At 31.3% G+C, this 56,533-nt stretch overlaps 1 protein-coding gene across 1 annotated transcript; it reads right to left on the reverse strand.

The window, feature by feature from the left end:
* Nucleotides 1-6,449: 6,449 nt before the first annotated feature.
* Nucleotides 6,450-49,577, reverse strand: LOC136984056 (endoplasmic reticulum metallopeptidase 1-like). The gene is made up of 14 exons (XM_067280977.1): nt 48,891-49,577; nt 43,010-43,137; nt 27,729-27,834; nt 26,859-27,005; nt 23,722-23,814; nt 22,872-23,084; nt 20,533-20,762; nt 17,810-17,993; nt 14,033-14,220; nt 13,596-13,751; nt 13,276-13,475; nt 7,486-7,601; nt 7,238-7,413; nt 6,450-7,159 (listed from the first exon to the last, which is right to left on the reverse strand). The coding sequence occupies exons 1-14, from the start codon at nt 49,459-49,461 to the stop codon at nt 6,989-6,991; spliced, it is 2,679 nt and encodes an 892-aa protein (XP_067137078.1). The 5' UTR covers nt 49,462-49,577; the 3' UTR covers nt 6,450-6,988.
* Between the last annotated feature and the right edge of the window lie 6,956 nt (nt 49,578-56,533).

Consider the following 56,533-nt stretch of genomic DNA (forward strand, 5'->3'; position numbering starts at 1 on the left):
CCGGTTTTTTAAGGCCCGCTCGAGTGAAGAGGCCGATCGGAGATAGTCAGGGTTTTCTGTGTCCCGCTTTATTAAATCCCGAGCACACATTCTATTATATTAACTCCGGCTTTCTTGACGGGGTCGGAATTGACCCTTTAGGGGTCGATAAAAATTTGCCGGGATGGCTAAGACTGTGCAAATATTTAAAATTTCACGCATTTATCTTGCTCTTATATAATTATTAAAAAAACATTTATTTAAGAGGTTATATTATATATAATATTGTATGATGTATATAGTAAATAACGTTAAATGGATCGACTTTTGTAAGAGGGGACAATGCACGAAAAAGATTAGGAACTCTTGTATTAATTGGTTTAACTTTTCATTTTTATTGGTTTGTAGACAACTTGAGCCAATCTTCCAACTTACAGTCAAACCTGTTTTTATGCGGTGGATAGGGACTGCATAAAAAAACGCACAAAAAAAATCGCACGAAACTTCATGAGTGGCTATAAAAAATAGTTTTCGCAACACAATTAAAAAATATTTTTTATGCGGTCAATAGGGACCGCATAAAAAAGTCTCACAGAAAATAACTCAAAACCGTATGAAATAACTAGGAATTGCTTTTTTAAACGAAATCATGAGGAGGCTTGGCAGCTACTTGGAATCTCGCCAAACCTTTTGGAATCTGATTTAGAAAATACGTAAAAAAATACAGTACATTTACCTTCAATTTACGCTTTGAAATGAATCTTATCTTAATGGTCCAGGAATGTGAAAGCACTTTGAAGGTTTAATTAACGTAATTAAAACACACGTAGAATTTATTGACAACAGATGTCAGCACTTGACTGCATCGTCTTGTCTATCGTCTGTTTTACATATTTTTGTCCGGGTGGTGTTTTGTTGACTTAAAAAATAAATTATTTCATTTTTCGCATATTCATGCAATAATATTGCTATAATAAGTTCATTTATGCTATAATAAGTTTATTTAGCTATAATAAGTCAACGTGAGACATGACAAAACGCATGAGACTAGTCGCCGACTATACCGCACAAATAAAAAATCGCATAAAAAAGACCGCATAAAAACAGGTTTGACAGTACTTTGTCGGCTTCTTGTGTAGATAACACTGTGAAGCATAGGAATCGTATCAACTTTGACCTTCCAAGATTTTGGCCAATTTCGACGATTTCAACCCAGAAAAGCTGAAAGAAATTCCTACAATGAGTTGCCGGTGCCTTAATTTTCCCGTGTGCAATGTTATCTTTAAAAAATCTCGTGCCATCTTTTATGAGATTTCGTTGTGAAAAGAATGTTTTTATATTATTATTTATTATAAGATGACAAAAACCTTAATTTTGAGGGTAGTGATTGGTTTTATAAAAATAATCGTAAATGCTAATAACGAGTAATCATCGTTAAGTCAGATCTTTCTCGAGATCGCCCACTATTTCCCCACCTCCTCCATCTTTACTATCATCAATGTCCCTCATAATCAAGTTACGGCGCCAAATTTCATGTTATCGTCTTTAATTTATCCTGAGATTTTAAATGAAATAGACGTTAATATCCGCATTCGCATGCCACATGCATCCACAAATATCTTTCCCGTTAATAGCATTTTCAATATGTTTCTTTTATAAAACTCATCCCGACTTTCATAATTAATGTTGTTGCAATTACAGAAGTATAAAATAAAATTTAAAAAGCTAGGAACAAAGGATTACTGCATACAGTGGTTTTCAACCTATTTGGTCATGTGACACTTATAAAATATGGAAGCATTCAAAACACACTTTGTCGGAAAAATTAAAGGCTTACGTATATTATGAAATAATATACATTTGCTATAATACAATTATAAGTTTTATCCTGTGTAATATAATATAAATCATTTTAAGTAACACAAAATAAAAACAATGTGTTTTGACCGGTGCCCGTACCTGTTATTACATGTTTAAGCTTCAAAGAGGGTGAATAAAATCATGCCCGCCACACACCCACTAATATCCATATATACAGAAATTACCCACCGAATTTTTTTTGCATTTCTCGACGTTTTAAAGCGTCCTGAGCCCAAAAATGTAAAAATCTTTGGGGGTCATTTTATGACCGATCGCCGTACTTTCCCTCTGTTATATATAAGGGGCTGTCTATGTATTACGTCCGCATTTTTCTTGAAATTTTTACTCCCTCTTCCCCTGTTCGGACATCCAACAAAACTCAGTTTTCCTTAAAACCTTTTTTTTTTTTTTAACTCTTTCCGCCCTGTGGGCACTAAGAGGGCCTCTTTTAGTAGGCCATTATGGGTTCGCCAGGCCCACAATGGGCGACCGGGTGGTGAGGGACGGGGCCCGACATATCCGAACGGACCACCCCCCGAAAATTCCTGGGGATTATTCGACCCGTTCGGACTCGATCCCGGGTCCCCAGAGCGGTTTTTACTCCCTCTCCCCCTGTTCGGACATCCAACAAAACTCAGTTTTCCTTAAAACCTTTATCACTTTATGAATAATAAAACTGCATAAATTGTATAAAATTTAATGAAATAAAACGGACGTCCATTGAAGTTCCCTCCTTTCTAAGTGTGGACGTCATTTATGGAAAGCCTCTAACAGTCGGGAAAGTTATAAAAAAAGTACTTTTCTGGCGAGTTATTCTCGCAGTCTGACATGACGAAATGCTTTATAGGAAGAGAAAGTTTCATTATATCAAGAAGTCCATCCATACATCTTCGTTGTATATCAAGAGTCGTGGCCTAAAGTACAATTTGGTGACATCATAAACTATTTGGTTTTGATGTCAAATTACTACACTCTTTACAAATGAAAGCTTACAAATCTTTAGAGGCCCATAACTATCTTACAAGTGGCTGTGTTTCTACTGTTTATAACGCTCCTGAATGCAGTTGGGTTGTGGCCACTCATATCCCATGTATGATTTTGGCACCCAGTCTGGTGATGACTCATCATAAAATGAGGAAGGTTTTCCTTTGGGGTAAAAATCTTTTTCAATAATATATTATTAAATAGAACTTACCATTATGGTATGTTATATATAAATAATAAATAAGAATTTGTCAGGGACAACTTGAAGGTTATCATTTATTGATAACTAGTAATCAAATGTTATTGCTTACCTGAAATGAAATGTTTCTGGCAAATTCTTGTATCTGTATTAAAATTTTACCGGTTAATTCTCCAGAGCCAAACAAATTACCTTCGTGAAAGCTTTAGTGTCCTTGATGACAAATAATAGCGAGGTTGAGGCCGAAGTTTTCAACGCGAAAACGTGTACGTCGGACGTTCGGCGCCGCTTTCCTGTAAGCCTACAAGTTTGACAATTTGACGTTTGGAATGTCGAACATGATTCCACTGACTTTCCAAACGCCATTGCCAAACTTCTAGGCTTACAGGAAAGCGGCGCCGAACGTTCGACGTACACGTTTTCGTGTTAAAAACTTCGGCCTCAACCTCGCTATTATTTAAATATATACTTATAGACGACCTTGTTCGCCGTTCCTTCCACTAGCTCTATATTGGTACTGTATTTTATTCTTATCGGATAACTCGATTAACAGAAGTCGTCGTGATTTTACAAGACAGATTTAATACGAGTATTTTAAAGATGAATACAGTATTCGCATTTTCTCGATTATGATGCATACTTTCTCTTTTCCGACTTAATTAATTCAACTTTGTTCTCTTTCGTTCGCTCCTCGGTTACTTGTATTACATCATCGATATAGAACGCGTGGTATCTCTCCACCACTTCGGCTTTGGTTTTCGTTAGTTTAATCTTATTTTAACTTTAAAAATTTTGTATTTTTTAAAATATTTTCTTAAGTACAATAATAAAACGATTTTATTTCTTCTTCTCATAATACGATTTCATTACATCAATGACAACCGCGGAATCGAAAAATGAAGACTTCCTGTAAAACTGATTTTTGCCTTAATGTGTGTATTGTTCTAAGGTAAAATAAATTGCGTTTTCCCCCAGTTAAACTTCGTCACTAATTGCCGTTGTGATAAACCATTTTAACTTTCTCTAATAACTTTAATACGATATTCTAACGACAGAACTTCGCATTTCTTTCGTTTTTCGGACAATTTCGAACAAACAAATAAATTTCCTTTGTTGCCAGACTACCTAATTTCAAGGGCGGGAGAAATATCCGAGATGGTTTCGAACAATAGTTTAGACCAGATATATTTGCGAAAGTGGTCGCTTATTACAGTTTTTTTTATGTCGTTTCCGACCAAAAATCGATGCCCGCGGTTGCGTTACACAGGTGATCGTTTAATACGGGTAACTTATACATATAAACTATTCCGTGCCAGAAATTTTTACCCGCCGAATGCGTGTGGTCGCCTAAGCAGTTTTTACTGTATATAAAACCTTTCATATTGCTGTGTTTAAATTCGTGGATGCGCAAGGAATTGTGAATACAAATTTTTTGTGATTTTTCAGTGGTGGTGGTTGTTACCACAATTTCGGCATATTCTGTAACAATGGTTTTTCTCTCTGTATTCAATGTTAAATTTGTTCAATGTTTTTTAAAATTTGTTAAGTTTAAACTTTTATTTTACCGGTATACCGCTTTTATCTCATTTTAGTAATATTTTGTATTGTTGTTTATATTTTTTAATTATTTTTCGGTTTTTTAAATGTATTTTAGTTTAATTAGTTTTACTTTTTTTGTTTTTACTCTAGCAGTCACTTGTAAATACCATTAATGTAATTTACTGTATAGTTTTATTAATTCATACAATAAGGACGGGAGGGGAAAATAACCGGAAATGCATTTTCGTTGTACAAAATACAGTTTATATTATGTGTATTTTTGTTCACTTTAGACAGAAGTTTGGGAAACGTTACACTAGACGATATGACTCGTGGACAAAATGCAGTAATTACACTAAGGAATATTTCTTAAAATACAGTATATTGTACCGAACGTTAAATTATTTTTACTCCCTTGTTCGTTTTGTGGAGAATTAGCTAAATACATACCTATTTAACAAACATCACTAGATTTAGACCATAGCATCACATAACGTTTGTATACACCTCCTTGTATAAACGGATCATAACCGTTACCCACTCATCCACACCTTATATGCATGAGAAGTTATCTAAAACCAAGTAATTTTGAACTGTATTGTAAAATTCAATTTTTAATTTCTGTAAAAAAAAACATTACATCAAAACTTTTTAATTTATGTAATGCTATCTTAATTATAAAGAAACAAAGTAAATATTTTAATTTCTAATAATTTTTCATTAAAACTACAAAAGAAGAAAATTAACTTCTCCTTTGATTAAATGTATGAAGAAAGGCTTAAATGAATATGGAATTATTTTGTGCATTGTAGGAATTCTCAACTCAAACTGGATTAAAAAGTATTATGGCAGCTGAACCCCCCCTTTTTTTTATACATTTTACACATTATTATTGACTTCTAAGTACTGAGTGATGTCATCATTTTGAATAAATAATCATGGAAATTCTGTAATAATATTTATTGCATTAACTTGATCGATTTTTATAAATAATACATATGTATAGATATATATTTATATATAAAACAATCTATTATTAGAAAAGCATATTTATGCATGAACTGTAATAGTTTAATGACAAGTTTTTAATATGTATTTACATCACACATATATGTATATACATAATATGCATTGGTTTTTGTATTATGCTAGTATTCCAGTAGAGTAAAATTAATAATTCTAAACTGTCCTCTGGCCAACTAAGGAATGCCAAGAGATTGGTAATAAAAACAAAATATCATACAATCTCATGTTTATTTTGTATGAGTAAAAAAGTTTAAAAGAAAAAAGTTCATATAACAAAAGGAAAAACAGTATAAATGGATGTAGTAGACCAATTATTGTACTGCAAATTGCTGAAGTCTTGAGCATTTCCGTAGATGATGAATAGGCATTCAACAAATGTGAATTTTTTCAAAATACAATGCATTATTTGTAATAATGATAGTAATGATAATATTTTAATAACTGCACTCTAAACATACATTTATATATTTGCTATTATCCTAAAACAAACTACAGTATATACATACAAAAATGAATATTTAAACAATAATAAAACTAATAAAAGTTTTTGCAACGTAACTAAATTAACAAACTAAAATAATTCTCAATACTATCACTGACTTTTAACATTTATTAAACTAAATACACAAAAAAATAATCAAAACTGTAAAGGCATTAGGGTGCTGAATGCAATAAACGATTGAGGCCACAATATTTGATTACTTTCGGAGAGTTTTCAGAAAAAATATAGTTAAAAACAATACCATTACGACTTTATTTTATGCAAATTTTATGTAATTAAATAAATAATTAGGTTGATAACAAACAGCACAACAGCAAATTATGGTCCCATAGATTATTAAAAATATAGCATATGATGGCAATAAATTGCTCAAAGGCAGATAAAATATTCATCAACGTTTTTTCCGTTTTTTGTAAATTGGATTCGTCTCACTTAAGTCATGAAATAAATGAAATTTAAACACAAAAATATTTGATTTTAAAGAGTTGTATGACACAGATGTATCTAAATATTGTTTTTTGCTATTTGTATATATCTGACCCTAATGACTGACTAGACAAGAAAGGTTTAAATTGAATTTTTCTTTTCTTCTTGCGTAATTATTATTAAATGATATGACTAAGTTCGGATTTATTAGATAAGTTATACTTTTCGATGCGAACCAGATTATTTGTGTAAAATTATATCATTTTAGATTTTAGAATGGAAATGTTATCGTTTAATTTATAATTTTATGTTCTATATTTATCTATTATTATTTAATTAAATAATGGTGTAGTTTATTCTGATGAAAAATATAGCAATAAGGTTGTTATATTTTAAATTTGCCATTAACAATTCTAACTGAGATTATTCTCATAACCTCACGTAGCTGATCTAGTCATGCAATATTATAAAAATTAAAAGATATAACTATCATAAGTAGATGTCCATGGTGTAATATGAACCCACGATGGCATTTTATCTAGAAATTCTTTGAAAGGCGCTGTGACCGAATCGTGACCATGAAGAAAATGTGAAGCAAAAGCAACATCCACAACAGCACTTTGTTTGGGATAATCTGGTGGAACCTATTAATGCAGAATGTTTAATCTTAAATATCTGAAAATTAAGTATATTTAACAATTCAATATTTTATGCAAACTTACAGAAAAATCAACCCAAAATTCCCAAGGAGGTGAATTTTCACCATAGGAATAAAAAATAAAGTAAGTTGGGCGACCTTGCCATTTTGGTCCCGCAAAAGGTTTGTCATCACCAAACGACCATTTTACTATAGAAATACGCTGATAAGGACACAATACTATTCCCATGTGACTAGGTCCTATTTAAAACATTAAAAATAAATTTCATAAAAATAAAATTATTATTCCTTATTATTATTAGATATTCTTACCTGTGGCACGAAATATTAATCTTCTGATATTATTATCCATTGCTTTATAAGAAATTAATTGAAATTTTTTGTGTGTATGAATTTTTGGTTTTACCGACTTCAAATAATATGTTTTGCTAAAAAAAAATAGCAAAATATTATTAAAATTTTTAAAAGTTATAAAAATTAATAGGAGTAACTTACTGTTAAAATGAAAGAACTTATTAGAATAAAATCAAATTACAAAATTTTGGTTTATTAATTCTAATGATATACATTTTGTTAAATCAAATAACCAATTTAATTTTAGCCTTTCTTTAATGTACAAATCCTTGAAAAATCATCATACCCATAAAAAATAAAACTGAAAACTAACAATTGAAATTTTTTGCTGAGAAATACAAATTTAATACAGCAGTTTTAATTTAGTAGAAGTAACAAGCCATATGAAATTTCCTTATTAAAGAAATTTATACAGTAGAACCTCGGTATACATCTGCTTTAGAATATGTCCTCTTTGGACGAAACAAATTTTGTATGGTATACGACTTAATTCAATTATACGCGCCATCTATGAACAAGTAGCACTATCGGTATACTAGACCAGACTAGATGTTTGCAGTGCCACGGTTTATAATTTTGTTAAATTTCTTCTGATTTTAATTTGTAAATGAAATTTTATTGTTTTTATTAATCATGAATTGTAAAAAGGCAAATGAAAAGCAACAGAAAAATAAAAAAATAACTAGAATCACAATGGAATGAAAAAAGAGATTGTTGAGAAATATGATGGTGACGTGCGTGTTTGAGATTTAACTGTTGCATACCGTATTCCGAGAACGACGATATCGACAATCGTGAAAAATAAAGACATTATTAAATCTGCTAACGTTGCAAAAGGGGTTAAATCAATTTCTAAACAGATTATTAGTATTAAGGGGACGTTTGATTTGATTTGATTTAATGATTTAAATAATATAACACAATATACTGTAATAACTTTAAAAATCTATAGTAAAATTTATTTTTTTATTAATGTGCTCAGTGTTTAAATTATTTTACAACCCCATTAATGTACCATATCAAGAGGGGTTTTTTTTTTACATGAGAATGGATTAATCATTTTTACATTACTTGTTATGGGAAAGGTTGATTTGGTATACACTCAAACCTGTTTTTGTGCAGTCTTTTTTGTGTGATTTTTTATTTATGCGATTTGTTTTGTGCAATTTTTTTTGTGCGGTATACTAATTTGATTGAAATTCATATACCGCACAAAAAAAATTGCACAAAACAAATCATACAAATAAAAAATTGCACAAAAACAGGTTTGAGTGTACGTCCTATTCGGTATAAGTCCAAACATCAGGAACGGATTAAGGTCGTATACCGAGGTTCCACTGTAATTTAAATCCTATTCTGTAGTTAATAATCAGACTAAACAAAACATTGAAACTATTTAACATTCAATAATATGAAATTTATTGCTATTAAAAGAAAACTCCAGAAAATTTAAGTTCAAACCTACTTTTAATACAAAGATTCTTAATGACTTCAACTTTAAATATTGAAGTCATTAATGTATTGAGAAATAATAATAAAAATTCATGTTATTTCTTAAGTGTTTATCCTTTTTAATTAAAATTAAGAAAAGACAACTTATTAACATTTATTAGAAGATAGCTTCTCTATGTTATTTATAAAAACCACAAAGAGAAGAAATTAGAAATTTTATCAAATGTTATTTATATTACATGAAAAAACATGTGCAATGTTCAATGCTTTTGAATTTTTACTATTATGAATTAGTTACTCAAATTAAAAACAAACAACTATGAGTTACAAAATCAATATCCTAATTTCTATTACTATAAAACACTGTGCTGATAGTGTGGATGAAAACTGCATAACAACACATTTAAACTGTAAATAAAAACACTTTTTAACTGCTTAATTACTGTGATAAATTTTATTATACAGTATTATATTACAGAACAAATTTAAATTTTAATATCTGCAAGAAAGTGTACAATATTAGCACAATACAGAATTTTTTTTACTATTGTTAATTGGTTTTTATAATTTCAGATTTTCTGTCCCCCAATATATTTATCTCTTCTCCTTGTTACTGAAATAACTCTATAACTACCAACATAATACCTTCACAATCTGCTTTTAACTTAATATATCTAATTAATGAAAACTGTGAGAAAGCTGAATATCTTTAGTTAACAAATAATGTTTTTAGAAAAAATTCTATATCAGACCATTTATAGATTATAATTATTTTTAATTGTATTAGTTGAATAGCAGATGTATTTTTGCCTTGTAACTTTTAGCTAATAATAATGTTTATTTCATGATATATGAACTATAATGCTAATGTTTTTTATTTTATAAATGTTTGTGAATTATAGTAGGTGATCCATTAACGAACAGTTTGGACTGTGAACAAATCAAATAGCAAACACTTTTGCGAAAGATTTTTATGTTCGAACAACAAACACATGTTTGGATAGTGAACACCTCACAGAACAAACACAAGAAGCAACGTGAAATAATAAATACCAATTGGACTTCCTTTGTCTCCAGGTGACAATTCAAAACCTTTCAGAGTGTGGGAGACGTCAATATTGACACTCAACACAATACATTAATAGTATTCCTCTGCAGTTTGAAACTCTCACTTGTAATTCCAGCAATTTTTTACCTTTCTGACAGAAAGAATTTTTTATAGTCTTTGCAAGACTGTCAGGCACTCGTTAAGTTTTGCATCAGTTTTTATTTTCGAAAGGTGAAGGTTTAACTGTCCCATCAGATGTTCGTTAATGATTTAACACCAAATTTCAAATTTCGTCCAGACCTCACATTTACATAATTTTTGTCCACTAGTTGATTTCCGTTCTCTGAATTTTTGTAAGTGCTTTTCTGAACTTTTTATTTAAAAAAGAAACTGATAAGATTATGAAGCCTAAAAAGAGTGGAGTGTAGAGAACTGTGCTCACCATAAAACCCAAGCAAGAGATAACAGCCAAGATAGAGAGTGGGTTGATGTCTGATGTTGCTAGACAGTATGGCTTAAACAGGTCTACAATAGGCACAATCTTAGCTAAGAAAAATATAATCAAGAAGACTCAAGCAGCTAAAGGAGTAATGAAAATCACATCTGAGAAACAAAGATGTGAAATCTATGAAAAAATGGAGAGATTGCTTTTAACTTGGATAAAAGAAAGGGAAATGAGGAGATGTAACTAATATGACTATCACTCAAGAGAAAGCTACAGAAATTTTTGAAAAACTGAAGAAACAAATTCCTACATGAGGAGATAGAATTCAAGGCTACTTCTGGATGATTTGCAAAATTTAGAAGGAGATCTGGCATTAAACATGTGGTAATTCACGGTGAGTCTGCTAGTGCAGATAAGCTGAGAAGTTCTGTCTCATATTCGAAGAATTCATTAAAAAAGAAGGCTAATTGTCCACAACAAATTTTCAATTTTGATAAAACTGGTTTATTTTGGAAGTACATGTCGAACCATACCTAACATCATGAAAGATCAGAAGAATATTCCTGGGCATAAATCTGTGAAAGACCAATTGACATTACTTTTGAGAGCTAATGCTAGTGGTGATATGAAGCTTATCTTTCTTGTCTATCATTCTCAGATCCCTACAGCATTCAAAAAAAAATTCCATAATAAAAGAAAGACTGCCAGTGATGTGGAGATCGAATAAAAGGGCATGGGTCATGCAGGCTCTTTTCAAAGAATGACTGTTTGAAGTTTGTGCTCCAAGCCTCAAGGATTACCTTCAGACCAATGTATTGCCATTGAAAGTGATGTTGCTATTGGACAATGCACCAGGACACCCAAAAGACCTTGAAGATAATTTGCTGGAAGACTTTCCCTGGCTGACAGTTCAGTTTCTGCTTCCAAATACCACTTTGTTGAATCAGCCAATAGATCAAGAGTTTATTGCAGGTTTCAAAAAATTGTACTGTTTTGTTGGTGTTTTGAAAGCATGCCAGTTCTGCTCAACAATGATATTAAAAATGTTTTGAAAAAAAAAAAATTTGATATTCTTGAAGCTATCCAGCTCATTCAAAAGGCATGGTCAGAAATCACTCAACAACGGTTGAATTCTGCTTGGCAAATCTGTGTCCCTCCTGTATTCAGGGAGACAGAGATGATGTCCCTGAAATTATGGATGAAATTGTGACAACTGCTAGATATTTAGAATTGGAGGTGAATGAAGATGACATTGTAGAACTCATAATGGAACCCAAAACTGATCTGACGACAGAACTCCAAGAACTCTTAATGAAGAACAGCAAGAAACTCAGCAAGATGAGTTTTCTTCTGAAAAAGAAGAAGACGAAATAGAAACATATGCCAACAACTGCTATAAAAAGTCATATGCCAACAACTGCTATTAAAGATCTTTTGAAGAAGTGAGAGAATGTCAGAACAATGGTCTTAGAATGGCATCCAAACCAGGTTGAGGTTAATAAGGCTTGGGATCTCTACGATGACAATGCTATTAATCACTTACAAAAAATCCTGAAGAACATATAGTATAACAAAACCAATTTTACTATAAGTTAATAATATAAACAAAATGCAATTCAAGTAATATTCTATTTTAATCAGGTTTTCAATCTCCAGGATTTTAATTCCCATCTTATGAGGTGGGAAAATATATATATATATAATTATTTTTAAATAAAGGCTATATTATATATTATTATGTTATTAAATCAAGCTGAGTAAATCTGATATTGTGTAAGAGCAAATATTCACAAAATAAAAAAAATAGGCATTCTCCCAGCATATATAGTCTGCCCAAATAAGAAAGACATCAAATATTACCTTATGTGTTTTTGACTCCATATTCAATTACATTCAGGTAGCCAGTTTAAACAGCTGGCTACCTGAAAATAAGCATTTTATACATATAAGAAAGACATTCCAAAGAATAAAATATATAACAACGTCAAAACGATAGGAGAGAAGATACGAGTGACAGGAAAATGCATTTTCTCAAATAAGTGTGTTTAAGATACAAAACATCTAATACTACATAATTATTTCATTCTGATTAAAATTGTTGTTAATTCAATTTCTGAGCTTGAATTTGTCACATATTCGAATAAATAAACCTACTATTTAGACAATACATCCTATTCTTTTTATGTCAATAGACTTCAATATTAATAAATACTGAAGAAATTATTATTAATCACATAAAACCTACATTTATATATTAAAATATTACATATGTATAATATTTTAAGCTATTTCAGGCTTAAGAGATTTGACATAAACTAAATTCCCTAAAAATAATAATGCGTCTGTACATTAGATATATCTATCTCATCGTGTTTCTTCCTGTGGACATTGCAAAAATCTGAAGCAAACTGCTACAGCGCAAATTCTTGTACAAGAAACAAACTGTATAACTATGATATAAATAAATAAAGTTGACTTCTACTAAAATCAAGAAAATCTTTAGTCTTTATAAAAAAGGGGACATTTTCCATAAACTATTTATGTTTTTTTTTTAGTGTGTTGCTTAATATTTTTTGATATAAATCTGTTACCTTTCTTTTGTTCTAAAATGAATAGAAATAATAAATTATACACAAACATTGTGCCTATTCAATTAGTTATTCTCTATTCTAGGACTTTAAATTTTCATTCATAATATGTAAGAGATTATTTGCATTTTTAGTAAATTTTAAATGAAAATTTAAACACATACAACACATGCAGTATTTGAATTTAAAAAAAAAAAACAGTTTGGCAGTTTTACCTGAGTTTTGTCACAACTGGAAAATAATAAGGCATTCCACAATATAATTCTTTACTGCAATCCATCAATTCAGCATTTTTAAGTTCTGAAATGTGTGGATAAAGGGACTCTGGTCCATTAAAATCCAATGGTACAATCCAAAATCCCCAGTCATTTGCTGTTATTTCACCAGCTTTATTATGAAATGTGCGTTCTATATGCTAGTATATATAAACATTTATTTCTTATGATTGAAAAAAAAACTAAAATTTAACATATAAATTTATTCTTAAATATTAAACTAAATACATTTATTTTTTTCAATTCATTATTAAGCTTACCATAATAAAAAATCTTTGCAGTGAAGGACTTTTGGGATTGTCAGAATAAGGAAATCCAAGTGGAGTTAAGCAAATAATTCCTAATGTTACTATTGTAATTACGACTAATGTTATCAATGTTTTATGAATTTCTCTTACAAGTTGTATTAAAGTTATCTGTAATATAAATGATTTTTAATATCAAAAGAAATTCAAATAATTTAAATAATTTGTAGTTTATATTAAAAAAATATTTTATTAATAGTTTTTTTTTAAATATAGTACTTTTAATTATATTAATGCTTGATCAAATTTATTTCTTAAAATTGCCTTTCGTCATAAATAAGATGTAATATATAGTTGTGATAATTTTTATTTTTCATTATATAGAATATTAATATATTTTTACTTGCAGTACAACTGAAATTAAATTATTAACATATGATAAATATACTCACAATATATGAGAAACTACAGAAGGTAAAAAATCCAGTTATAATTCCAATGAAATATTCAGGTTGATTAGCAGCACCTGTTCTTCCCATAATTGGAATAAATATTTCATATACTAACCAAACATCCGACAGTGCCAACAACAGTGGAAAAAATTGCATAATTAAATTAATAACCACTCTTTTATTTGAATCTAGAGAAATAGACAAAAATAAATACTTATTTTTATAATGTTCAAATACAATAATGTATAAATAATTAAATGAAACTTTTTATGAAGTTTTATTATAATTGAATTAGTAAAACAGCAAAGCCATTTTTGGGACGAGACTATGTCTAAGGAGAGCGTGAGCAACGCATGCGCAAATCTTGCACTCGCACCTATTTGTACAGTCAGTCTCAGCATTTCGTATTTTCTTTTGACCCGATTCTCAGTCCCCTGACTACCTACAAGTCTGGTTTATTTTATGTGCGCGTGATTTGGGCACCAAATACTCTGTGACAAATTATAACTCCTGACATGTACTCCTTCATACCTCTAAGGTGTACAGCCGTTGACAGCAGTGCGATTTTAGAGACGAGACATAGTCGCTTCAATAATAAAAATATTTAAACCACATAATCAGTATTAATATCATTATTATTTCAATGTTAATTATATTACAGTAGTTTATCAATACTATATCTTATATACTGATTTTAATCAGTGTTATATATATAAAGTTTTATTGACCTCACTCAATCACTTATTCACTAACTGTACAAAATGTTTGAGCAAAATCAGATATCTTACGAAAAAATCAAAATAGTGCAGTCAAAAGGAGACATCAAGTGTGTTACTAAAAAAATCTTAAATTTTGAAAAAATATTAAATGTTTTGTGTGTTAAAAAGCTTTAAAGTTAACATTCAATGCTTAGTGGCAATTCCAACTAGCTATTGGAAGCATTACATAAATTTAAAATAAAGAATAAAAACAGGGCAAGATTTTACACTGACATTATTTAAATGTTGTTAATGCAGTATATGTTCATGTTATTTGAAAAGGATGCAAGTGTAGTAAATGTAAATTATATTAAATCAAATTTCTAGAAAAGAATTTGGTTAAGATTATGCTCATTGGAACATGTTTACATCTCCAACTCATAAAATCAGTTTTACTGTTTATAAAAAAATTAATTTAATTATATTAATTGTAAACAATTGCAAATTTACTTGTATAGTTAAAAGATCAGAGAAATATAAACACATTTGTACAGTAATATCATTTGTTTGTAGGAGAGTTCCATTTTAACATACACTTATAAGTAATAATAAAAAGAACTGAAGAAGAGCCTAGACGGGGCTACAAAAACGTTTGCAACCCTAATACTAACCACTCCGGTTATCTGGTTCTTACGTAAGTGTATTTTTTGTATGAATTTCCAGTGTGTAAAGAAGATTGAGTAAGTAATAATAAGTTGGATTTTAAAATATTGGGTTGATGCAAAAGTTTCTGGAAGTTCCAGATATCTGTAGGATATTCAAAATTGTTCTCCAATAGATGGCATCTAAAAGTTTCTTGTGATGTATGTAAATGAAGTGTGCTGACTTGCTCAATCATAAGTGAAAAGATATTGTGTGTGGCAATACCACTTTTTAAATATATCAAGTTTGCCAACACTTTCTTGTGGCCAAATTTGCGTGTGTCTTTACAATTATCAATTTGGTATAAAAGCTGCTTAATCTTATCACCATATGGCACAATTGTTTCGGAAGAATTTGGTTCCACAATCTATTATTGGTTCAGTAAATTTAAAGCTGGACAATATGAAGCTGAAGATAAGCCATTTTTAGGAATACCTTCTGTCTAACAGGAAGAAGAGTTGTGGCAGAGTTGTGAAAGCAACCCATGCCTGACCACAGGAGAAACAAGAAAAACACTTGGTTGTGACCAGTCTGCCACAGTTTTTCACTTAGCTGCCATTGGAAAGATGTGTAGGATCAATGTTTGAGTTCTTCACAATCTTAATGCAAGACCATGTGTCAAGGTTGACCTAGAGAACTGTTTGATCTAGGCTGGGAGATTCTCCTCCATCCTCCATATAATTCAGACATTACACCATCCAGCTACCATCTCTTCCATTTCATATAACATTTCTTGGATTGAAATCAATTTGCTAATAATGAGATAAAAACTGCCCTTGTAGAGTTCTTCAAATCAAAACAGCCTGAGTTTTATTCAACAGGAATCCATGACTTGCCCAATGATAGAAGGAGCTTCAGTATAATGGCAATTATTTTCTTGAATAAACTATTTTGTGTTTTTAAAATAAATGTTGTACTATAAAATTCTAGAAAATTCCAGAAACTTTAATATGTAGAGTTTATAACTTAAGATTTTAATAAAGTTATTTTGATTTTTTCTTGACCAGTTATTAATCTATGTATCCCTAAACTTTTTCATTAAGAATCACACTGAAAAAATTTTTTGTTGTATATTAAATTTCAGTAAATTCAGCCTTAAATTCTTAATGAAATTAAAAAAGCACTGCTTAAGAGAGAATATTTCTCTAGAATCAAAAATATAAATTTTGAATCATCTTTAAAAGGAGAAAAGGAATATGTTGTAAAAAGATGAAATTTAAATATTATCATCATCCAGACCAGGCCTGGCCAACCCAAAGTGTTTCGTGGGCCACTTTGATTACACGTAAAATTACGGTACGCCACAATTCAGGCAAACATGCTTTTAAAAAAGTAAAACAAATACAAAATGAATAAGATTTTATTGTTATACCAAGAATTTGTACTTGTGCATTATAACAATGACACATGCAAATTTTCATTTATTTAATTGTTTTGGTATAAACACATAATGGGAAACAAAAGTTTTAATAGATATATAACATTGCTTAGCAGGCCACACAATTTAACGTGACGGGAAACATGCGGCCCGTGGGTTGGCCAGGCCTGATCCAGACCATTACAGGATTTGTCATTGCTGAAAATCTTCTATTTTTGCATATTTGACAGATTTTTGTTAGCTTTTGAATGTAAACCTCTTCTATTGGTATATAGTCCCATTCAACATAGTTTCATATTGTACAAAATTTTATAGGAAGCTAACAATCATGTTACACAACGTTTCCTGTATTTAGAATTGGGTTTGAAACCTTCAATAAATGAATCTGCACCTACATTGAAAATGCATGGGAATACTTTGAAATTATTTTTTTTTTAAATAATTATCATACAGTGCCAGAAAGAATCAATTTGACTAAAATCGTGAATACAATGAAATGTTGCAAATCATAAAAAAATTATTATGTATTTACAACAATAATAATTGTAAAGGTATCAGCTTTAATGAATTTTAGTTTTTTAAAACTATTTAGTAAAATTATTTAAAATAACTGTAAATTTATACTTACAATTATAGAAAAAATGATATCCGTGTTTCTTTAAAAGTTTTTCTTTCTTTCTTAATTTTTATTTATAAATTATAATTACTAGTTTATTTAAAATTCCTTTCTAATAAAATTGTTAATGACCATTTCCAAAATAGCAATCTTTTATAATTTTGAAATATTCAATTTCGTGATCCGTTAATTTAATCAAGCTAATTTAATTTTTTCAAAAATATTTTTATTTAATAACTTTTTATTCTGTTTATTTATATTATATACTGTATATGAAAAAAATATTTAAAACATTTTGAAATAATTAAATGAATATTTAATGAAATATCAATAGTAACACAAAATAAAAATGTTTCCATCATTAAATACAGAAAAAAAAGTACCTTTTTCAGGTGACTTCACCCATGAATCTCCTAACAGACGTAAGACAGTAGGAAAAAATAAGAAACACGCATTGGTGTAGACGGAATGAAAATTACAACCCATGATAATGCACATCAGCATAATCCAAAATAATCGAGCAGCTTCAAAATTAACTTCTTCTGCTAACCAATCATCACCACCATCCTATGAAACATTTAATTAACTATGGTTATTTCCTATCATCTTTAAAGTTAAAAAATACAGCAGACTCTCGATAAGTCAAATTTCCTTAACTCGAATTTTATTCTTGTTCCAACTTCATTCCCATAGAATCAATGCATTCTGTTTCTATAATTCAAAGTAATTTTTTGCAAACTTAAAATTTAATATCCAAAGATTATTTCATGTCTGATTTTGTGAACTTTCTTTTGCATTTTCAAAATTGCTACCTTTTAAATTTTTATATTTTGAAAATTTAAAGACATAATGAATACATCTCTGATTTGACAACTTAGTGAATAATTGGTCGATCGAATTTATGCATTTGTCTATATGTATTTTCTTATTTAGAACTAAACATTCAATACTGTATAAATTTCATAGTAAAGTTTGAATTGCATACTGGTATTTTCATAGTTAATAGTGACCAGTTAACAAACGTATTGACCATTTTCATTCTGAAGTAGATAGAAATGGTATACAAGAGAAAGCTAAAAATTTTGTCAATACCAGAAAATTTATCTGCAATAAAGACTGCAGAAAAACAAACAACGTGCAACTCTTCTTTTGGGGGAAAAATGATAAATAATGAAAAACTGTCATTATTATTAATTGGAATATCTATCAAGCTTCAACCTGATGGATTTTCCAATGCCACACATTACTTACATAATATGTAGCAAATAAGAGAACATGGATGGCATCAGAGCTATTTTATAACTGGTTGAAAAAAGCTAGATATCTGCATGATTGCTTAAAACCAGAAAAATTTTTATTTTTATTCTTAACTAGAGTGCACTTTTGGTGAGTTCTACTCCTCAAAACTACAACTTCAAGATTGTAGCCTTTAAATCAGCTATTCATTGAAAACTTTAAGTTATGACCCAGAAAGTTATTGTACAAAAAATATTGCATATTATTCAAGATGGTTCAGATGAGTTTGTATGAAACTACTAGGTGCAATGCAAATGATTAACAAAGCATCATTGCAAATTGCTTTATAAAAATAGGTTTCAGTCACCAATTTGTCAATACTTCAAATAAATTGAAATTTCCATCAGAATCTACCAACTATATTGCTGAAGATTGGGCCAATCTCATTACAGCAATGATTGATGAAAAAGTGTCATTAGGAGATTTTGTCAATGACTTAGCTGCCTGTACACACTTATCTGAAATCATCAATAATGAAGTAAGAACAAATGCAAGAAACAATCAATGATGATGAGGAAGAAATAAATCCTGTCAAGGATAAATATCCTGCTCCTCATATCTAGGGAAGGAGAAAAACTCTTGAGCTTTTAAGGGCTTTCTAGAAACTACATCGTTCATAAAATTAGATACTTGTAAAGTGGTTGACTGCATCAAAAAATTGTTGCATAAGAAACAATGAATTGTTGATGATGAACTCATAACAGACATTTCACCAATAGTATCTTTGTTTTGTTATTTTGTACATATGTTAGCTCAAAGACTAAAAATGCTCAATCAGAAAAAAAAAAAAAACAGCTAGAATGTCTTCTGGCTTTACAGAAATGGCAACAACAAGCAATTTTGCACCCTACCTGCTTATAGAGAGTCACAATGTGTTCTGGAATTTTAAAAATACAATAATTTGTGTTGGGACTGTTAAAAAAAAAATATGATCATAATGTGTTCCAGCATTATCAACATACCATAATGTGTGATAGCTATTTCCTGTTTATTCTGTAGTAGCAGATACAGTTTAGGCTATATGAATAAATATGTATAATAATTAAGAACAATGTTGGCGCCAAGCTCAATTATATTTGCAGGAACAGTTAAAATAACACCTAAAATTACAGTTGATATCTTTCAAACATCATTTTCACATTTTGGTCAATGTAGTATCTTTTACAGTTGCAGCTTACAAAGTCCTATTTATTTCCACATGTTATATTTGAGGCTGAGCAAAAAATGATAAACTTGAGGGCATATCATGTACATTGATGAAGTTGTTGTCAGCAGTTGTAAACTCATTGCAAGCAATGAGTTTACAACTGCTGACAACAACTGATCAAGTTTACATTTCTTGCTGCCCAACTAATAGAGTCCAGACATGGTTGCTGATGTGACATCACATAAAAACTGACAAATGACTGAATTGATTTTGAACCAGTTCCACTTTTCTTTCTCAATAAGATTTAAGATGGCAGATTGTTGTTTGCATATGTGATAAAAATGCTGGAATGCATTGTCCTCTTTATAAGCAGCCAGAATGAAAACTTTCTTGTCAAAGTTCTTTCTGTAAAGCCACAATGCAGTCTGGTCATTTTTCTCCTCATTGGACTTTTTTGATATATAAGTCTAACACAAACATATTTAAAGAGTAGAAAAATAGTGTATTTAAGTTTAACAATATTGTTTGTATTGTATTATTTACAATTTCACTAAAATGATAGCAGTTTCTAAAATTTGAAATGTCATTTACTTAAAAGTTTTTCCTCTATTCCTTTGGTATGAAGTATCAAGAGTCTACTGTAATTATTTTTATAATATTTACCTTCCTTCTTCTAATTACAAAATACCAATGCACTGCAATCATAGATGCTATAGAAGGGCAAACATATAATCCAAATATCCAATACGGTTTACTGTACCAAGACATTGCACCACCAATGCACCCAAGAAAGAAAGCTATGTTGAAGCACACAAAACAAGAAACAAATAATGCTCCAATAGATATTGCCAAAGCAGTTAGAAGCCTTTTCAATTCGTGAATTGGACTACTTTCTAAAGAAAATAAAATTTATAAAATACATTAAAATTTCAAATCTTTCATGTTTGAAAAATATTTTCTTCAATACACATCTGTAATACAGTAATATCAAATTGTAGGTGCTTTATATGTTATACATCAAATTTAGATTAAAATCTAAACTTGATGTATAACGTATAAAGTAACACTCAAATTTGAAATATTAACACATTAATCTAGCTAAGGATCAAAAGTTTTCAATTTAATATGTATTTAAGACATCTCTCTCTTCAAAGTTTCATTAAAAATATATCATTTTTGTAGAAATAAAAAAAAGCAGGAAAGGGCTCTTGCTCAACTCTCCCAGCAATTAAACAGGAAGTTAAGGACCATGAGGATTGACAATAATTTTCAATTAAATTGCAATGTAAAATTTAAAAAACAACAAAAGCTTTAGTGAAATTTCTCATAATTCAGCAAAATTACTCTTATTTAAAAAAATATTTATCTTAAAAAACACCATCACACATTAGTACAAAGTGTGGTGCCATCTTTATGATATTTTATTAAAAAATAATTTTTATATTATTAATTATTATAAAAGGCAAAAACCTGAATTTTGAGGTTAGAGATGAGTTTCTAATAAACTGTAAATCACTAAGAATGACTAAAATTTTCATTAAGTCTGACTCCACTCAACATAGGACACATGACCACTTCTATCTCCTCAGCCCTTTGACCATTAACCACGAAATTTAATAGCATCAATTCTCCACATAACTCTGCCAAAGTTCAAAACTTTTAGTTCATCCAATCCTGATATAATGCAAAATACATGTTGACACAAACAAAAAACCTTACAAAATTCTGTTTTTTTTTTCTTTTTTTGCATTTTTGGACTCCTTAAATGTCTAAGTGTCAAAATGTTAACACATATATAAAAACTGGGATCAAGATTTGACCTATCATCATACTTTACCCATGTTATTTTCTATAACAGCTGGGAAAGTAACATGCAAGCAGCTTACTAATTAAGGCAATCAAATAGAAAACTTTATTGGAAAAAAGTTTTTGCTCATATTTATTACTCCATCTATGATATGATATAGAATAACGTAATTTACAATTTGGAATACAACCATTCAACATATTAAATGAACAACATTGAAAATTAAAATAATGTACAATGTTCAATGTTAAAATAATGTCTGTTATGCAAGTGCATGACAAAAAGTATCAGCTGATAGAATGAATACAGTTTAAATTTGCACTCTTCTGTCAGATGATAAACACAAATAAAACATTCGTTTTACATTACAAATAAATTTAAAAATAAAATAATAAATATTTAAAACATAATATTAAACAATAAATTGATAAGATATATCATTCTAATAATTGTGAACTTATCAATACTAGATATTTGCTCTGTTGTAGAGAAAGTAAAATTAAGGGAGTCCAACAGTTCCTTCTACATATTATGTACTGTACAAGGCATACATCATATTTATTAATAATGCTATCATATCTAGAAAAAATATACGTGTAATTATTCCATCAATCTAAGTGGATAATGTCTTCTTAACAGTTGAATAAAGATGTGAAAAGATTAAAGTCTTTAATTACATTAGGAAAAGCATATAACACTGTTACATTCCTTTTTTGAAGAGAATGAAAGGGAGCTAGTTTATAGATGTCATATGTTTTCCTGTTCAAATATCTATTATTTTATGTTTAAATTTATTTATTACATTGTAAAAATAAATTTTTCACTTATGTTTATGTATTAATCATCTGACAGAAAAATTCAAATTTACACTCCATTTATTCAGCAACTTAAATTTTTTGTAATGTGCTTACATTCATAGGCATTACTCTAATTTCATATGTTATTAATTAGATATGTTCAATAGCTGTGTTCCAAATTTTTAATTATAATGATCTTTATTCAGATCAAAGCTGAAGATGGCTTTTCCATTCAGCTACTTAAAATATTCAAAAGATGAAATTAATGCCTTGAACATTGAACTGTAATCAATTTTATCCCTATAACAAAAAAACTGAAAACTTTTTCCTTCAGAAAGATAATATTCTGATTGCAATATTCAATTTTGTGTACACACAAAGCATTAAATGATACTTACTTGGTCCTGATGCAAAACGTATTCTCATGAAAATTTGAATCAAGGGTAACACAACAATAATCCTATTTAATATAGCACCAATACTAGCAGGATAATTTACGAAAAATAGCCCTAAAAAGTCAAAATATACAAGTTTTCCACTCTTAAATTTTTCTGGATGACCTAAATATGGTGAATTAAGGGCATTTTCAATTAAACCAAGCAGATTTTCACCTAAAAAAAAAGAATAAATATATTTAAACTTACATAACCTTCAATAATTTTGTATTAATCTATACATCACTACAGTAAAACATCATAATCAACAACATATAACAACAAACACTTTGTTAGTTAACCCATTTATAGCCAATTTATTTTTAATATATGTAAATTTCCTTTGGAATGCTTTTTTATAATGTTACATAAACTGCATATTGTTGAAAAATTTTAAGGTTTTTCTTTTGGGTATTCCAGGGAAAATGGTTCATATACAAACTGTTGAATGATGCCCATATACAATGTATACATAATGTATTAGAGAAGATAAAATTGTTGGATACCATTTATATAAATAACATAAATCCAACATTGTAGAAAGATAGATTTTATTTTATCTGAAACTGTTGCAATTATTATATGAAATATTTAAAACAGTCTGAGTGTAGATACGTAGCACAGTACATAATATTGAAACATATCCAATATTATAATTTCTAATAAATTATTTTATTTGACATCTGTTCAATAAAAAAATACAGTAACAGATAACAAATTTCCAATATATTTAGAACTTTATAAAAGTTTCTACAATAATCTATACTTTAAAATACACTTTTGATTACATTACATAATATTTGAAAAATATTACCTGTCCTTTGAATGCTTCCAGGATTTACAAAATCTGGAGTATCATGTTTTGTATGATAAACATAACCATTTTTTACAAATGCAAAATCAAGACCTATAAATTAGAAAATTTTGACTTTAATAAACCAATCTTTTGAAAATAGTAAAACTTATAACTTCATTATTTAAAACTTGAAACATACTATTTATTTTCAAAACTAATTCTACTTAAATCTTTATTATTTTATAAAGATTAAACAATTTTCTTTTATCATCATCATCAGAGTAAGAATTTATATTAAATATAATATTGTATCATCATAAAATAATAATACAGTACAGCATCGATTATCCGACCCCCGATTAACCGACTTATCGGTTAACTCAATTCCGTTCTAGTTGGCAAATTCAAATGTCCGCTAGTGATGTGGCGCTACAATATTTGGTTATGTCTTGGCTACTTTAATATTATTTTTGTTAAATTTTTGCATGTTTTAGCTGGCAGCACTGGCTCGACCATGAAAGGGAGGCTAGTATTTAAACCAGACCTAATACACTATACTAATAATGTATTTTTTCATACTTTTCGGTTATCCGAACAACCCCAGTCCCCAATTGAGTCGGATAATCGATGCTCTACTGTAATTTGTAATAAGTAATTAAATAATTTTATATAGATAAAATTTAATTTAAGAAACATTGCTAATATTTCAACTCATAAATTCACTGAAGTAATAATTCTGAAATGGTACATGATCTAAAAGACAAAAACCTTTCAGTTATTCTAACTTCTCTGGAGAGAAAACAGATGCAAAATTTTTCAAATTGATATGAATTGTAACAAAAATGGTTGATGAGCATTACTCCTTCTTCCATCCTCATTTCCAATATGACATCATTACTCCAATTTCAAGCTTCTTGGTACCAAATACTTTCAAATTTTTCTTTAAAACATCATTAAATGACTAGGCTCTGTCCCATGAACAACAAAAATATTAATTAAACACAACCCAGAAAGAATTAACCACTATTTTCAATTACCCATAAACCACTTGCACAGAAAACATGCTGCATTAACATTCTGTAAGAAAGCCTCCCAAATGAGGTTCCCATCTACTGATGATGTGGCACTCGAGGTAAACTTCTTTCTGTCTTTGCATGGGTCTTCACAAAGTTTCTGCAGTTTCATATTGTAGTTTTTTCACTATTTTACTTACCAGAACACATTTACAGTAGAGTTCATAGTGGTTTTAAGTGACTAGAGAAGAGTACTAGTAATATTGATTAAAACTACATAAATATACAAATTGATGCTACCATTTGTAATATACAGTGAGATCTGAAACAGTTTAGGTTTTATAATGTATACATTTGTTTTATAATAATTATGTTCACTGAGGAGGAGCCAAAGTCTCAAACTTGGCTTGAAATGAAATATTTAAAATACATTCAATAACGATTGAGTTGAAAGCCTAGGAGTCTTGAAAAACCAGTTAAGTTGAAAAATCCGTTTGCAGATTTGTGTACTGCATTTCAAAATGATGATATACTATGGACAATAAGCACAACTGATTCAAGAAAAGAAGTAATTGAAGCAAGGCTTTTGAGACCACATTTGTCAATAGCTATTCTGTGTTTATTTTCTGTTAGATCAGGTATTTATTTTAATAACCTGAATGTAACAGAGACTGAGGTAAACAGTATTGACAGTCACTTTTATAACCACTTAAAAAGGTGTTGGATGAATAAACCAAAATATTATGTCCTTCAAATCTGCTTTGAAAAATTCCTTTTTAAGTGGTTATAAAAGTGAATGATTATATCCAGCAAATATTGCTAATTTGAGCTTTGTTTTAGTATTGATAGTAATGTTTATAGCAGGTTTTTGCTATCATTTATTAATCAAAAAATTGAAATGCAACGTGTGTAAAAAATATTTAATTATGGACAGACTAAATTGTGTGTCACATAACAGTAATTTAATAATTTAGACTGTGGGGGTTTAAAATAACTAAGAAATTTCCTATATTAATTGCTATTTACACATATATAATTCTTACAAAAATACTTAACAGATATAATGAATCAAAATTTATGCAGCTGAATAATTAGTGACAGTATTTAACACAAATTGTCATGAAAATAATTTCTTCAAATAATGATTTTCTTCTGCCTCATTCTTGTGACAACAGATTATTTGTAGAGGAATACTACATGGACATGTACAAATGTTTTGCTCAACAATTATTGCAAGGTGAGAAACAACAATATAACAATAAAATTTGCTGATAAACTCAAAAATATTGTATTTCCAAACTGCTAAGTAGAAAGATACATAAGATTGCTTAGTCATACAAAAACACAACAACAATTCCAGTTATCACCTGCATATTACACATACCGCAGCAGCCTTTCTTATGGCTTTATATATTGATATTTCTGGCCTGTCCAAATGTTTGAGATGAGCCCTGTTGGTGGTGTGATGTAAAAGTTGGGCCAGATTGAGGAAGACCTGGACATCATTGTCTGTAGCATAGGCTGTGAGAACAGTGGTGGTAAGCTGCTTGTTGATGGTGTTTTTATGTAACAAAGCTGATTCTTAAATCTTTGAATAAAAAATGTAAAGATTTAAGGATTGGGTCATTGCTTTTATGTATTCTAAGTGTCAGTTCACTCTGTTATTGTGGATGGAGATAGAGTAAACACTTGGTAGATACTTCTTTTCTCTTGGATCTTTGGCATTTTTGAGTAATGAGTAAACTCTTGAACCCCTTTTGTAAATAAGCCTGATGTTATTAGCTCTCACTATCTCTTTATAAACACTAGAGAGGCTCTCGTTGTAACTGATGGTCTTGTATAAAAGCCTGACCAAAGGCCTGACTCAGCACTACCAAGCCAATATTATTCACAGCAAGAATGATGGTAAGTTATACATGATTAATATGATTAAAAAGCCTGCATTAACAAGAAAGTCAAAATTTTGGTACAGAACATTTAGCAATGTCTGCAATGTTCAATTGCACACATCGAATTTTTCAAAAATACAAAGATTTCAAAGTAATCGAGAACTTTTGGTAATCCAGCACCATTTTGGTCTCTTGTAGATTCTGGAGTAAAGAAAGGAGACTTCTACTAAAGAACAAATTATTATTAAATTACCTGGAATTTTTCCATAATCTCGAAATATTCTAAAATCAGTATCAGCAGCAATCATTCCACTCTGAAAAACTTCATGGGCTATTAAATCTCCATGTGGATATTTTGCTCCAGAAGCATAGGCCTGAAGCAACCATGGATTCTTATTATCTAAAATTACAGCAATAGTAATAATTTTTAATATTCAATAAATATAAAATCTATTTCACAATTTTTAGAATTTAAAAAATTTTTGAAATGTTAATTTGAATACATTGATATAAATTAACTATTTAACTAATTATAAAAAATAAATAAAATTATTTAGTGATTATCTGAAATTATATTAATGATAAGATAAAATTACAGTAGAGCATCGTTTATCCGAATCAATTGGGGACTGGGGTTGTTCGGATAACTGATTATGTACGAAAAAATATATTAACCTATCCAATGTTGAAATTTTTCGCCATTGCATGTCACTTCGTGTTGAATTTTTCTCCGTTGTGTGTCGCTTCGTGTTGAATTTTCGTCAATTTTAAGCCAAAAGAAAATTTTTATAATAATAATCGAGGCTATTGTATCGTTAAAAATTATTTCTTTATTTTGTACAAACAAAATAAATATATTGAAAAATATAAAAACATGAAAATTATACTTTAGAAGTTAATCTAGTATCAAAAACGTTCGATTCAGCATGACACAGTCCGACTGGAAAGCTTTCGGTTAACCAACGTTTCAGTTGACCTGCTTTCGGATAAACGATGCTCTACTGTATTTTGAAAAAACAGAATAAAACATTGACAAATATAACAACAAACAGCAAGTTAAACTTTTGTAATTTCTTATAAAATATAATAAAATTTCAAATTTTTCAGAACATGAGCAACTAACCACTTTGAAACAATAATTCTCTTCCCCCAGCTCCACTTGCTTCAAGATTTATAAATGCTGTTATATCTTTTGCCCAAGGATGTTGTGTAATAAATCCATGTGAACCCTAAATGAAAACAAATGTTCAGTATAAATTTCAAAATTCATTTTAAAATATTTCATTATTGAAAAATAATACATAATTTGCTTATGTTTAAGTTTTCATACTGTGAAACAATATAAAAACTATATAAATTAACTCACCTTAATCCAGTAACGAAAAAATTAATTAATTATAGTAGTATATCCAGTTTTTTGCAGTAATTAACATATAAAATAAAACTAATTTAAAATGGAGATACAGCAAGCACAGTTCATTTGCTAGTTTCATGAACACAAACTAAGAATTGAGTCAAAATGCTAGCAAGTTATTATTATTATTGACGTATTATTAAATATAAAATAAAGAATTTTAAAACATTGTGCCTGCTCATGCTAGCAACCTTGTACATTGTCATTTTGATCCCACTGTATCTCAAAATAAACCCTGATTTTTATTAGGTTTTAATTTCTTCATCTCATACTATGTAAAGGCAACAAAGTTTAATCAAAATCAACTGATCAAATTTTGAGAACAAACTCAATTCTACAAGCAACATAGAAGAGACTTTGCTAATATTCCACCTCAACTAGACTATTGCTCTACAATTAATTCAACAAAGATTAAAATTACATTAAGATGCACTCTATTTAATAAAACATTGTTCACTGTTAAATATTGTATGGATTTTAATAAATATTTAATAAACTTGAAAACATATCTGAATCATTTAATGACAGAAGTGTAGGGATTTGCTGTTTGAATATGCACAGTCATACCTAAGTGACAGCTTATGTGAAATTCATGTTGATTGTGATGTACAGTACCTTGGTGTAAGGTCAATGTGTACAGATCCAGATGAAAATCATCATTTATTAACTATTCTAATTATTTAAACATACAGATTTACTGGTTGGCTGATATTCCAAATACTGAGGGAGATAGCTTATACGTAATGTATCCACAGAGAAGCTAATATCATTCAAAATCAAATCTTGAATGAGTGTTTTCTTTCCCTTTCTGTTTTTTCTTCTCAGGAAGTTGGTCAGTCCATAAAAATTTAACAATATATGTGGACAATGTTGCCTGGATGCAGATAGATGATACTTATAAGTCCCCTTTCCTATCGCATAAACTGGTCTTTATTTCTTTTGTAGCAGTTCCAAATCCTGTTTCTCATTGCTCGCACTTTCTTCTCTGTTGGTTTGTGTATTCCCTCTCTTCTCTTTAACTTTGAGGATCCTTTGTGTGTTTTATCCTGAATTATCACTCAGTAGTTCCTGGTTGTCTCACTAATATATAATGATGTGTCATGTTGATAAGTTATTTTGAAAGAAAAAGTTTTCTGTGTAAGTATACACAGGAAATATCTTAGGCTCCGTTATAAAGGTTTATTGGGCTGCAATTTGAAAAAATATTATAGACCTATAAACTCGCACTGTCATCTATCTGTCTGTCTTACCTTAATCTCCAGAATAAAGTCAGATAGATTAAAAACAAGACCAAATATGGAAACCTCAGGAACAGGAGGCCCTGATTAATTGTATATGAACTTCCAGAAGACACACTATTTCAAAAATTTTCCTCTCTAAAGAGGAAAATTTCATGTTATTTTCAGATTTATAGAGTTTATGTTATTTTATATTTTCCTCTGTAATTTTCTCTTAAAATTTTCCTCTTACAAAGAAAAATTTTCTCTTAAAATAATCTGAAGATCTGATCTCTTAAAATAATCTAAAGATAAAAGTTATAAATTCAACTTTGATTTCAAATTGGATTTTCCTCTTTAAGATACAGAGGAAAATTTAGAGGATATAGAGGAAAGTTTACAGGACAAAGAGGACAATTTTTGAATTTATAACTTTTATCTTATTTTAGGATAAGAGTTGTGTTAAAACCTTGATTGATTGCTTGATATGATTTTAAGATAAGAGTTATCTTAAAATCATATCAAGCATGAGTTTGAAAATAATTTCCTTCATTCTCACCTAACCTCCTTTTATGCAAATCTTGGCAATGTCAACAATAAACACGAGGAACATTTCCACCAAGTATACCATCTATCAACAAAATGTCTATCGAAGGCAAGTGGATTGGTGAAATGTTGACTATTACTGGACATTGATTTCAAAACCTAAAAGTGCATCATACAAATGAAAAATGGCAAGAAAAACTTTTTAAAAAGTTTAATATAAATTGTATCCTTTCTATTACCAGTAAAATTAATAACAAACAAGTTGGTTTTTTTCTTATTCTGATAACAGAAATACTTCATTCTTAATTTAATTATAAAAAATAACAGAACTACAAAATTATGTACAAAAGATTAAGAAAAATTATGAAAGTAACAATTTGTTGTCCAATGTTATATAACATGAACTGAATGCATAGAACAGGAGAACTAAAAGTGGAGGTATGCTTATGCATGCCTTTGGTGGTCTAGGAAAAACTGCAAAAGAGAGATGAATATATACTGCTGGCCATCCAAAATGCAACACCAAGAAGGACCAGAGATATCACAACCAAATTTATTTGGGAGATAACATGTTGTACAGAGATCAAATGATTGAAAATACAGTCTCTTGTGAAGTGAGGAAGATGATGGAATCAGTACGGAGTGTTGCCGCCATTGCTGGCTATAACCGCTGCTACATGCCTCGGCATTGAGTCAAAAAGGCTTTGGATATGTTGGGGTATAGCATTCCATGCTGCTTCCACATATTGCCAAAGTTGATTTGGTGTAGTTGCGGGTGGTGTATCCCGAGCCAGTCGTTCTGCAATCATCGACCAGACGTTTTCTATAGGTGAGAGATCGGGAGAACAAGGAGGCCAAGGCAGCAATGCAATCTGATGGGCGAAAAAGAAGTCTTGAGCAATGCGTGCCACATGTGGTCGTGCATTATCCTGTTGGAATGTGGCTGTTGGCAAGCTCTGAAGGTATGGGAGGACAACAGGCTCCAACACCTCAGAGATATAGCGCTGGCTGGTCAGTGTACTGGCAATGTGTACTAGGGGGTGTGGGAGTAGAATCCAATACAACCTCAAACCATAACAACAGGTCTAGGACCAGTATGGTGATGCATAAGGCAACAGTTCAGCAGTCTCTCCCCACAGTGTCTCCAGACTCTAATCTGACCATCGTGGTGTTGCAGGCAGAAGCGGGATTTGTCAGTAAAAACAATGTCGTTCCATTCGGTTGTCCATGTCTGTTGGTCATTGCACCATTGCCAGCGCAAACGCCTGTGGTTTTGACTCAACGGTAAACGCAGCAATGGACGTCTTGTGGACATTCCACTCTGCTGCAAACAACGTCGAATGGTACGTGTGGACTAGGGATTGCAATTGCTGGGTCCCTCATCCAGCAATCCAGATGGATCCAGCGCTGCAATCCGCAAATACTCAATTAACTTTCTAAATAATGGCGCAAAAGTCTATGTTGTCGATGTTGCTGCTTTTCTACGTGCGCTATCGCTCAGCAGTGAGAGTGATGTTGCTGTTCAGTGTGGGACGTGCTACATCCCCTCTCTATACCGCACCGCCTGCCCTTTTACCTCTGCTGATCTAATTGCCAGTTGACTTTCTGCTCTCGCTAAATAAAGTGTCTTCGCACTTTAGTAACTCCTCTCCTAGTCCTGGTGCATAATTCTAATTTACGGTCGGTTGTGACATCAAAGAATCACGTGACGGAAAGATTTATGATTATTTGATGACCCTGAAACCAACTAGCATAGAGGCAGAAAGGGCCTTCTCTGCAGCGGGATATATATGCAATTCATTAATAAGTAGGTTGGGAGACAACACCATCAATACCATTTGTTTCTTGAGATCCTACTTCCAGAAAAGTAAAAAAAAAAAAAAAAAAATAGAAGTGATTGATTTAATTTTATTTAATCCTTTAAAATACTTTATTCAAGCCAAGACTAATATTTTATAACTTCTACTCTAATTCTATTAAGTAAGAGTTTTTAACTTTTATTCTGTAAGTGGTTAGTGGGCTGGGCTAGGCAATTTTATTTTGAAAATTAGTGAGAAACTGAGACTACCTAGTTAGTTAAATAGTTAATTAAATTAATGAGTATCAGTATCTTAGATATGTTGATATGAATGTATGTTATTCGTGATTGTGATGATAATAACTAACTACTAGACTACTACTAACTACTTACTCACTACTTTACTAACACTAATAATTAAATTACTTATAAATAACTACAGACTGATATGTATAGCCTATACATGCATAAGGAAACTGGTAAGACTGATAGCCACTTAGCCACTGATTATCCGTTCTTTCATTATTATAATATATTAATATAAATTAATTAGTAGTATTACCTTTGCTATTATTTAACTTAAAGATTACTTTATAATTATAATCAAACTAAACATTTGAAGTTAATTATCTCTATCTCAAGTGTTAAACGGAACCAAAGTTAAGTTTACTACCCAAACGTGTAAGAAGTTTTACTCGTTTGTAGTGATCAGTCTAAATAATAAAAGCTTCTTAAGTATTTTTAAAAAATGTTTTATTTCTTTAAAAAAACCATAAATTGCTGGATAGCTGAGTAGAAACTAAGCTAGATAACCAATAGAAACTAAGATAGATAACACTTTATTGCACCAAAAATACATCTGCGCTGGATCGATTTTGGTCCAGCAAAAATCCAGCTGGATTGAAAACACTGCTGGATTGCAATCCCTAGTGTGGACACTGATTGTTGCGCAACAGACTGAATTTGTTGTGATGTGGAACAGCGATCCATCACTGCCATGTGCACGATATGCCTGTCATCACGTGCAGTGGTGCAACGAGGTGGGTGCAATCGGTCCCATCAGTCCGTCGTTCCCACCTGCATCCAGTGGTTACAGATCTGCATCACAGTTGCTTGGTTACGTCCGACACAATCGGCAATTTCTCTGAAGGATAATCCGCAATCCCTATAGGAAACTATTCTTCCTCGGTCGAACTCAGAAACGTGCTCGAAAGGCACTCGTTTTCTTTTGCGTGGCATACTGAAGCTGCTTACGCCAAAAAAAACACACAAAAGAACAATTCCAGTACTTCAAAACGGCCTTCTATTCTCCCTTTATATAGCACTTGCAGGTGGCACAACAGGCACCCGTGATGTGCATCTGCACTGAAATGATAATCATTTGCATATCTCATCGCAACAAACGCATGGTGTAAATTTTACTTGATTTGGACGCTTCCTTCAGGGTGTTGCATTTTTGATAACCAGCAGTGTATCTGCAGTGCACAACAATATCTGCAGATTTTTCATATTTTCTAAAGATACTCTTAGTGGCTCTAGACAAAGAAAGAGACGTTTGAAAATTTTTTTGTTACAATTTATAGTTCAAATATAGCTTGTTCCATCACGTAACTCCAACTTCTTTTTAAGGTACTTTCAAATATAGTAGAATCTCACTAATTCGGACTAATTAAGGGAAAGTCTAGTCTGAATTAGCAAGGATTTTTACTCAAATTCATATTGTATGGTCTGAAAAGTACACTTTCTTCAATAAAATCAAATTTTATTGTGCACTTTAAATGAACAAATACAGTGGGTTTGATAAACTTTTATAATGCAAAAGTAGTAATAGAACTATATATATAAACAACTCAATAACCTGATGTATTATTAATCATCCAACCATCAGCCAAATTAATTGGGCAATATTACATTACATTTAATAATAATAAATTATATGATTAGAAATTAGAGGTAGGCATTAGGCACCATCTCTTATCAAAAGTAGAAACTATAATTTTAATATAATTTAGAATAGCTTGGAAGAAAAGATTGGGCCAGAGAAAGAATTGAACCTGCAATCCTCACTTACTGTGCAGTGCATAATTTCTTATTATCATAATCATGTAATTTCTTATTATTAACTGTACTATAATATTGCCTGATTAATTTGGCCAATGGCTGGATTATTAGTAATAGCACTGTTATTGTCATTGCCAACATTTGGTAATTTGAGCGTAAAAAGTAAGTTATTTTTGTTTGAATTTCTTTTCTAACTATTCCTTGATCATATCTTGATGCATCTGTCTAAGAGTAAAGTAATATTTTCAAAAGGATTAGAATTTAGGTGAGAGTCCATAAAATTGACAAATTCAGTATTTTAAAACAAACACACACAGTGAAAAATAATATTTGAATGATCACAAATTCCAAATTAGTGACATTTTACTGTTCATAAAAAAGATGAATTAAACACACAAAAATACAGTATTGCCGATAAGTTTTTGAATAGTTACAGCATCATCTAATGGCTGTATTCACAACATTAGATGATACTGTAACTGTAAAATCAACTATATTTACTCAGATGTTTAAAATATGTGTATCATCATAAAAAAAAGAAGAAACCTACTTATAGACGAATTAAAAACAAACAGTAAAACAAATTAAAAAACATATAGAACCTAACAACATTAGAATTATTATACAGGCAGTCAGATGTAATTCATTCCTAAAAGTGTGCGTAAAAGTCAAATGTACAAAAGTTAAACAAGAAGTTCTGTTTCCATAGAAGAAACAATAGAATCCACTCTCCGTCAATTACACTTACGAGTTTCTCCAAATTCTGATTTCCAAATAATAATCTGTTTTCATTTGAGAATGGATTAAAACATCAGGTGCCTGTGTGATTTTGGAATTTCAATCTGGAATTCAATTCAAAAGCTTTGCTTTTCCTATTGCTATTCATCTTTACTCCTGACAATATACAAGAACAATTCAAATGATCCAGATAAAATACTTATGTTTTTAAATACAAGAGGGTAAGCATCCAGTAAAAAATGCAAATACACGGTTCACAAAAATTATTTGCAAAAACGCAAAAAATCTTTCACTCGCACGTATAGGTCGACCTAGGAATTTGAAGCTGTGATACATGAATAAAAACCTCGTCTTATATGCGAGTAAACACAGTATAAAAAATCTCTTATTAAATTTATAAAAATAGCGTAGCAATTATTTTTTTACATTTACTATGCTGCAATGCATAAAACATTAAAATCATAATTACAGTGAAAACAGATGAAAACAATTAATTTTCAAGATAGATTTTGTAATTATTGAAACCAAAACTGAAATAAAGTGTCACCAAAAGAATAACTCAAATTTTTCATTTGTCAAACTGAAAATAAATGAAATGCTTGCCGAGTTTTTATTAAACTTTTCATTATCAGTTCCTTTGAACAATAATAATGAGGTATAAAAATTATAAGAAAACAAAAAAATACTAAATTACTAAAAGGCAATATTTAACTTTTTTTAATAATATAAATAACGTTTGAAATTTATTTTAACAAAAATAAATATACATTCAATGTCTTTGTTTTTACTTCAAATGAAATGCTTTGATTGAAAAATAGCTGTGATAAAAAATTTTTGATAAAGGTTTATTTGGCTGCAATTTGAAAAAATTGTAGACCCATAAATTCCCAGTTATCCAATCATCATCCATCTGTCTTTCCTTTATCTCGAGAACAGAGTTAGCTAGATGAAAGATGAAACCAGATATGGAAACTTTAGGGGCAGGAGGACCCAATTAATTATATATGAATTTCCAATGCAAACCAAAAATCGGGTTATTTTAATTCAAAACTTCTCCTGAAAGGAGTGATAGATGACTGGCATGACTCCATTACTAACAGAAAAGTATGGTGTACAGGGGTAAGATCCTACAGTACTAATTTGAGATGGAGAGCATATATTTTAAATTAAATTAATTAAAAATATGATTAAAAATTGCAGCCCAGCAATGTGATGATGTCATAATAAATACTCACTCCTGTATTTTATGAAGGTTTTTATTTATTAAACTTCATCATTATAAAACTATATTTTTCACTAGCAATATACTATATTTCCATTATAATGAAATAACATATCAATTATAAAAATTTGAAAATCTAAACTGACATAAACTAAAACTTTCTGGACTTTCTTAAATATATAACATTCTTAAATTTCATATTTATATTACATTTTTTTCACAAGTACACTATCATATAAATCAGAGGTTCCCAACCTTGTGCCCACAGACGCATGTGCACCCACAGAGCTATTTATTTCCCCCTGCAGCAGAGTGTTGAAATAATGGAAAAAAAATTAAATCTTAAAAATAAACAAAATAAAAAGTTACTTTAGTTTTTAAAATCTTGCTAGATGTAGTGAGAAATTTGCTAAATTGGCTACATTTGGGCTACACTGATTGCTGCCTAATCCATCACGCCTATTATTGGGTTGTTCGGAAAGTAATTTCGTTTTTTCCATAGAAAAATAAACGCAATATTCTTATAATAAATAAATATTTTATTGAATTATATATTGACCATTTTGGTCAAATACCTGTTGTCATTGTTTCTGGTAGTAGCATGATTTCACATTCATAAAAGTTTCGATCGTTGTTTACAAAAAACTGATCCAAGTGATTTTTGACATTGTCATTTCAAGTAAATGTCTTACAGTTAAAAAAAATTTGTATAGATCGAAACAAGTAATAATCTGAGTGTGCCCGATCTGGCGAATGTGGTTGGTGTGATAACACATCCCATCTATAACTGTTTCTGACAAGTTAACCAAACTTGTGTGAAATTTGGCATTATCATGGTAAAATACTACACTTTGTTTGTTGATCAATTCTGGCCTTTTCTGTTTCATGATATTACTCAATCTGTTTACTCGATGGCAGTACACTTTCAAATCAATTGTTAAATTGTCTGGTAAAAGCTCAAAAAAAAATTTCTTTAAAATCCCACCATAGAGAGCATCTCCCTTTAATAACATGTGGAACCCATATATTGAGCTTTGAAACAAAACCAATTTGTTTTAAGTAATAATAAACAGTTCAATTTAACAGATTTAATCTCGTAGTGATTTCACGTGTTGTTATATGGCAGATTGCTTAAATCGGTACCTTTATTTTGTTTTCATTGGCTTCAAATGGCCATCCAGAATGTGGTGTATCTTCGATATTAAAATTGCCAGAACGCAATTTTGTAAACCAGTTTTGGCACTGTCTTTCTCTCAACACATCTTCTCCGAACATGTACCACAATTTTTTTCTTGTTTGAACAGCATTTTGGTTTTTTAGTTATAAAAAAGCAAAATATGCCAAAAATGATGCTTTCGATTTTCCATATTTGATGGGTCACCGAAAAAAAAAAAAAACAATTGTACAGAATCAAACAAAATTTTTTACAAATAAGCCTTAAAATGTCAGCTGTCAAATTATATAATGAAAATGTGGTTTAAAATCAAATTGGCTGATAAAAATACATCTAATTCCTCTAGTAATAAAAAAACGAAATTACTTTCCGAACAACCCAATATAATGTGGCAATTGAGTGTTGATACAATGCCAAGGAAACAATATACAAAGTGTAATACCAAAACACAAATAGTGAACAGATACAATTAATACACTTCTCAATGTCAGATGTGGTAGCTGTATATACGTAATGTGAATGAATGTCTCTTTAATTCGAATAAATAAATCCGGTAGACTTCCTCACAGCTATTAGCTGTGAGGAAGTCTACCGGATTTATTTGTTTGGATTAAAGAGACATTCATTCACACAATTAATACACTTTATTTACACAGAACAAAACAAGTGTCGCAGGATCTTTTGTTGGGATCCAAACTAAGGTTGAATACCAGTGAAATTTCCGTGCATCGGGAGTGCATGTGATTACAGATTAAAAAAAAAAAAATGTTTTACACATAACAGAAGTAACCGAAATTAATATTACCTTAAAACTACAAAATACGCCAAATGCATCAAAATACAGTTTTGGATAAATAATTTGTCAAAAAATTCTTTTTCACTTGATGGATGAAAAAAGTGATTGGTGAAAATAATTTTGACCTTACATTATTTATTACCAGTGGCGTGCCGTGACATTTGATGATAGGGAAGCTGTGTTTCTGTGAGAAGCCGACTTCCAGGGGCAATCAGTTAATTGCACATCAGTGATGATCTTGGTTCCATTCGTATTGTTTGTTTGATAAGCCAGTAAAAACCGTAGACTTATCTAAATGTATTTTTAATATCACAATTACATTCTGAATCGCTAACCACGATATAAGGGCTAAAATTATAAATAAAATAATAAAAGCTTACTTGGTGAAATAAAATGTGTGGTGGATGTACAGTACATACTCGTACCTGGTACAGAATATTCTTCAACTGTATGAATATACTTTTAAAGAAAATTATAATTAAATATAGCTTTGCAAAGAAACGTACATAAAAATAGCATAAAATCTTCTTTACTTTTTAAATCTTAAAACAATCCACTCAGTCAAACAGCTCCCTACGAGTGACTAATGGATGGAATCAGAGACGGTCCAGGTAGGTGCATGCCTGCCGGCTGCCAAATCCCGAGGGTGCAATCAATGTCAAATGCCTGTTTTGTCGCATCACTCGTATACCTCAAAGGACGCGACAAGGTTGTTGCACATTTTAAACGTTTCTCGCCATAGCTATAAAAATCTAAATATGTTAAACTTAATACTAAGTAGATTGTCCGTCATTTGTTTTCTAACTAATTCGTTTTAGGGCCAGGTCCACGGAAATTTCCAAAATTTACAACTTTTCGATCACTCTCATTGAACTGAAAAAATTTCAGTCTTTATTATCTAATATTACGAAGAAATCAGTCTCCACTGTACTCGGCTAGAGATTGGTTCGGTTAAGCTTTTGTTTAAGTAAAATTCCAGCTTTTTCGTTAGGGTTTTATTGATGTCCACAATTCCCTAATCTCTTAATTATTTAACTACTTCTTAAGTAGAAATAAGTTCAAACCGGTTACTTTGTACTTGAATATTTGTAGTCTTGAGAAAAAGTGGAAAGACAAATTTCTTATGACAATGGATACATAAATCGTAAATTTAAGGAAAATAAATTCTAGAGCTTTTTTTGTACTTTATGCATCTTTCATTGAATTTAGTTGTAAGTGATGCTGCCAAAGTAATAGTTAATTTTTTAACATTGCACAAGATTTGTACACGTTTTTTCTACATTTCCTTATAGATGGGACATACTAAATCGTAATATCACCGGTTTAACATTGAAATCCGTAAGTAATATAAGATGGGAGAGCGGAATAAAAATATCAAATATTTTAATGAATTTTTTAGAACTCCTGTCAACTATACAGAACTATCATAAAAACATCTTACCAGTAAATTCTTATCGGTTGGGTTAAGTTATAAATCTACTCATGATTCACATAATGAGGCGAGGGCGGCCAAATATCACAGGCAGGCGGCTAACAGGCTAGGACCGGTCCCGGATAGAAATGGAAGCGTTATATGTGCGTAGCTTCCACCAGCTAAACCGGGTGAGGTTGGTGCTCTGTAAAGCGCATGCGCGAATAAGTATAATCTGGCTGTTTGGAAGCTGACAATATAGCGCTTCCATTCCGCCACTAATATTCGAATATACAATAGCAATCTTATCTTTTTTTTATATGTAGTATAGAAATTTGTAATAAGATACATAATGTGATTATAATAAAATATTAATTTTAATTATATGAAAATAATCGCACAATATGTATTTACTTTATAGAAAATACAAGGGAAGCGACGCTTCCACCGCTTCCAATGACGGCATGCCACTGTTTATTACTCATCTTAAAAAACATTTGGAACAGTTTGAAAGTAGATTCCAGCAATTTATCATTATTGAACCCATAGCTACATTTTTTGTAAATCCTTTTACTACACAAGTAGACATTATTGAAACTGCTAAGTCTATAGCAAAACTTCAAGAAGAAACTCGAAAATTGAAGAAAAGATTTTAGATTTTCAAAATGACATCATATTATAATCTCACAATATGAATTAGTTGATCATAAAAAGTATAATCTTTTGAAAAAAGAAGCCTTCAAAATCAAATCCTGTTTTGGTTCCACATATTTGTGAGAATGTTTGTTTTCCACCATGAATTTTATAAAATCGAAAATCAGATCTCAACTCACTAATGCCAAGCTTGAAGATTATTTACAATTGAAATCATGGTCTTACACTCCCAACTTTGAGAAATTAGCAAATGAAATGCAATGTCAAAAATTGCACTAATTCAGCTTTTATAATATATATCTATGTTATAGTAAGTATATGTTACAAAATGCATGTTATAATAAGGACATAATTAGGAACTGCAATTGCTGGAACCCTCCTCCAGCAATCCAGCTGGATCCAGCGCATTCTTCAGCCTGCTGAATCCAGCACCAGGTGCTGGATCCACAAATACTCAATTAACTTTCTAAATAATGGCGCAAAAGTCTACATTGTCAGCGTTGCCGCTTTGCTAACTACTAGACTGCTAGGCTACTAATTACTTACTCACTACTTTACTAACACTAATAATTAAATTACTTATAAATAAACTACACCTTTACCAATCCAGCAAAATTTAATAAAATAATAATGTATTCAATCGCTTTTAATGATCTTCCTTAGTTACAAAAGAATACATTAACTATAGAACATAAAATGTGTTCGGAATAAATATAAGGAGAATAGCGCTTAATTACATCCCATTTTTAAACAAGATACATAGATGTACAGCCAGGTCTGATAATTTTCACATTGTATACTGACGTAATCCCACTGTTTCCAAACTTTTAAGGAACGATAAAAAGAAAAAGAGGATCGGAATTCAACAACAGGTATATATTCGGTGCCTTTACACAACCAATGTTTCAATTCCAAGCTTGTTTATGTGGGTGCAATAATGCGCAGTTTAAAACAAAGGCTCAAGGAGCACAAATATACAGTCAGTAAGAACCTTGACAACACTGCGCTGGCATCATACGCAAGACAGAAGGATGTTAACGTCCAATGGGATCAAGCGGCAATTATAAAAGCGACGACAAATAAGCAAATGGTCAAACATCTTGAGAGATTGGAAATCTGCAAGGTCCACATGGCAACTGGTTGTATAAACCATAGAGATGCGGACCCATTGTCTACCGCGTGGAGATCCTTTTACATTAATTAATGTTATTAACGGACAATGCTGGTTTTGTTGTTATATCTTATATTTTTTCCTTTTAGCTATTTATTTTGTTTATTTATCTATATTTTTCCGCTTAGGCGTTTTCCATTAATTTTTATATTTATTCCGAACACATTTTATGTTCTATATTTAATGTTCTATTTTTTGTAACTGAGGAAGATCGTTAAAAACGATTGAAAACGTTATTTTATTAAATTTTGCTAGATTGATAATGGTGTAGTTTATTTAACTTATTCTACTTCCAGTACACAGTTTTTATATACTTATAAATAACTACAGACTAATATATAGAGCCTATATAAGAAAACTGGTAAGACTGATAGCCACTTAGCCACTGATTATCCGTCCTTACATTATTATAATATAATATATTAATATAAATTAATTAGTAGAATTACCTTTGCTATTATTTAACTTAAAAATTACATTATTATAATTATAATCTAACTACACATTTAAAGTTAATTATCTGTATCTCAAGTGGTAAACGGAACCAAAGTTAAGTTTACTACCTAAATGTTTAAGATTTATAGTAACCAGTTTAAATAATAAAGGCTTCTTAAGTATTTTAAAATAAATGTTTTATTTCTTTAAAAAAAAACCATAAATTGCTGGATAGATAGATAGACAGATAACACTTTATTGCATCAAAAATACATCTGTGCTGGATCGATTTTGGTCCAGCAAAAATCCAGCTGGATTGAAAACACTGCTGGATTGCAATCCCTAGACATAATATTTATTTATTTATTTTTTAATCTGATTTGCGCCCGCCACTATTTTTTGCAATCTCAAATGTGCCCGCACCACAAAAAGGTTGGGAATCCCTAATATAAATCATATAATAGTCTGATCATAATCTGTGCCAACAATAGTTAGTTACTAAACAGTTATATTATCAACTAATGTTTCCATGTGATCAGTCACGTAGGCTTGATAGCTTAGAGCTGCATATGAATATCATCAGATTTTTTCAATTAGATCATCAACAGATTATAATAATGTAAATATCATACATTACACAAAGGGTTCCCTCTGCACTCACGTATGGTAATCCCAAATTGTTTCAGCAGCTAGGGATTAGTTTGTCTGATGATGCCCATTCAACACAGGTGAAAACATTTGTACATATTTTTAAAAAGTTTCTGGATTATAGGTTTTTAGCGTTTTTAATTAAAGATAAAGATATATACTTACATAGTATAATATACAAATAAACAAATATACTAAATTTATGTATTTACAATATATAAATTAGACAAACTTGTTTAAAACATATTTTTATTTTTAAAAAATCTTTAATTATTTGGAAGCTAAATGAATCTGTTTCACAATATAAAATTTTAGTAAACATGAAATTGACAATTGCAATAATGTTGTTAATTTGACAAATATCTAAAAAAATTGTATTTACATTAATACAATCTGATGATCTAATTAAAAAAAATTTGATAATATTCATGGTATTTAATCATTAAATAATAGCAATTTTTATTAAAAAAAATTGCTATCATTAGATATACAGTGAAACTTCAATTAACAAGCATAATTCGTTCCAAAATCTTACTCGTAATGCAAAACACTCATTAAGCAAAACAATTTTTCCCATATAAATTAATGTAAAATACAATAATGCATTCCATGCCAAAAAAAAAACTCAAATATTTTACGTATAACGTTTATTCAAAAAATTTATACGATATACATTGTTAAGGAGCGTGACATTAAGATGCTAGTGGAATGACTGCTAAACACAGACTGATGGAGCATGTGTACAATCCGGGACATACTTTCTCATCACTCGTTATGCAAAATGTCGCTCGTTAAGTGAGTCATTTTTTACAAATTTGTTTTGCTCATTATGCGAGGTTCCACTGTAACTTATATTTATCAAACTTTTTCATTCAATTAAGTCTTATTACTTAAAAATGTGAGTTTAACATTAATAATTATCTATATTTAAATATAATTATATCCATAACACCTTATAGAAATAAGTAATTGTTTCCATTGATAATAAGTGTGCAAATTTATAGTATATTCTAATAAAAGTTATATCATGCATGACAAAGGCAACTACTTAAATTTTGTATAATGAATAAATATTATATTTATAGCAAAAAACTAGGAATTTGATAACATCTAAATTACCTGGAGTAAATTTTCTTCTGCACCATTAAAAAGAAAGATTAAAGGATGAGGTAACGGTTTCTGATGCTGAGTAAATATAACTAATAACTCAAGCATTATGGCACAACTAACACCGTCATCACTAGCACCTTAAAAAAATAAATCGATTATTAATAAATATGTAACTAAAATATTAGATTTTATTTGCTTAAAATAGAATTGTAATTCAATATTAATAATGCCTAAATTCTTAGTTTATTTTATTCAATTATATTTTATTAATAATACAATCAACTATCCAACCATTGACTAATTTTTGTATTTATATTATTGTAATAATGGTTACATTTCACTAAGTTTTGCAGTCTTATTATATATTAAGAAATCATTTATATGGTTGATTAATTGGTCATGTTTGTTTAATTATCACATTTTAATAAACTAAAACGTGTTTGTTATATATTAAATTCGAAATAAAACTTCATTATTTAAAATGTATATCTGAATTTTGAAAAATAATTTAATCTAATATTTTAGATTACAAACAAACAGCTGTATTAATTTTTGACAAAAACTAAAACTAATGCACTCGTATAGCAAGTGAAAAATTATAATCTGTCATCTGGTGTTAGTGTAATGTTACGTTACAAACAAAAATATAATTAAAAACAAGAAAATTTGAATATCATGTGCTGTTTATAAATGATTACTAAAAACATTACTTTTAATTCCTTCAATAACACCTAAACTGTAATCATTTTTTATGATGAATATAATTTATCAGTGGATTCATCTCAAGGTTTGTGAGATGAATCCACTGATAAATTACATTCATTATATTTTTTTAACAGACAAAGGAGATTAACTTATTCATTAAAAAAACAATTTTTAAAGGTTAAAGAAAAATGTTTAAATAACTATTACTGATGTTAATTACTGATTTGATATATTTTTGAAAAATTTTTTAGAATAATTGAAGGTTTTTCAAATCGTAATATAAAATATAAATGAAATTAAAACTATATAAAGTTATTTGAAACACTATGTATAGCAAAAAAACATTTATAAAAGAAGTTATAGGAATCAAATTCCTTTAAAATAATATGATAAAATTTAAAAATTTTCTTAAATCAAAATAAATATTAAAAAAAAACCATGTAAAATTCTTAAAATATTAAATACTTTAATAATTTCAACTCATTTTATAAAGTTATGAATTTAATTAATAATTTATATTATAAATACATGTTATTTACAAAAAGTTATTTCTAATATAAACATATAAAACTGCTATTAATAGATTCTACTGCTTTTTAATATTACAAAAAAAAAATCAACACATTCTGAAATTCCAACATAGAAAGAACTTTATATTAATCTTAACTGTTTTTCCTTTCATATTTTAGAATCAACTTATTAAATAGGTCAAACATTAATATTACTGATCTAAAAGAATTTATTAATAATATATTCCATTATACTGAGTTCTAAATAGTCAAACCAGTTATTCTCTCATGTAATGTTTTACAAAATTTCTACAGATATTTGCCATTTGAGTTGAAGATTTAAAACGAGATTCAAAATATGCCAAATTTATAACTGTAACAAAGAGTTTTGAACTTTTAAATGTTCAGATCAAATACATATAAATATATTTTAACTTATTCATTTCTTTCTATCAGCTAAATGAAATTTCTTATATGAACAAATACGCAGCTAATGTTACGGATTTGAATGTTTTTTTCTCAAATTTCGTTAACCGACCGCTCTGTCCCATCAGAAACTCCGTTTTACACTTGAGAAAGAACTTACAGCAGTTCGAAAACGTTTGTGGTGAACTTTCTCTTTTGTTTTTTTTTTCGTTATACTGGATACAGGTTCTCAGAGTACGTTAAATTTCTTATTATTTAATTATTATGAAAACTTTCCAAACAGATCATTGCATTTCTATTTAGAAAATTTTCTCAAAAGTTAATAAATATTTTTATTTTTGCCCACAGTTATTGTTTTCACATTTAATTCCTATATGCTTGCAAGTAATATACTACTGAAAACTGGAAAATGTATACATTTATTTTGAATAAAAATTATGAAAGATAAAATTAGCTCAAACTTAAGAAAATTTTTAGCTTCCAAACTGCTATCATCATCAAGTTTTGATATTAAACATTTGTAAAAAATAATTATCCATAATTTAGAAAAATGTCATAAATTTCTTATTTCTAGAATTCAATAAAGTAAATAATGTATCTTTAACAGTAAATAATAGTGTGTTTGAAAAAACACTATGTTTCAAACCCAATTAATGGACCATCTTTGGGAATAAAATAACATATATTCCTCTTATTCATGAAGATAGCACATTAATTTGATAAAAACATTTGTTTCCTCAAATTTTAACCACTGTTAAAAGTATATTATTTCCTTCATTAAGTTAACTGCAGTGACTAATTCTTCATGTGTAAGATTGGACAAAAAGTAATCAAGCATCCTAGTTTTGAAACAATGAATGCAACATTAGTGTCCTCACTGTGGAAGCAGCTGTTATAAAAGAGAGTGAAGCTATTATATAAGACATATAGCCAGTGAAGTTCACATACTAATAGTGGTTGGAATAATGCAAAGTAAAGAAGCTGCAGGACGTAAGCATCCAACAACAGTAAGCAGTTAAACAATTTTTCATTGCTGACAAGAAAAGAACTATCAACATACATTGAAAAAAGAGGCTGGCTATATGCTAAACATCATATGGGATAGATATAAATGAAGGTCTGCTGTGACATTTTTGAAATGATACTAAAACCTTGAAAATGCAACAAGATCTAGAAGGTCAAGTGTTTAGTCATCACAAGTGAAAAGTATACCACTGTGGATCAAGTCATGCAAGCTGATTGACATATCACTACAGGCAACAGTGGATGCAGTGCAATCAGTAAACAGATGGGCATGCCACTGTGCCCCATAGAAAGTCATTCTACATTTAAATGAGTCCCAAATATCTGAATGCTGCATAAACCACTATGCAGATGGGTGCATGACTGGAAATTTAACTTATTACCTCCAACAAAGTGGTCTAATTTTGCAGAGAATTGTGACCAGAGATGAAACCTGGTGACACCACTATATACCCATGTAAATACAATGGAAACATGTACTCATGCAAAGCCCTATCATAGTTAAGTGTAGGGAAAGCGATATTGACATTTTCCGTTGACATCAGGGTGCTCTCTTGAGTGGATTTCTCCAGCATGGAAAAACAGTTAATGCAGTTTCTTATTATCCAATACTTAGATTCTTAGAAGGTTGCACACAGCCATCAAGAACAAATAACAAAGCTGCTAGAGTCACATTCCATTGCTGCCACTCAGGTCATTATTGTCAACTTTCACAAAACCAGTTTCCAATCTTTTTCTGGAATGACCAAGTGAGTTGTAAATATAAGGACCAGACACAAATCAATGAGAAATTTGAAATTTATTTTTCAAAATCAAGTGAAAAGATCAAACCTGGAGATAAATTTGCGGTATCCAACATTAAACTCCCCTTTACATATTGGAGAGCAATATTCAATATTTTAATTTTATGTATTTCACTTTTGAAAAGATTTGTTCAGAAAAGTACATAGAAGCAAAAATAGAAAATATGTCCCATGCAAACCCTTTAAGACTTAAAATTCTCTTCTGATGGAGATTTGATAAAATTTAAATTATCTTCTTTAAATAGGTTTTAATAAAAATTATTTGCAGCAAATTCTATTAATTCTAGTTGATTTTTCAAAAGTGTTTGAATATCAACAACAAAGCATGTGAGTGAAAATGAGCCAAGCAGGCTGGATAGATATGCGTTGAGGCCATATTTTCCCATGGGCTATAGATTGGAGACCCCTCTGCTAGACTGTTTTACCATACCTGCCCTATAGTCCGGACTTGAACCATACAATAACCCCATTTTTGGACCAATAAAATAACACCTCAAAGGCTACCTCTGATTTTGAAGTTCAGTAGTCAGTTCTAAACCTCATCCAGAAGCAGCTGACTAGAGGAAGACGTTTAGAAATTCTATATCAAAATTATTGATCAGCTAGTTTAGTGGAATGTTTGTCTTACCCATGAAAGTTTTTACTGTTAGCTAATAAACGTGTGTTTTTCAACTTTGTTATGGTCAGTTACTTTTTGACCAAACAATATACTATTCACCCAACCCATAATACCCAACAATTCACCTTCTATTTGAAATAAAGTTTACAAAGTATATTTGAAATAATATTTCATGCTAATTGACGTGCATGTACTTTTTTTGAATTCGGTAAAATCGCACTTAGGTAGACCATATGGTGTGAAGGTCAGTTTTTAGCATATATCAGTCTACTACCTATACTTTTCTTTAAACATCAATAAACTCAGATTAAAAACATTTTATTTTTCCTTGAAATATATTAAAAAATTATTATTTTATTATTTCTATGTAGAAAATCATACCACAATGCAATTTTATTATTATTTACAAAATACAGTTTAGATGAAGTTGTAAAAATAATTTTAATTTCTTTTTGCAACTTCATCTAAACTGTATTTTGTAAATAATTCTGTAATAAAATGATTTTAGTCTGAGTTTATTTATGTTTGAGGAAAATGTCATTTGCCAATAATTCTTAAATTTAGGAGTTATTGCTTTTTTTTTTTATGCAGTATATTCATTGCACTCCTACAACATAATTTTCACTGCTGTAGAAAAAATAGCAGTATTAATTCACACAAATAAATGGCATAAAAAGAATATTTATATTAACACACAAAATTTTATAACTTTCAATTCTTTAAATATTATCAAAAAATTAATAAGATAAAATTATACTCTGTTGGATTTATATTTAATACTAAATTTATTATTACTATTTGTAATAGTAGAGATTATATTTTAATATAGAATTCTGTTTTATTAAAATTTACCGCAGTCTGTATTAAGAGAAAAAGATATATATGAATTAAAATAGTCAAATTATTTCGTTAAATTATCAAATACATTACAGATAAGTTATTCATTACGGACAATTTATCAATTTTTATTTACAATCTGCTTCAAGAGAAAGGCAGTTTAGAACCATTAAGAAACCACTCACATCATGAGCCATAAAAAACAAAATTCTACATTTCACCAAGTTTTGAAGATAAATTTGGTTAATGTTACCTATGGTAGCGAACATGGCGGCTTGTCTCTGAAACACGGGGATGCACGTTCTAACCTAACCTAACCTATTCTAATAAATTACCATAATATTGCCAACCAAATTATTAGAATAGGTAATTTATTAGAATAGGTTAGGTTAGTAGTTAGTTAAACGCTCCCCACTATTTCAGAGACGAGCTACCACTTCACTACCATAGGTAACATTAACCACAAATTTTTATTGAGCTCATTACACTTTAAAGCAGTTTAAATTGGATTTATAACTTATATAAATCTCTACAATGCAATTTGTGATATCGTCAAATAGATATAGAGACAAATTATATTTGATCATTACGTTACTACACGTCTCATTCATCAATGTGTAAATGTTGATGAACGGCTGAGTTCAGAAGACTCAACAGTCGTAACGGAGCAAATCGGTAGCCATTACAGATTTGCCAAACGACAGGTGACGTTGTGTAGGAATTAAAAGTCTCATTGGTCAGTTTCAGGTAGCATAAATGAAAGACGCCACCACCACCACGACGTCAAAACACCAAATGTATTCCAAAAGAGCACTACCAACAGCTCTGGAACAGTCGAGTCTGCCAAATGCGGCCATCGAGATATTTATACCAATCATTCAATTTTGTGTGTTTATATATGTTAAACAATTCTTTACTTACTTCAGAATTAGGAAAAATTTCTATATTTCAAATTATTCAATCCTTACCTGGACTGGTCGGAACTGAGTCATAGTGGCAATTAATCAATAGGCTCTTGTTTCCGCCAACGGGACTATCTGGTGAAACTTTGACAACAATATTCTTAATATTTTTATAACAAGAAGTTAATCCATCGAAAAACGATAAAGAAAAGGAACCATTTGGCTTCTGTACGTCCACTCTCATACGGTTTACTTTACCAGAAGTTGCCTGTAAATGCTGTAACTGCCTGAGAAGATAGTCAAATGCCAAAACTTCGTTTTCATAGCTTCCAGTTGGTTTCGGTCCTATACTTGATAATTCATTTAAATAATTTCTGGCTCTTTGCTCGCTAAACCTTTCGGTCAAGCGATCCGCGTGAACAGTTTCTGTAACCGTTTTAGGTTTAGGTAGATAATTATCTGTTTGTATAACAATCATAAATAATGTTCCGAAGTAGAATAAGATCACTAAAGAAGTCTTCTCGCTCAGCAGATGATGGTAGTATTTCTTCGAATCTTTATCATCGAATAGATATTGGGTGCGTGGATAAGATGCAGAGGAAGCAAATTTCGACCTCTGCCGTATACCACGCTCCATTTCTGTACTACTTAATGCCTTATTACTACCGATAAATCAGCTACTCTCCAAAGACACCGGCATCGAAGCAAATGAAAGACTCGATCTGAAAACTAAGAGTGCAGACGATTCGATGCGCCGCCTACCGGCAATTACAGGTTGGAATTTTTCAAAACTTGAAACAATGAGATCGAAGGAGACGGCGTGTTACGGTTGTATTTATTGAGGAGGAGAAAAATACTTCACCAGCTATTGGAAATAAAATATTATTTCATTATTAGCAAAAAGGCATTCAGTTTATCCTATCTGGGAGTAATTCGCTTGAATTTTAGGAAAATTGTCTTTAAAATTGAAGTGAAAAATGCTGACGAGTTTTAAACACGAAAACGTGTACGTTGAACGTTCAGCCCCGCTTTCTTGTAAGCCTAGAAGTTTGACAATGGCGTTTAGAAAGTCAGTGGAATCATGTTCGATATTCGAAAGGCCATTGTCAAACTTCTAGGATTACAGGAAAGCGGCGCTGAACGTCCGACGTACACGTTTTCGCGTTTAAAACTTCGGCCTCAACCTCGCTAGTGAAAAAGTAACTCGCGGTTAATATATCGGTATATCCCTGAGCTATGAACCGTAAGAGAGCCATTTATTGGGGTCCACTCAAGTATTACAATATTCCTTTTTCGATCTCTCTCTCTCTCCCACCATTAAAATCGAAACATCTCCCACCCCCTAATTAAGCCATTGGGTCAAAAATTTAAACCATTGAAACTAGTTTAAATCGATAACACGGGATAATGTTCAAAGATATTCAGAATGATTTTCCGCTCCACCCTCCTAGTCGATTAGATTTCTTAGCATTTTGCGTTACCGAAATGTTGCAAATTCAGTGTCATAAAATATAGTAATAAAGATGATCTGGGTTTATTACTTCATGTGATCAAATTGTTCATAAGGCAACATGTAGATATTGGTAAATATACTATACTATAAATAGGATTACATATGTTCATATTTAGTACGGACAGTCCGTACTTTAAAGGCTCTGTCCGTGTCCGTACCGTACTTTAAAAAATAAACAAAATGTCCGTACTTTTCAACTGATCGCGCAGTTAGTAGTTAAATTATAACCACTTAGATTTACATCTGACAAAGGTGCTAAATTTTTGATAATTGTTATTGTATTTGTTGCTAGGTGCAATATTGTATAAGCAAAGTAACGACTCTGTTGCTTATACAATATTGTATAAGCAACATGTGGCTTTATTAAACCTTATTATTTTCTTTCTTTACTTTCCTTATACTATCTTCCTGTAGTAACAATTTTACTTCCGTTTTCTATTTACTTAACCACGCGGTAGTTAGTCGACACATGTGGCCTGGACGGTAATAAAAACAAAAAGGGTGTGACACCGAGGGGTCGAGGGGTTACGTCAGAGGAGATAGGAGGACAGGAGCGAGAGGAAGGAAGATTTTTCGGAGAGAGAGAAAAACGGGACGAACAGAAACAAAGAAAGTTATTAAGGAACGGATCCGAGGTTTTTTTTTCTTATTTATTACCGCCAGTCACCCCTTCGAACCAATTTTCAGTCTTATCATCTCTGTTTAATTCTCTTCCACCTTATCTTTCTCTAGGGCCCTGTACTTAGTTAAGCTAGATATAAGTTAGAATAAGTTCTTTGTCTTGTCGGCACGCGGGGACTAATTGATGACATTGTTACGCGCAGTCCCAAATGTATTTGTATTAGTAATTAGTAAGTGTGTGTAATCGTTTCTTTGTAAATTATTTATGTTCGTTGAAATTAATAAACCTCTTTTTTTAATTCTATCAAAGCCGAGCGACTCTCAGGGTCTTGTTATTTCATATACTCGGCTAACAATGGCGTCCGCGACAGGATTCTGTTAGTAACGGGATACGGTTTTTATTGTATAGAACGTAGCATTGTATTATCGTGCCTGTAGATTTAAGGCCCTACAATTTGTAATCAATTGTATTATTTTTATATCATTAATTATGGATGATTGTAACCAGAACAATCTTGCTACATCCTCAGGAGGCGAGGGTGAGGGGATCCCTCCGGTAGTCACAGGGTTTCTAGGAATGGTTCCCATTTTTTCTAATAGTGGCAGTGATTTGGTTAATGTCCGCCAATTCTTCAAGACCATAGATAATATATCTCGCCTGGCTGGGTGGAACAGTGAAGTGAAATTGGCTGTCTTACAAGCTCGGTTAAAAGGGGGGCCATTATCGACGTTCTTCAGCTTGGCTGACCAAGATCCTTGTACTTTTGAGGGAATTAGGCAAAAATTAATTCAATGTTACGAAAAGCGAGAACTTAAGGAAAAGAATGCACTCGACCAACTCTTAAGTATTAAGCAGAACCATGATGAGACGGTATGTGACTATGTCATCCGCATGAATACACTGTTGTCGAAGGCCGCTTCCAATAACGAAAAAATTGGTGCCTTGAGGGATGACATTATTAGAGAGAGATTTATAAAGGGCCTAAGGCCCCAGCTAAAGGGATACGTATTAAGGAGAGAACCCCAGACCTTAGATCAGGCAATTAAGGAAGCGGAGAGGGAAGAACGGGTCGAACTCGAGTGTAACGTTAGTAGAGAAAATAAATTTGTACACACCATTGAAATAAAGAACCCAACCGCTAATGAGGATCCGAATGGTGTGATGAATATTGTGAAAACAAAGGAAGACGATAGACTTGAAAGGTTGGAAAAAATGGTGGGGTCGTTATGTAGTACTGTTAATGGTTTGGTCGAAAGACTGGGTGGAAATCTAGATAAAAATAAGGATAGCCCGAACCGATCTGTCCTAAAAAGGTGTTACATTTGTGGGAATCCTCGCCACCTGGCCCGCCAGTGCCCTCAACGGAATATAAATGATTTAAACTAATTACGGGGCGTGATGATAGCCAGTATCACGTCCCATGCATCGAGCTAACCCTGGCCCCTAATGTGTTCTTCTCTAAAAAGGGCCTTCCCCTCATTCTTGGTGATGCTTATGGTACCAGTATCAAGTTTCTGGTCGATACGGGTGCGGAAAGGTCCGTGCTAAGCCTGAAGATCGCTCAGAGCGAGATATGGAGTAGGGGACCGAACGGTGCACTTCACAGGAGTTGGAAACGACTACGAGGAATCGGTGGGGAGGTTATCGAATGCGAATGGGAGTCTAATATCAAGATCGAAAGAGGAGGGAGAACTCAAAATGTTCAAATGACTTGCATGCACTTGCCATCCGAAGTCGAATACGAAGGAGTATTGGGTATGGATGTGTTAAACAGGTTCCCGGAAGTATTAATTGAAACAGGTGAGAATGTAACATCTTGGAATAGAACCGAAATTGATGACTTTTATCAGTGTTGTGGATTCAGAAGGGAGGAATCCGATAATACGATGGAGGTTAATTTATCCCATTTGAAAGACTACGAAAAAAAGGAAGTGGAGCGTATCTTTAATGAACACCCCGGATGTTTCGCACGGAAAATAGAAGATTTGACCGGTACTAAGGAATTTCTTCATACACCTATCATTAAAAGTAACCAAATAATTAATACAAAACAATATAGAATACCGCAATGTTATTTGAGTGAACTAAAGAAAATGATAGTTTCATATCTGAAGGCGGGGATTTGCGAGGAGAGTACTTCTGAATGGAATTCCCCCCTTCACATTGTCCCGAAGGAGTCCGGCGAGTTAAGGGTTACTCTCGATCTACGAAGAATTAACGAAGTAACCCAGTCCCAGGAGTTCCCTCTAGCCCGTGTGGATGAGATCTTAACGAAGTTTCAGGGAAGCAAATTCTTCTCGGTAATCGACCTAAAGTCTGGATATTTCCAGATACCCATACATGAATCAACACGTCATTTCTTTGCTTTCTCTACTCCTTGGGGAAAATTCCAGATGTGCCGCCTCCCGCAAGGTGGAAAGAATAGCGGGAGGTATTTTCAATACGCCATGTCTAGGCTGTTGGGGAGATTCATAGATATCAATTGTTTCGTCTTTCAAGACGATATTGTGTTGTTCTCCCAATCCTTTGAAGATCACGTGAAACTCCTAAGGGAGGTAATCTCTATATTAGACAAAGCCAACTTGAAATTGCACCCAAAAAAATCGAAATTCATGGTGAAAGAAGTGCGGTATCTGGGACACATCATCGATAGTAAGGGGATACGACCTGATCCCTGCAACGTGGATGCGATTAAAGAAGTCCAACCCCCGCGTAATGTGAAAGACGTCAGGAGTTTCCTCGGAATGGTGGGATTCTTCCGCAACTTTATCCCAAACTTTGCCGAGATTGCTCTTCCTCTTACATATCTGACTAAAAAATATGTAAAGTTCTTATGGGACGACCAGTGCCAATCAAGCTTCGAAAAATTTAAAGAACTATTATCTAAACCCCCTGTGCTATCTCATCCCGACTTTAAAATACCTTTTTTCATGCACTCGGACGCTTCAGATACCTGGGCTGGTGCGGTCTTAGAACAGGAAAGCGAAGGGAAACTCATTCCCATTGGTTACTTTAGTAGGAAGTTCCGTGGGCCCGAACTAAAATATTCCACTATCGAGAAGGAATGCTACTCAATAATCTTAGCCCTCCGCCACTTTAAACATCTTATTCTTGGTCAGAAGGTCACTGTGCTTTCCGACCACAAACCTTTAACCTTTGTGAAAAATATGAAAAATCACAATAACCGCCTCATGAGATGGGCCGTAGAATTATCTAATTTTGATTTGGTCATTACGCATGTTCAAGGGAAGAGTAACCCAGTGGCTGATTTATTGTCTCGACCACATGGTAGTAGAGAAGAAGCCCCCTCAAACAGCGATGTCATTAATTGCATCAGTGAAGAGTTGTGGAAAAAGGTAAAGAAGTCCCAGATTGGGGACAGAATTTTTGGTCCAATGAGAAATCATTTAATTAAATTCCCACCCTCTTACAATGATTACCCGAGTAGTGGCATACTTCCTGAGTATCAAGTAGATGGTGATGTATTAGTCCACGTACGACCGGGACGGTTTGGAATACGTCAATGGAGGCGTGTTTGTGTAGGGGAAACAGCAATTAATGACGTAATTAAAGCATTCCATGAATCACCATTAGCCGGACACTACGGCAAAGAAAAAACGTGTGACCTGATCAACCGTTACTACTACTTCAAGAAGATGAAAAAACTCGTCGATAGATTCGTGAAGTTCTGCAAAGTTTGCCAACAACATAACTTACATCAAGGAAGAGCCCCCTTTCAAGAAACGGAAGTCGCTAATTATCCGTTTCAAAAGGTGTCAATCGACATAATTGGCCCTTTAAATCAAACACATAAGGGTAATCGTTATATTCTCACCATAATTGACATGTTTACTCGATACACAGAAGCCGTCCCTTTAAGGGACCAATCTGCGGCCTCTGTAGCCAATGTGTTTTTCGAAAGGATAGTCTGCAGATATGGCAGTCCCGAGATCATCATCTCTGACCGGGGCACGAATTTTACGTCCTCCATCTTTAATGAAATGTGCAACATCCTTACCGTCAAGCACAATGTTACGACATCATATCGCCCTTGTTCGAACTCAGTTTGTGAACGTGTGAACAAATCCATCAGTAACCTTTTGGCCAGAATATCAGGCGGCAGCAACAACAATTGGGATACCTTCTTACAGACTGCTGTGTTCGCTTATAATAATGCTACACACTCCTCTACTAGTGAGTCACCTTCATTTCTTCTTTACGGATTTGATCCTAAATTCCCTCATGCGTTCCCTGTTGAACAGACAAATGACTACCCGGGTATTCGGGAGTATCGTGATTTCCTTATGGATAAGCTACGATGCATCCGTGAATCGGCATACGAATTAAGTCGCAACCGTAACAAACTTAACCGTAACCGCATCAACACAGGGAGGAAGGTGAGGAGCTTTGAGGTAGGGCAGAAAGTTTGGATGTTAAGGAAAGGGAAGAAGCAAGGCAAGTTTTCTCCAAAATATTTAGGTCCTTTCCGTGTCTCTCGCCTCCTGGGGCCTGTTAACGCGGAAATCGAAAATTGTAATAAAAAGGAAAAACTTGTTGTACACATAGACAGACTAAAACCGTGCTTCTCAAACTTCCGTGAGCCTAGACGGAAGCGTAACATCCCAATTGGACACGAAGGATCACAATCCGGAGAGATCGAGGAGATTGAAGAGGAAGAAGACATCCCTCACCTACCCACTGCGCAACGGGCGAGCTACAATAGGTATAATCAACATAACCAGCAGCATCAAGGAGACCGCAAGGATTCGGGTAATGAGACCATGCTGGAACAGAGGGGTAATATCTCCCACCCGTATAACTTACGGGGGCAGAAAGTGGACTATCGCCGGCTTCACTTTGGAAGATGAACTGTAGTTCATCATCCATTAATGGTTGTGTATCTCCATATTAATGTTTCTGTTAATTGTTAATATGTCTTTTGGTGGGGACGTATGTGGCTTTATTAAACCTTATTTATTTTCTTTTCTTTACTTTCCTTATACTATCTTCCTGTAGTAACAATTTTACTTCCGTTTTCTATTTACTTAACCACGCGGTAGTTAGTCGACACATGTGGCCTGGACGGTAATAAAAACAAAAAGGGTGTGACACCGAGGGGTCGAGGGGTTACGTCAGAGGAGATAGGAGGACAGGAGCGAGAGGAAGGAAGATTTTTCGGAGAGAGAGAAAAACGGGACGAACAGAAACAAAGAAAGTTATTAAGGAACGGATCCGAGGTTTTTTTTCTTATTTATTACCGCCAGTCACCCCTTCGAACCAATTTTCAGTCTTATCATCTCTGTTTAATTCTCTTCCACCTTATCTTTCTCTAGGGCCCTGTACTTAGTTAAGCTAGATATAAGTTAGAATAAGTTCTTTGTCTTGTCGGCACGCGGGGACTAATTGATGACATTGTTACGCGCAGTCCCAAATGTATTTGTATTAGTAATTAGTAAGTGTGTGTAATCGTTTCTTTGTAAATTATTTATGTTCGTTGAAATTAATAAACCTCTTTTTTTAATTCTATCAAAGCCGAGCGACTCTCAGGGTCTTGTTATTTCATATACTCGGCTA

This window comes from Centruroides vittatus, unplaced genomic scaffold, assembly GCF_030686945.1.
Source record: "Centruroides vittatus isolate TY-2023 unplaced genomic scaffold, ASM3068694v2 contig_900, whole genome shotgun sequence".
Taxonomy (NCBI): Eukaryota; Metazoa; Arthropoda; class Arachnida; order Scorpiones; family Buthidae; genus Centruroides; species Centruroides vittatus.

What these genes read in the sequence shown, in the direction of transcription:
- LOC136984056 (XM_067280977.1), bottom strand. Translation starts at nt 49,461, where the DNA reads ATGGAGCGTGGTATACGGCAGAGGTCGAAATTTGCTTCCTCTGCATCT. An exon ending in CAGAAGAAAATTTACTCCAG is followed by an intron (nt 27,835 to 43,009) that starts GTAATTTAGATG and finishes GTTTTCATTTAG; the next exon opens with GGTTCACATGGATTTATTAC. An exon ending in GGTGAAGTCACCTGAAAAAG is followed by an intron (nt 14,221 to 17,809) that starts GTACTTTTTTTT and finishes CTATTTCTCTAG; the next exon opens with ATTCAAATAAAAGAGTGGTT.